Source organism: Prunus avium, chromosome 4 (assembly GCF_965620075.1).
Source record: "Prunus avium chromosome 4, drPruAviu1.hap1.1, whole genome shotgun sequence".
NCBI classification, from domain to species: domain Eukaryota; kingdom Viridiplantae; phylum Streptophyta; class Magnoliopsida; order Rosales; family Rosaceae; genus Prunus; species Prunus avium.
In genome coordinates this window covers 13657697-13729785 of record NC_142287.1, presented here as the reverse complement: position 1 = coordinate 13729785, position 72089 = coordinate 13657697, and the positions used below count along the sequence as shown (strand labels likewise).

At 40.1% G+C, this 72089-nt stretch overlaps 3 protein-coding genes and 1 non-coding gene across 7 annotated transcripts in view; 1 reads left to right on the top strand and 3 right to left on the bottom strand.

Annotated features, from left to right (window-relative positions):
• The window catches only part of LOC110769434 (putative magnesium transporter NIPA6), a 7320-nt gene extending 5425 nt beyond the window's left edge, over window positions 1-1895 (bottom strand). The window contains exons 1-6 of the mRNA XM_021973408.2: window positions 1419-1895; window positions 1186-1242; window positions 785-875; window positions 510-670; window positions 301-428; window positions 50-187 (exon numbers count right to left, since the gene is read on the bottom strand). Of these exons, the coding sequence (XP_021829100.1) occupies window positions 50-187; window positions 301-428; window positions 510-670; window positions 785-875; window positions 1186-1242; window positions 1419-1539 (696 nt within the window). The 5' untranslated portion in view covers window positions 1540-1895. The remainder of the gene's footprint in view (window positions 1-49; window positions 188-300; window positions 429-509; window positions 671-784; window positions 876-1185; window positions 1243-1418) is intronic.
• Window positions 1896-24319: 22424 nt separating this feature from the next.
• RUG1 (Regulator of chromosome condensation (RCC1) family protein) lies at window positions 24320-31244 on the top strand. Of its 4 annotated transcripts, none has more exons than XM_021973404.2 (13): window positions 24321-24841; window positions 25237-25293; window positions 25454-25555; window positions 25655-25745; window positions 26629-26671; window positions 26784-26829; window positions 26931-26977; window positions 27388-27463; window positions 28272-28326; window positions 28526-28592; window positions 28863-28899; window positions 30636-30715; window positions 30814-31244. In XM_021973404.2, the coding sequence occupies exons 1-13, from the start codon at window positions 24427-24429 to the stop codon at window positions 30931-30933; spliced, it is 1236 nt and encodes a 411-aa protein (XP_021829096.2). In that variant the 5' UTR covers window positions 24321-24426; the 3' UTR covers window positions 30934-31244. The 4 variants fall into 4 exon arrangements, with proteins under 4 accessions (XP_021829098.2, XP_021829096.2, XP_021829097.2 ...); XM_021973403.2 differs by having other exon boundaries at window positions 24322-24841; window positions 25234-25293; XM_021973406.2 differs by lacking the exon at window positions 28526-28592 and having other exon boundaries at window positions 24320-24841; window positions 25234-25293.
• Window positions 31245-48315: 17071 nt separating this feature from the next.
• LOC148294846 (small nucleolar RNA R71) lies at window positions 48316-48422 on the bottom strand. Its single transcript, XR_015835638.1, has one exon. It is a non-coding gene; the product is annotated as a small nucleolar RNA R71 (small nucleolar RNA).
• Window positions 48423-68805: 20383 nt separating this feature from the next.
• LOC148294845 (uncharacterized) lies at window positions 68806-70342 on the bottom strand. Its single transcript, XM_088252271.1, has 2 exons — window positions 70093-70342; window positions 68806-70008 (listed from the first exon to the last, which is right to left on the bottom strand). The coding sequence occupies exon 2, from the start codon at window positions 69475-69477 to the stop codon at window positions 68806-68808; it is 672 nt and encodes a 223-aa protein (XP_088108397.1). The 5' UTR covers window positions 69478-70008; window positions 70093-70342.
• Between the last annotated feature and the right edge of the window lie 1747 nt (window positions 70343-72089).

The window sequence follows — 72089 nt, the reverse complement described above, 5'->3', positions numbered from 1 at the left end:
ACACAAAGCTATCATGTTGCATTAGAATAGTTCATAACAAGATACCAACCATGTTTAGATAATTCAATTGAGTGATGATGCAGGTAACTGCAACCATTCCAAATATCCATGTTTGGAAGTATTTTAGCTGGTTTGTACCCTCTAATGTGAGTTTTATAGCAATGCCAATTGCTTTTATACTCATGACCTGCAATATGGAAATACTAATCATAAATGAGAACGCCACATAAATGTCAATTCAAAAGTGATGTATGGTAATTGTTCATGCACATTGCAGAAACAAACAGTAGAACAACTTACTGTCAATGATCCTATCATAGAGCAGATTCCTATATAAATCAGTATATTGGTTTGTCCATAGCGGGGAGAACAATACAATATCAGGACTAACGTTACAGCTACCACCGAGGCTGTATACAAAAGAAATGCTGGAGGCGAGAAAGTGAAAAAATTAGTAGGAAGGAAGGAGAGAGGAGCATCCATTAGTTATTAACCTTTAAGCAGCATACCAGGTTGTATTGCTAACTCCCAGATTTCTTCGACAGAACTGAGAGAACGCTCTTCGGGTGAATGGAGTACAATCACAGTCGAACCCACTATGCATAAAAGGCACCCCAACATTCCCATTTTCTGGAGTTTCTCCTTTAACAAGAAATGCGCTAAAACAGCACTACACATATTCATATGCAGTTCAACTTGTCAGAAATAAGATTTGATGATTGATATGTAAACATGTATGTATATATATTATAGATATGTAATAGAATTGGGAAATCAAGCGCACCTAACAATGATACTCAATGCCCCAAGCGGCGTCACAAGCCCAGCAGGGGCGTAAATGTATGCTACAAAATTGGCTATCTCCCCAACAACCACTGTGAATTGTCCAAAATTACGATTATAATCAACATTCAACACTCAAGTCCGTCTAGCAGAGGAAAAAGAAACTGAATAAAGGAATGGCAAATTCCAATTTCCTACTGAAATGAAATGGCTGAAGTAAAACTAAACCCCTATAAAAATAAAATTTTCAATAACTTAGCATAGCTGGGGGCAAGTTGGGGAAAGTGAAAAATGGCATAATAATCTTGAATCTCTTCAAATCACAAACAGAACCTAAAACTAAATGAACCAGAAGAACAAATGGGTCAATAAAATGAATAGCTGAAGAGAAAAGTCACTTACTTGTTATCATTCCTATCCACCAAAGGGGCTCTAACAGATACCCATATCCTCCGACACCTTTTTATGCATTTACCATGAAACCGAGACGAAATCAAAATGACGAAAATTCACAAATTAAAAATCAGTAATTAATCAAATAATCAAATCATAATTAGAAAAAGAAAGAAAAGAATTGATATACAGACAAATAAAAAAATTGATCAAACAAAAGGGAAAGGAGCGAGGAAACTCACTGGCACGAGGACCACTGACGCCGGCACGCCTGAGACCCTTCTTCTTGATGATGAAGCTGGAGCCGATAAAGGCGCTTGAGACCACAGCCAGTATGAAGCCTTTCAAATTGCTCGAGTACATTTGCTATAATTTTTTTAATTTTTTATATTTTTGAATTTACAGTTTACAGTGGAAGAAGGAAGAGTAGTAGGCCGCCGAAGCCCAAAATTGCCGAGTGGTTGGGGCTGGGAGTGGAAGAGGGAGCTAGAGCCGGAGCGACGCTCATTCTACAATTTCGATTTCAAAGCCATAAAAATATTATTAGAGCACAAATGTGGCTAATTGCAGCAGCAATTGCAAACCCTCGAATCGAATTTTTCCGAAGAAGAGCGGACGCTAAAGTGTATTTTTGTTTATTTATTATAATGTATTTTTATTTTTATTTTTATTTTATGAGGTTGGGTTGGGCTTCTTCACAGAGAGACACCTTTTTAGTTGTGTGTTTTGCGCAGTTGGATTGGATCGGATTTCATTTGTACTTTGTGAAATCAGGAGAGAGATGGCGACGCGCAATTTCTTTTGGCTCAGCTGCCAGTCAGACATCAGCCAGCCAGCCCCACCTTTCGTTCCTGTCAATGTCGTTATCAACTACAGATAGAGACAAACTTTTTTTTACCTCCCCAAGACAAAAAAATACACCCTAACGCAGTTTTTTGCCCAACTCGGATCAATCATTTTAGACAATTTGGATCAAGACTAATTCATGAGTTAAAAAATATGATCTAAATTTCTTAATTCGAATTAGAGTTTGGGAAAATATGGGTTGAGAAATTTCCAAGTCGAGCAACCTAAAGGAAACTTATATTTACCTTAGGCATTTGGATATTTCTTTTTGGTCTTTCAATCGTTAATTATGATCCTTGTAGAAATTAACCCTCTCAATTTAAAAATCAGTCAATTTAGTCTCCAAATTAATTAAAATCATCAATTTAGCCATTGCTGATAATTTTTTTTTTCAAATTTCATCTACTTTCCATCCAAAAAGTCATGTGACTTAGGCCCCGTTTAGGATTGCTTTTTTTCGTTAAAAACCTGCTTCACTTTAAAGTTAAGCAGTTTAAAGTTTTTGGTAAAAATAAAATATCTCGATTATTTTAAAAGCAATGGCATTTTGACAGCAGCTTTTAAAAGCAAGCTTTGAGTTGCTTTTCAAAGCTGCTTTCAAAAGAAGTTGAGATGAACATTTAATGAATTTTTTTAATTCCCAAAATACCATCATTCGTTTTTAAAAATGACACCACCCCCACTTCCACATCCAACTCCACCAATTGCACCACCACATTCACTATCTCCACAACCACTGCCACCACCACCACCACCACCACAACCACCACCATCTCCACCTCCACCACCACCTCCTTCAAAAGCTCCACATCCACCACCACCTCCACAACCAACACCACCACCACCATACTGCCACTACCACCACCATCACCACCACCACCACCACCACCACTACCACAACAACCAACTCCACCCTTCATCACCACCTCCACTTCCACATCCAACTCCACCACTTGCACCACCACATTCACTACCTCCACAACCACCGCAACCACCACCACCACCACCACCACCACATCCTCCTCCACCACCACCACCACCACCACAACCACGACCTGCTCCACCTCCTCCACCACCACCTCTCCACCTCCACCACCACCACCACAACCACCACCTCCTCCAAAACCTCCACATCCACCACCACCTCCACAACCAACACCACCACCACCACCACGCTGCCACTACTACCACTACTACCACCACCACCTCCACAACAGCCATCCCCACCACCACCACTACCACAACAACCAACTCCACCTTCATCACCACCACCACCTCCACTCCATCACTACCACTACCACCACATGATTAGTACATAGCACTTTTAACATCCTGTCTATTTTAGTCATTATTCACAGTTACAACAATTTTATATTAAAATTTACCAAACGGTTTTGACATTACTTTTGTACTAACAGCACTTTAAAAATACTGTTTACCAAACATGGAGCTGCTTTACTTTACAGCTAATTATTTTTAAAGCACAGCAGAAACAACTTTTTTTAAAAGTGACAGCAATCCCAAACTGGGCCTTACTATTTGATTTTTTTAAAATTATTATTATAAAAAAAAACTTAAATAGTTAGAAAATAGAAAAATGCAAAGAAAAAAAACTATCCCTCCCCATCTCTCTCTCTCCCCGTCTCTTCCCCTCTTTCCATGTCTCTTCTCCTCTCTCTCCCCATCAATCTTACTTGCTCGATTGATACTTTGAGTGGAAGTAATTATGTGTGGCTCAGGTTTCTTCTTCTTCTTCTCCTTCCTCCTTCCTTTTTGGTAATATTGATTACAAATGAAAAAGGTTGTTCCTTTTGATTGGAAATCGAAGTTGTTGATACAGAAAGGAACCCACCTCAGATAAGTGAATGGAAAAAAACCATGTTGGCCCGTTTAGATTTAGTTCCTGTGATGGTAAGGTAAAATTCCCCATTGGCTTGAAAACTATTTGTGGTCAACAAGTCAACTTTCTTTGGTGTGCAAGCATGCCACTTGAAAACTATTTGAAGGCCTTTTGAGATCGTATGATCTTGTTTGAGTTTGTCAGTATGACTGAGAATTTGTGTTTTGATTGAATTTTTGGTTGTCCTCTATCTTGTTCACCTCTTCTCATATTTATAGAGAATCTGCATGAAGAATATCTGGAGGACGTATTGTTGAGAGGATCCTCTGCTCTAGCATCTAAAAGGGGTGGTGGTTAGTCTGACAAGAAAGGCCCCCATCAAGAGTCAGTTTTCATGATGATCAGTTTTGATCTTTTGACAACCAACTTTTTTATCTCTTGTTTTTCTCTTGTAACCTAACTTGCTCTGATGCAAAACCCTCACGAGCATAGGAAGGAAACATGGCCCTCTTTTCTGGCAATAAATGGTTATGGGGAGTGGTTTTCTGATTTAACCTTTCTACAAACTCCCCATCACGCCCTCTACCTTGTTGAAATCTTGACTTTAGAGTCACGTGGGCTTTTGTGGAGAGAAAGATCTTCCCCAATATCTGCTATTTTGATTTTTGATTTTTGAATTTGTGATCAATGGTGATGATCAAACTTTGGGCCTTTGGAGAGATTATAAGCTGGGTTTAATTTTAAACCAATTAAATTTGATTTTTGCAGATTATATCACCACTAATGGCAATTAATTTTAAACCTGTAAAAATATTTCTTTCAATTGGTTCGCAATTGTCTGGGCTGACTTCTGATTTTGGTAACACAAAGCCCAAGACACTGTTGTTGACATGGGCCAATAGTCAGTTGGGCTAGCGCATGGAATTTAGGCCCAAACAAACCCATCTTTCTGAGTTAATAAACTATTTTATGAATTATAATTTCCTCTTGAACTCTTTGCAACTCTTTTGCATTATGTCAAGCAATATTTATTGATGTGAATTTTAATTTCCCTCTTTGCAATATAATCTATTGCAAAAAGCAATATTTTCTCTTAAACTGGTTTTTAAGGGATTGACATCTTTGTTATAAGTAATTTATATCATTCTACTGGATCTTCTGATGTCCATTGGGGAATTTCCCTTTTATGAATACTTGTCTTGCTTTGTTATGCAATAGGACGAAATAGGCCTTTAAAATAATTGATAATTCCTACTTGAAGAGTTGGAGCTCGGAGAAGGTGAGGACCCAGTTCTCGAAGTCCCCAGCTCCGATTAAGGTGTCGATTATGTTGTTGAGTTGTTGGGCTGAGGTGGTCAGGGATGGTAGCAACGAGGGCTATTGGGTGGCTAAGATGGACTATGGTAGGGAGATAAGGCTAGGATGGATGGGTGGGTGGGTGGAGGAGGAAGAGGTGGGTTGTGGTAGTTGGCGAGGTGGGGCTATGGGGAAAAGGGTGGGTTGGTTTTTACTTTTATTTTTTAAAATCATTTTTAATCTTTACAATTATAAATAATGTTATTTTATTATTATTTCTTTCTTTTGATTTTATGTATTTGATTATTATTTTATTTAAAATTACAAATTTACCCTTATTACTAACAGAAAAATGGATGAAATTTCAAAAAACTTAACAGCAAGGGCTAAATTGCCCAATTTAATTCATTCGGGTGTTAAATTGGCTAACTTTTTAGTTCAGGGAGTTAAGTTCAATTAGGGTCCTAGTTCAGGGGGTGTACGACAATTTACTCTTTCTTTTTTTAGAAATTTAGTTATATATCCCTTCTTAGCACATAGATAAATACTATACCATTTAATTTCTATAAACAAACCCAAAAAAACCCCAAAACTGACATTTGTACATTTATTTAACTTAATTAGTTAGATAAAATACCTTCATTGCCCTTTCAGCATTAAATTGGTTATTATATTTGTTTATTTTATATATGGCGTTGTGCTTGAATTTTGTTGATGCTTTGCGGAATCAGACTGATGTTGATGCCATCATTGAAGGCCTTGTGCACAATATCCAACTTTTAAGAGCATTTCCACCCATTGGGTTTACCATGGCAAAATGGGACCTAGGCTGAAAAAACCCCCACACCAAGCAAATATAGCTTAGGCAATAGTGGGATCCATCAAAACCAGGCGAGCCCAAATGCAAGACCAACCCATGCTGCTGCTTGAAGGCGCTATCAGCTTGTCCTCAATGAAGAAGATAACTTTTTATCATTGGCACATGCGCCACACGAGAGGCGCGCACATCCCTCCCAACGAAAAGCGCCCAACGGTCGGCTGCGAAAATCTCTAACGATTTGAAGCAACGTGGCAGCTCATGGGTCATCTAATTCAATATTTTTTTCTCCATCCAACGTTAAAAAAAATAAAAAAAAATACCAAGAAATTCAGAATTTTTTTATTAGAAATACCTAGCAATGTTCTTCACTTTCCACACCAAAACTTCATACAAATTCCTCTCCTTATACCATATCTTTATTTTCTACTTCCTTACTCCATTTGTGTAAAAATACAAATGACATCTTCTATCGAAGCCGAAGCCGCATGTACAACCATGAAGGATGTTTTGTTATGTGAGTATTGGTCCAAGTTGGTCATTGCCTAATCATGGGCAATGAGATGAAGCATTATCATACGTGAAGGAAAATTTATGGAGAATTTTGCAATCATCAAATTATGAAAATGGAGAGATGCATTGGCACAATCGAGAGATAACGTTTGAAGTGGCAAAAATCTTGTCAACGGGGTAAAATTTTTGTAATTGGCGTTTTATTAAATTTATTGCCATATTATTTGATATTTTCCTGCACTGCCAAACCTTTTTTTTTTTTTCTATAGATTATTCAAGCACAAATGTGGTTTGGTGTCATTGGACAAGGTAAAAAATCTTTCAACAATCACCAAAGTTGGGAGGTTTTGAAAAATTATCTGAGATTCAAAATTATCTCACGAGTCCTAGCATTGTGTTGAATGAGATGCTGCTCTACGATTCATCGACATCGGAATCATCGTTGGACTCCTCGGTTGATGTGGACTCACCTAATGGGAAAAAGGCGGCAAAGGCTAAGAAAGGGAGCACTTTGGACAATGAATGTGCAAAATTCTTAGAATGGAGAGAATGGAGAGAGACATGAAAAGAGATGAGCCTAACTAGGTAAGAGATGAGGCATTTGCAATAGAAAGGGAATATGCACACAAAGAAGACATGGATAAGAAAGATCGGGAAACCATGGCCATGGTTACCAACCACACTTCTTGCCTTTTTCTCAAAAGTCTTGAAAAGTTGGTTGGTGTTAATGATCGAAGGTACTATCGGTCGTACATTGCATGAATTGTATCGTTGAATCTCTTCAGCTTTTTCAATACAAGTGGTTTATGCAATTCTTAGGTTATTGTCTAACTAATTAACAGGTGTTCCATATGCAACTATATGTAAGGTTGTTGTCAACTTTTGATTGGTGGAGGAACCAAGATTTCCACAAGCGTCTCGTTGTTGTTGGAAGTAAGGGTCGAAGTTCATGACTTGTTCTAGGATTTAGTTGAACGACGACTACCTTATGTGAAATCTCCTTCCAAACTTATATGCATTATACACAAGAGTGGTACAAAATAATCTTTCATAAAGCTCATATGGTCATCTTCTTATTGTCTTGGTACATATCTCCTTGATGACGAACCACCGTGTGTTGCCTTCTTCAAGTTCTTTCTCTATTATATCTCTCATTTGACGATAATCTCCTTCCTCGTTTCCTCTTCGGAATTGATGTAAAACAAGTTATGTCGGCTCATTGTATTGTGAAGGAGGAGAAAGATATTCAGATAAGATAGATTATTTTGGTGAAGTGATTGTAAAGATGGCTTTGATAAGAGAATTGATCTAACGGTTGAAGATGAGATCAAATCCTGTCATGTTGGATCTTGAATTGTGTGCAAATCAGAAACAATAATAGATCTTGAATTATGTGCATGATGTATAATTTTACTACTTGAAAATTAGATAGTTAAATTCAAGAAATAAACTTGCAAGCGCACAAGGTTAATGCAATATAGCCAAGGCAAGTACAAGGTCATTCCCACAGAGACAATAAATTCTCAAGTTGTTGTGAATTATAAACAAATATAAATCCTAAATTACTCTAGACACCCTAAGTTAGGACATAAATTCAATATCAATTACAATAATATAAAACTCACGGATGGAATGTTTCAATTCAAGAATCAAAATAATAGCCTAGTGTGCAGCAAATCAATCATTATCATACCCACTGAATATCCAAAAAATAAAAAAGAGAAGATAAAATACTTGTATAGAAAATCCATCATATCCACTAAGATATTTTATGATATCTCAATGATGAGACATAAATTTAAATAATGGCCTAGTGCAGCAAGCTGATAAAGAAATGAAAGAGTGAAAACAAACTCTGAAGAAACGCATTTCCGTTAAGCTATTTGAAAACCCATGTATGATATAATGCATAAATGAAAATTAAAAATCTCAAATGACTTGAGATTTTCATACCTTTTTGTTGGAGAAGAGGAAAGTTAGTTGATGGTTTGGTTTGGATCTAGAGCGAATGAGAGAGCCTTTGTTTCTCATGAGAGAAAGACATAGGGTGAGTGGCGGCGTGAGGAGGGAATAACAGAAGCTTCAATTCAAGCTAGGTTATTTTAGAATGAAAAATTACAAAAATGCCCTTGGTCTTAACGGGTTAACGGGTGATTCGCGAATGATACTGACACGACTCGTTAGCTTAACGGGTGACTGACAGGTCCACCCATTTTCAACCCGATCCATTAAGCTCGACCCAAATACTGTTATTTTCGTGCGAATTCGTGTCGTGTTAACGGGTCGTGTACGATATTGCAGGGTCTGACCCTAACTAATAAAATTAGAACTAATGACTCAACTAAAACTTAATAAAGGAGTTTTGAAAGTTGGTTTTGAAAGATTTTCTTTAAAAGAACGTTGAAAACAAGAAAATGAAAAGACAAGATAACGAAGAAAAACGTGAACTAAATAAATTTGTGAAAGATTTTAAAGAAGCTTACCAAGACAACAATTTCACCACAATTCCTCTTATCTAAACCTTAGCATGCATACTATCAAAATTCCCAAGTTATGTTGATGATTAGTTATCCAAAATTATGATTAACTCTTTTCACAGCAATTAACCACTTCTTCTAACACGCAATTTATCCTTGGCGTGAGGCATAAATATAAACATATAAAAAGATCTTAGGTTCAATGAGAACTTCACACAATCACACAAACCCCTAAGAGTATGGTGTTTACCTTAGGCGCATTCATGAATTTAATCACAAGAAGCAAAACTCATATTAGGCATGGCATATACCCTAACATGCATCAAATTAGTTAACCAAAAACCTAGATGGTAGCTAAGCATCAAGATCATTAGTTAAGAAAATAAGCACAATGATTAAATTTCAACAACATGGAAATTCTAATAACATGACATAACTAAGCTTTGAATAATTAGAAAATGGTTACATTGTGTCTTAGTAAAAGAAAATTAGTACTCATAATCATGGTAACTGTTTGTGAGGCAAAATACATCTAGGCCAAGCTAGGCCAGAGCACAATGTTAGTGGTTGAGCTGGGCCAGACTATGGTGTTAGTGGTCGAGCTGGGCCAGACCACGGTGTTAGTGGTCAGGCTGGGCTCGAGCTTGGTTGCCATATATTTTTCCACCCTGACTCCTGTGGGCGTATGGGCCCATTCGTCCATGAGCTTGGGCCTAGTGCACATGAGGCTGACATCAACCTGGTTTACGTGGTGTTCACTCAGAGGACTTCTAGTCCTAAAGAAGTTGAGATGTTTCGGGATCACCAAGACGCCTATTTGAATGGAGTCCTAGTATGAGGAGGGTTAGTTTGTTCTGGAGTCCTAGTTCGAGGAGAGCTAGTTCGCTCTGGAGTTCCACTTCGAGAAGGATTAGGTCGTTTGGATGATATAAAAGGTTAAAGCCATCCTCCATGAAAGGTATGCAATTCTAAGCACTAGAACCTATTGTGCAATTTTACTATCAAACACTCAACTAACTTAAGTATCGGAGGGTCCTTGGCCGACACCACACCGGTGTCACCCATTGAAGCTCTCTTGTTTTGCAGGTTCTGGAGGATGACTTGGTTGGTCATACTAACCTAATCCGAAAGAATTGCCCAACCTCGATCTTGAAGAGGTCATCTTCTATTGAACCAATTTTAGGCATCAATAGTTTGGCACTGTCTATGGGAATCGACATCTTGTTGATTTCCATCTAAGTTTTTAGATAACAACCACTTGCTTGACACCATGAGTCAAGAGTCTAGCCACAACGAACTCGTCACCCTTGCTGCGCCTAACAAGGGGAGGAAGAAATCCAATTGCCTAACTAACACCGAGACCTACCTGAAAGAGATGAGGAAAGACATTAACGGACTCCGTGATCAGAACAAGGAGGTCGGAGAAGGAGCCAAGAAGACCCATATCGGAAGACAACGAAGGCTAGAAGAGTGGCGTCAAGAACATGGAGATTGTCAACACGGTGGACCCCAACGCCGAGGCAAACTTCAACGTGAGGGACAAAACGATGAAGAGGGTGAGAGCCATCCTCGATCTCCTAATGGAACGAACCGTGGGAAGCTGCAAACTTTCGAGCCTAGCCTTCATGGCTCATTCTCTGGTTTCTCTCGCATGCCAGTTGAAAGCCATAAGGAATATCTTGAGCTAAGAAATTTGCTTGAGGCAAAGAAAGCTCAGTACGTCCAACCTCATAATCGCGATCATGAAGTCGATCATGATCATGAAGTCAATCATGATCGTGATCGTGAGGTCGATCGTGATTGAGAAGTCAATCAGTCTGAAGTTCGCCCTAATGGAGACGAGCATGCTGGAAAAAAGTAGAATTTTGGAAGCCATGAAGAGGATGCAAGATGAGATGGATCGGAAGCTAGAAGTCCGCCTAACAGCTCTTGAGCATGAGCAAGGTCCATGACCTCTCGACCTGGCCATCATAACTGACACCCTACCATTCACTAGGGACATCTTTGAATTCAAGCTCCCAAAGGATTTCAAACAGCCCATGATGCGACTCTATGATGGGACCACTGACTCGGTGGACTTCTTGAACGACTTTGGTTACTGGATAATGTGAAGGATGCCGGGGATGCCATGAAATGTCGAGCTTTTCCTCTGCTCTTAGAAGGATCAGCTAAGGATTGGTTCAAGTCCTTGAAGCCGGACTCCAGCAGCTCATTTGACCTGCTCAAACAAAGCTTCGTGAACCAATTTCTATCTGCCTCAAAGAAGAGATACCCACCTAACTACCTCCTCAGCATCAGGCAGGGCCCTAAGGAGAAGTTGTGAGACTACATCAACCTTTTCAATCAAGAAGTAATTAGCATCCCTAGTTGCTCCAAAGATACAGCCTATATTGCCCTTCTAGGTGGGTTCCGAAGAGAACCTTTTATATTCCATGTCAACAAGTTTCCACCTAAGAGTTATGAGGACCTGGTGTTCGAAGTGTATCGTCATTCCATAGTGGAGGAGATGACATATGATACACCAGAAGGGAAGGATCCGTCACACCCTAGTGTAGGAGATAAACGGAGAGAATGTCGGAATGATGTACGTGATAAGCTAGATGACAAGAAAGGAAGATTTGAGAATTTTAGGCAAGGTAGGAGAGACTGAGATTGACCACAAAATCCATTTCGATCACGGTTCGACTACTACACCTCGTTGAATATTAATCGAGAGGGGGACTTCTTCCACATCCAAACTAAGTTGCCAAAACCCCGACCTTCAAAGTTTTCCAAAGGGCGAAATGATCCAAATTGATATTGTAGATATGTCTGCCGCGCAAATCTCACGGCCTGGAGTTCCGGGCCGAGGGGATATGCGTTGACACGCGGTTTCCTGCTTTTGGGTGCGGTACGGTTGTGCGCGGGCGTGCCAGCACGGTTTACCGTGCGTCGAGATGTTGATGAGTAGGATGGATAAGTGGTGCGCCTGTTTGAACTCGTCTTCTAATCAAACGATTGTAGCCGAGAGAGGAACTAGTCTCGACTGTTAGGTTCACGGCCTGAACTACAAGGCCGTTGAGTGATGATGTTGGTGGTGGGTTTTGGGCGGTGCTCCGGCGCGTTGCTCAGGGAGCGACGGTCGTATGATATATGGGATGAGTGAATGAACAACATGGATGGTGCTCCGGCGCCTTGAAAATCAAGGGTCGTATGATATATTGATGAATGAATTTTCCTTACAGTTCTAACACTACTCCTAGGAAAGCAAGTAAAGATATTGAAAGTGCATTACAGGAAAAAAAATAAGTTGCTCCGTGGAAGACTTTGGTTTAGTGTTTGAACCCTTTAAATGTAGCTCGAGCCTTGTATTTATAGGAAGAGTTCTTGGAGGAGTAATCGAGGCTTAAAATCTGCATGGTGGAGCCTGATTAGAGCAAGTGGGTAGTCCAATCAACATTTGGGATCGTGAAGCATGGTGTTGTGACCCCATAAATCCCGGTGAATCTCAGCCGCCGCTCTTGATCGTGGGTTCTGAGCTTCTGGCCGTGGAGACGCATTTATGGCCTTGATAGCTGGTGACCTAATATCTCAAGCTGTCAGAATTCTTGTGAGAATGTCTACGTCTAATCACTCTGATTCTTATCACCAAATCCTGACTTCAATCACTTCCCACCTTCCCTCGTGCATTAAATGCTTATTCGTGGTCAATGAGTTTGCTGCAATAAACAGAGGCACTACTTCATTAAATGAAGCATGGGACCCCGTTGTCACGTGATGATTCGCCTTTAATGCCTTTGGCCATGATTTTGCTCGGCCTCGACCTCGACCTGCACTCGAGGCTGAGATGATCATGCCTGTTGAAACGTTGCGTTTCAGTTTTACGAGTAAGTGCCAGGGCCGAGAAAAGGGGCTCCTTCGGCCAGCTCATGGCCGTGATTTATTAGGCACAAACAAGATATCACCGCGAGAACGGTCATACGACGGACCAATGTTAAGAACTCCAGGATGAGATTGAAGCACTAATTAGGCAAGGTCATCTAAGCCGATTCATGGGTGAGAAGAAGCAAGCAGAGCAGCATGACAACACACCAGACAAGCAACGACGTGCTACGAAATACATCAATGTTATCTTAAGTGGAGCAACTCTAGCTGGGGACTCCAACAAAGCATGAAAGGAGTATGCGCGACGTACCCAAGTTGGACTCAAGGCACTCTCTATTGGTCAAGGCTACCGAACTCCAAAGTCACCCAAGCAAGGGTACTCGACGATCACCTTTAATGAGGAGGAGGAAAGAGGTGTAGTTCACCCACATGATGACCTGTTCATAATCCAAGCTAGGATCTCATATTGTTGCGTGAAACGGGTCTTCATCGACACAGGCAGTTTAGTCAATTTCATCTTTACATTAGCTTTTGAACAGATGGAGATATAATGAGAAGAGCTCAGGCCAGTGGTCATTCCCTTGCTCGAATTTACTAGGGAAAACATCAACTCCATTGGAAGTGGCATGCTACCTCTGTCACTTGGAACGGCACCCTAACGAACAACGGTGTACACAACTTTTCTAATAGTTGAATGCCCTTCTGCTTATAATGTTATCTTAGGTCGGCCAGCCTTATGCTCTCTCCTAGCCTTCATTGCCAGCCATATGTTCTTGATGAAGTTCCCAACCAAAGCTGGTGTGGGATATGCGAAGGGTGATCAACAAAAAAGCTAAGGAGTGTTACGCCGTGGCGTCCAAGCAGAAAGGGAAGGAAAAGATGGACATGTACGCCATCGAACGAGATGTGATAGACCGTGGGGTCGAGATCGACCCACGAGAAGGTACAAGTAAAAAAACAAGCAATGCTAAGAGGGGACTTAGTAGATGAACGACGTGATCAGGCTCACCTGCGCAATGCCTCATAACAGCAACATGTAGTTCGCTACTAAAACTCTCGTGTTAAACACCAAGCTTTCCAGGTTGGTGACTTAGTTCTCCGCAAGGTCATGCTTGCTACTCACAAACCTACAAATGGAAGCTTGGGACCGACTTGGAAAAGGCCTTACCGTGTCATTGATGTTGTATGCCTTGGCACTTATCGACTAAGGGATCTTAGGGGAGCAAACTTGCCTCAACTTTGGAAGGTCAAGCATTTAAAGAAGTATTACCAGTGACTTCATCATCATCTACATGCTATCAGAGTTAAGTCATCAGTTTGAGATTTAGATTTTTCATTATATTTCTTTTCATTTGGTGTGAAACTATCCTGTTATGATAGTTCATGAGGTAGTTTTTTAGTTTTTCAACTTAGTCAGCCAGCGTTTGAGCTCGCTCTTGGTTTGTTTTCAACTTTTCGATAGTGAATAAAATTTGGATTTCTTTTCCAACGTATTGTCTCTCTAAGCCTTAACAAGGGAACTCAAAGCGCCACATTCAAGTCAAGAAGGAATCCAGCTCCATAGATTTGCCAATCTCAGATGGCCGAAAAGGTTTGAGCTGCAATTGTTATCAAGCTCATGTGGACGAAAGGTCCAAGCTATATTTTTTATCGAGCTCATATAGACGAAAGTTCTAAGCTCAATTGAGTCCAAGCTTAGATGGATGAAAGGTCCAAGCTATAGTTTTTATCAAGCTCTAATGGACGAAAGGTCCGAGCTACAATTTTTATCAAGCTCCGGACGAAGAGTCAGAGCTATATTTTTATCGAGCTCATATAGACGAGAGGTCTAAGCTCAATTTTGGCCAAGCTCAGATGGACGAAAGGTCTGAGCTATATTTTTATCAAGCTCATATGGACGAAAGGTCCGAGCTATATATATATATTAATTTTTTTTTATCAAGCTTCGATGGACGAAAAGTCCAAGCTATATTTTTTATTGAGCTCTTATAGACGAAGGTCTAAGCTCAACTTTGGCCAAGCTCATATGGACGAAAGGTCCGAGCTATATTTTTTTATCAAGCTCATATGGACAAAATGTCCGAGCTATATTTTTTTATCAAGCTCATATGGACAAAAGGTCTGAGCTATATTCTTTATTGAGCTCATAAGGACGAAAGGTCTAAGCTCAAATGGACAAAAGGTCCGAGCTATATTTTTATCGAGATTTGATGGACGAAAAGCTCTGAGCTCAACCTTTTCTAAGCTCAAGGTCAGGTTGGCAAGGAGTCGACCTCAACTCGCCAAGCTCATGGTCAAGTTGGCGAAGAGCCCACCTCGCCATACCAAGCTCATGGTCAGGTTTGAGAAGAACCCACCTCGCCATGTCAAGCTCATGGTCGGGTTGGCAAGAAGTCGACCTCAACTCGCCAAGTTCATGGTCAGGTTGTCGAACAGCCCACCTCGCCATACCAAGCTCATGGTTAGGTTGGTGAAGAACAGACCTCGCTATGCCAAGCTCATGGTCAAGTTGGCGAAGAACTCACCTTGCCATGCCAACCTTATGGTCAGGTTAGCAAAGAACCCATCTAGCCATGCCAAGCTCATGGTCAGGTTGGCGAAAAATTGACCTCAACTCGCCAAGCTCATGGTTAGGTTGGCGAAGAACCCATCTCGCGATGCCAAGCTCATGGTCAGGTGGGCAAAGAACCGACCTCAACTCGCCAAGCTTATGGTCAGGTTGGCAAGGAACCGACCTCAAATTGCCAAGCTCATGATCAAGTTGGCGAATAACCCACCTCGCCATGCCAAGCTCATAGCTAGATTGACAAGAAAACCAACCCCAAATTGCCAAGCTCAGCCTCATGTTGGTGGAGATCTGACCTCACGATATGCTGAGCTTAGCCTTAGGTTGGCAAAGGTCCGACCTGGAGACTTGTCGACCTCAATTGAGCTACCTTCACTAATACCATCATGATACGTGGCATCTATACCATTAGTCGATTTACACATCAGGTTATGTTTCTTTTTTGCACGACAAATTATTACTTTCTTCACTACTGCCCAAGTCCTTTTGCCACGCTTTTTTATGGGGACTTGGGGACTCTTCATGGTACCGATATGTGACTTACCAAAAAAATTTATGATATGATTTAGTATTGTCAGCTAGGCCAAATTATCAAAGTGCAACTCCCCACACAAAACTCTCTTGTCTGGGGATGATCGGTTCATAATTGTATATCATTTTGTACCCTTCTAGCTTATGATTTGGTTATGTTATTGAGTTAAACTTGTGCTTTTAATTCATTTTCTATTTTGATAAGTCCATAATTTCATACACTTGCATGCCTTCTTTACTTAGTGATTTTGCTTAGTTTCTCTTTATTTTGAGTCACTTACCTATGTTTGTGTGTTTTGTAGGTTAAGATAGCAAGAGATAACATTTGATGCAATCCATGCATGTTAAGGGCTGATTGGCATATGAGGAATATGAGCTTAAAGACAAACACATTTTGGCTACAACCCCTTTCCAGCCCAATTTCGTAGGTCAACTTCTTGGCCTTGGATCAGCATGCTATGGGGCTCGAATGAGGTGAAGATCTTCATGAAACTTGTTCCAATGGGTGTCTACTACAACATATCCAAATTTCAGCCCAATTGGACATTTGTGGAGTGCTCAGCCCGTCCAACACCCAACCTTGCTCAGCAGGATTTGCAGCTGTCAGCTTTGAGCCTTATCTCCTCCTTTAAGCCATGTGCCTCACCCATGCTGCAACTGACTTTGGATCCAACATAATGAGTGAAGTGGGGAGGCATTCCAGCTATGAAATTCTAAAGGAGCAAGTTGGTACATGCTGGAGTTATTATAGAGAAAGCATGTGCATGCATGTAAAGCAAAGAAATAAAATGAAGTCAATTCCAGTCTCTGTTCGGCTGCCAACTTGCAAGGCCCAAAACGCACACTTCTACTGCTCCGATGGGAATACTTTCTTCATAGAAGTTGTTCCAATGGGTGTCTAGTATAACATATCCAAATTTGAGCCCCATTGGATACGTTTTGAAACCTCTGGCCTTCCTACACCAAGCCTGGTTCAGAAAACTCGTTTTTCAGCAACCAAAAGGCAACCACATGGGTTGGCAACCAAAAGGCAACCACATGGGTTGGCAGCAAAGGCAGCCACAACTGATCACCTTTGAACCCATGTGAAGAAGCTTGAGGTGCAGCAGCAAAAGATGAAGGATGGTGTGGGAATCCATCATGATGTTCCTCCCTCTTAGCCCTATAAATAGAGAAGCCTTCAAGCTTCAAATCACACCCCAAGGGGGGGAGCTCTCAAACACTTCTCTAGAGCTCCCTTCCCTTCTCTCCCTCAAATTCTCTTAGTTTCCTTTTTAGTTTTCAATTGTTGTAATGAAATATTTGTGCTGAAATTCTCCTTCAAGTTTTCTTAGTTCCACTTTACTTTTATTTGTAATGTACATTCTTTCTTAAGTATTCAAGTTTAATTAGTTTCCAAGTTTCAATTATGGTTTTTGTTCTTATTCATTATGCTTATAAGTTAATATGCTAGTTTGAATGATTGATCACCATTTAGGCTTGCATGTTAGCTATCTTGGTTTGAATTAAGAGTAGACACCATGCTTTAATTCGAATTGAACTATGGATAAGAAGAGTATGTATGGACATTCGACAACAGGGATTAGATACATGCTTGGTTGTTTAAATTGTTCTTCTATGCTTAATGGGTTCCTAATGCTTAGTTTTAGGTTAGACAACAAATTATCAAATTAGGGAATTAGGAACACAAGGTTATGACCAAACACCATGGCTTAATCATACTTTAGCTAGAATCAATCCGTTAATCTAATTGAACTTGGGAACTTATTTGCTTGAGTTATTTCATTCTTTCTTGTTTTATTTATTTTCTTTTTTCATTTCTATTTTGTGTAGGGGAAACAAATTGGATCATTCAATCACCAATCCTCGTGGGATCGACCTCGCACTTACATATGCTATACTACCAAACGGCTCGTGCACTTGCGAGTATCACAAGTTGAGGATGTAGTTGAAACCATTTTGGTGCAGCTGAATCGAAGCAACAGGGGACTTAGGGGACTTCTATTTGTGAGGTAAAATACCTCTAGGCCAAGCTGGGCCAAAGCACGGTGTTAGTGGTCGAGCTGGGCCAGACCACGGTGTTAGTGGTCAGGCTGGGCTCAACCTTGGTCACCATATATTTTTCCACCCTGACTCGTGTGGGTGTATGGGCCCATTGGTCCATGAGCTTGGGCCCGGTGCATAAGAGGCTGACATCAACCTGGTTTACGTGGTGTTCACTCAAAGGACTTCTAGTCCTAAAGAAGTTGGGATGTTTCAGGATCACCAAGACGCCTATCTAAATGGAGTCCTAGTTCGAGGAGAGTTGGTTTGCTCTGGAGTTCCACTTCGAGAAGGATTAGGTCGTCTATATGATATAAAAGGTTAAGGCCATCCTCCGTGAAAGGTATGCAATTCTAAGCACTATAACCTATTGTGCAATTTTATTATCAAACACTCGACTGACTTAAGCATCGGAGGGTCCTTGGTCGGCACCACACCGTTGTCACCCACTGAAGCTATCTTGTTTTGCAGGTTTTGAAGGACAACTTGGTTGGTCACACTGACCTAGTCCAGAAGAATTGCCCGACCTCGATCTCGAAGAGGTCATCTTCTGTTGAACCAATTTTAGGCATCAACAGTAACAAATCAAAAATAAAACATGGGGAAAAACCCTAAGAGTTTAGAGGCACAGTCGCTCTTCCTTGCTCCACGGTTGAATTCCGAAATTTTTGGTATCCCCCTTTGAGCCACCCAACCTCCTCTCTAAAAAGAACCGAAAACCTAGTTAGAATGGGCCTAAACAAACGGCCTTACATGAAGACTTGATTTCCAAGTCAGTTCCAAACTAGAAAAGTTAATTAAAACTAAGTTTCCTAAAACTTCCAGGAAACTACACGTGATCCTCATTATGAATGCGATTTAAACACCTTCCTGACCTCCGAAAATTGCATACGACCACTATTTGGAAAGCTCTGGATGTCTTCTTTTAAGCCATATGTCGTGTGCCTCAATCCGATGTCATATGATTGAGTTATGGCCAAAATACCCCTGCTAACTCAATATTCTCCGGGAATTAGTTTAGGCTGAGTTTTCTAATTAAAAATGGGCACCTTAGCAGTCTTCAAAAATTATGAAAATATTCATGGACAAACTCCAAGATGCTATCTTCCATCTCTAATTGAAATCATGTCAAACTCTATTATGAGGAATATTTGGCGAATTTATACATTTCGTGGCTCATAAGCTGAAAAACCAGAAAAGAACTAAAATCAACACCTTTAGTCCAAATTAATTCACAAAACTAAGTAAAAAGGATATAAAATCATGTGAAATTTTGAACATATCAATGCAAAAACGTGATAAGAAACCAACGGTTCAGATTAAATGTATTTTACAAACCCAACAGTTCTTGTTGGAAGAAATCATATTGTAACCTCGAGGTTAGTGTAATGTAAATATTTATTCTGAAAATTTTTTGTTTTCATTTCCACTACTAATAAAACTCTCATCAAACTCATTTTAACAAAACACAAAAGGGCTTAACGTGTTTCATGAAGACTTGGGAGTATGATGCTCTGACGATTGGGCGTTGTATTCTCGGGATTCTCGAGGCACATGAATATTTTTTGAACCGTAATTCCAAAAATGGTTTTAACCTCAAAACCCTAATTCCATGTCTTGAACCGAAAACCCCAACCCTGTGCATTTTTTGAACCCATTCTAAAACCGTTCTCAATCCTTGAATCCTAATACTAAACCTACTCTAGGGTAGACATGGTAATATTGTACACAACACAAATTCACAAATAAAATAAAATAAAATAAAAATTAGTATTTGGGTTTGAGTTATTGGGTCATGTTGATATCGGGTTGACCCATTAGCCACTCGTCAAGCTAACAGGTCGTTTCGGTGTTCATTTGCAAATACACGAACCAATAAGCGGGGGTAATTTTATAATTTTCTATTCCAAAATCCCTACCCATCCTAGCATCGTCTGAGCGTCTCTGCACAGTTTACAACAGTGCTTCATTTTCTCTTTCTCAACTTCATCTTCTCTTCTTCTTGCCATCTCTCTCTCGCTTTCTCTCTCTCTCTCAATCCTTCCCAAAACCTCTCTCAAGCTTCGAAATTTGAATTTTTTGCTAGGCATTTTTCTTTTTGGTTGAGATTTTCTCAACAATCTAGACACGTGGTAGTGAGTTTGATTTGTCTATTACTTATTTTGTGGGTTTGCTGCCAATTTGCTTATATCTTATAACTTCAATTGTGATTTATTTGTTTTCATTTATTATGTTTTGTGAAATTTTGGTTTTATGGATATGGGCTTGGTATTTTGTGAAGTTGAGAGGGTGTTGATTGATGAGTGTTTTTTCAGTTTTTAAAATGATCTTGAATTGATATATTCATAGTTCTATTGTGTTGGGTTAAGCTGAGGAGAGGTATGTTGTGTCATTAGTGGAGGTTTATATGGTTTTTTTTGGTCATATGGAGGTTTATATGTTTATCTCTTTCTTCGAGCTCAAATTCTCCAAGTTTCTTTTACCTAATTTTGAGTAAAAGTTTAGCATAGATTGATTGAGTAATTAGGATTGGGGGAGGAGGAGAGAAAGATGAGAGGGTTGATTGTACGTGGTTTCATTTTTTTATATAATTTTTTTTCTTAGTTTTAATTTTTTTAAATTCTTGACGGGTGAAACAGGTTGTGTCGTGTGATTCGCAAATTGTTACAGGTTACGTTCGCTTTTGATATTTTCCACCTGTTTTCTTAACGGGTTGTGTCGTGCCAACCCGTTAAGCAAAGCGGGTTGGCACGAACACAACACGAATGTCACGTCTACTCTAGGGCACTTAGGGTTGAACACTCACGTAACTCAACCTAGGATTTAGGGTTAGTACGATATAACTAGACCTAACCCTAGTTAGTTGAGTATGCTTTGTGGTAGCTTTTAACAAGTGGTTTGTTGTTGGACTAGGGACTCCAATTACCCAAGCAAGGTGTTAACGATGTTGTGGTTCAGTGATGGACTTTGTGGGAGCAAGCTCAAGTTGGGAATCCAGGTAGGGGGACTCATTCCTCGACTTTTATTTTCATGTATGTACTATGATAATAGATATTGATGCATGAGGAAATTGTATAATTTGTGGTTGTCATTGGATGCATGGTTTTGATGATACTATGGGCACCAGCTTTGTGCTTTAACGGTGTTCCAATTATGATATTCTTATGGGCACAAGCTATGTGCGTTAACGTTGTTCATATTAGGATGACTTGAGAGAGATGGGTTGTTAGAAGTATGCCCTAAAACCCAATCATTAGATGAAATCTTTCATGGAAACTTCATTTAAACCAACCGTTTAGGTTAACATAAAAGGGAAAATATGTCAACTTAGGTAACTGTCCATACGTGACCATTGACCTATTTGACAAGTTCACGAGATAAGGAAAGTGATCTAAATAGGTTAGATGCAAGGGGACCTTTCCCTATAACTCAAACCAAAATGTTCCCGGTCATAGGATTGTTCAATTGGACATTGATGAACCGCAAAGACTGGTACACACTATATCTACTCAACTATGAGGATGATTAGTCTCAAGTCATCCGTGTGTGGACACTAAGATAAGTGCGTAGGTGCTCGCTAGAGAGTGAGTTCATTGAACACAATCAAACTAGAAATCTTGTATGGAAGTTCTACTTACATGTCAAGTAAGATTTCATCGGTTGCAATAACGCAAGGTTAATCCTTAGACCTGAGGCACCATGGTTGCCTTATGGATGCATAGTCGGTCTCTGATTGTATCATAAGGTTGAGCTCATCTCTGAACTCGATTCAAGGTAACGTCGGGATCTTCAACAAGTCCCTAGAGGCAAGTGAGTGTATTGACAAGGGTTCTCGACTTTCAGTAAGAGGGAGAGAATGTTCTAAGATATGATTTGGGAATCTCCAGCCAGAGTAGGAGCTCAATTAAGAAAGAGTCTTTTGATTGTGCTCATGTTGAATCATATAGCCAAGAGCAATCACGTTAGGGATTTAACATGAATTTCGTATCCTATTAATGAGATCAAGAACATTAGGAAATAAAGTAGGATCAAATTGCGTTGTAATTCCAACTAAATGGGTTCTCCTAATATATTATATATTAGCTTGGGTAACCGCGATATGTTGCTAGATGTCACTCACAGTTTGTGGAAGCCTTGAGGATATTTCGTAACTGGGTCCTCACAAAGGGAAAATTAAAAGGGAGTTTTAATTCACAATCGATAAAGAAAGAGTTCATGATCTCACACGGCCTCGCTAATTAGAACCTAATAGATCGCACACATATAAGCTTGTAATTTGGATAGTAATGGAAGATGACGAAAGCAATGGTTAAGTTGATTAATTGGATCAATTGATTAAAGAGAAAATTAATTAAAGAGTTAATTAATTACGTTGAAATAGAATGAGCCTTGAAATGGTTTAAGAAACTAAAGGCCCATGAGATTTTAGCAAAAGGGGGTTGTGAAGAGATAAGTGGGACAAGTTGGACCGAAAGGCCCACCCTCTTTGTGCCGTCCAATCTCTAACTCCCATATTCCCTATAAATGCACCTTTTAGTTCATTCTCTCCTTAGGGTTTCAAGACTTGCAAAGGTGAGGAGGAAGTGAGAGAAAGCATCAAATCTCTCCATTTCTTAGGCAAGCTAAAATCGGTCCCAAGAGGACTATTGCTAGCACCACTAACTCCTCTCGTGTGCCATCATCTTTCCAAAGAGAAAGCTTGGTGTGGAGTTTTTGGAGGTCAGTAGTTTGTGACTTGGAGAAGAATAAAAGAAAGTGGATCCTACCACCATCACTTGGTGGAATACTTGGGTGTGACTCAAGTTGTGCTCCAAAGGGTGAGTTTCTATCTACCTTTCTCTCTTTATTTTCAAGTATGGTGGTTTATGTGGCACATCAATCTTTTGAGCCTCAAGATCCTTTGAAAGGTTTTGTCTTTAGACTCTAGAAGTTTGTTTAAAGTTGTTCGTTGCCTATCAAATGAATATTTGATAAACTAGATGTCTAAATAAACCTTTGTTTTTGAGAAAAACACAATCTTTCCTTAAGGGGTCACATAGCGATGATTAGCTTAGGATAGCCTATGAGTTGTAGCCAATGAAACGGACACTCGTTCCTACTTTACCATGCGTGGTAAGAGTAGTTGGCCTATGGATCGGTCATCATTTGATGTTACTAGGATCCCGAAAACTGTTTATCATTTGATGTTACTAGGATCCCAAAAACTCTTTGTGAAAGTTGTGTAAGCATATCAAATTATTTGTAATCTAATAACTATTTTCGTTGTGCATTGGTTTAAATCTTTTTAGTGTACGATATTAACATGCAATTACTTTAACCAAATTACTTTCAAACCTGGCCAGGGTGCCCGTCTGTTGGGTAAATGAACGTATGTAATGCTCACCACTATATTTTGGTGTAGATTATGTTCAAGTCGACTCTCTGGACATTGACTAGGCCAGTGGCTTGGCGGTGGAGGCTTGTCAACCTTTTTCTTTGCTTCTCATTACTTGCAAGTCAAGAAACCCATCTTTTGTCATCTTAGTTGTGTAATTTGTTGTATTTGGATATTGTAAATCCTTTTGAGCTTTTTGGCTTGTATCTATTCAGTCTAGGGTTGAGTTTTTGAACTTCTTCCATTTTGTATCTTTTGAGCGAGGTTACATGTAAAGTTAAACTCTAGTAATCGTTGGGGTTAGTACTTATGCAAATTTTACGTTCAAATATTTAGTTTAAAGTTCCGTTGTCATTGAAATACTCTGATCTAGCCTGTGCCATCCCAAAATCAAAAAGGGCTTAATGTATTGTGAGAACACTTGGAAATATAACACTCTGACGAATGACTGTTGTATTTTCAAGATTCTCAAGGTATGTGTCGCTAGAACTCAGATTTCGTGGTGTTATGATTCGTATTAAATAAAAATAAAGTTTTGATTATTCTGGCGTACCTTATGATTCGTTTTTGCAACGTTTTCAACATCTTAATTTTGCTAACTCAAATGCCTTACTTTCTAATTCTATTGAGAGTGTAGTGTAATGATCTTTGGTTTTAACATTATGACATTGCTTTATCAATATACCGTGGCATTATTACGTGCCCGATTTTTAGGGTGTGAAACATATCTTCTCCAAATTTAAATTCTTTTAGGTCCATTTGTTTGAAATAAAATAAAGCTAACACACACAAAATTAAATTTAAAATTTAACACCAAAAAAAAAAAAAAATTAACACAAGAAAATCGAATATACATATTTAAATTTACATCTTGAAAAAAAAAAAAAAAACCATCCAGGAGTAAAGGGAATGTACATGTGGCTTTACACTCCAAATTTACAAATGCTAAGTAACCATGTGCAGACTTTATTACTAGTGTTGTCCCACTAGAATTTTCTTACTTCATCACAAGGAACGAGAAGGAAGACGTGGTAGCATAGTATCTCCATTTTTCTGGTTTGAGTTAGTTCTGAGTGTGGAATTATGTGGATTTGCAGAACGAGGACGAGAGTTAATTTGGGTTGCTTAGGAAGAAGAAGGTGGTTGAGCAGTGGCACTGGGAGTGAGGAGGAAGTGAAGGGGAAGAGGATCGCAGCGGTGTTGGGGAACGGGGACTATGGGAGGCTTGGGCTCGGGAGCTTGGACTCTCAGTGGAAGCCTGCCCCTTTGCTTCCCTCAGCCTTTGGCGACCAATGCCTTGAAGCCATCGCTTGCGGTGGCGCTCACACTCTCTTCTTAACCCGCACCGGCCGCCTTTATGCGACTGGTCTCAATGATTTTGGACAGCTTGGAGTTCACGATGATATAGCTTATACTAATAAGCCCCTAGAAGTTTCTGGAATTGACAAGGAAATTGTCCAAATTTCAGCTGGGTATCATCACTCTTGCGCCATTACAGGTATTTCCCATTCAAAATTAACCCTAAGTGTTTTGCTTGCAAATTGCAATAAAGATTTTGAATTTAATTGTATGGTTTTCTGGCTATGAGATTATGTATCCCATGGGAGGGGAGGGGGAGAGGTTTTGCACCAATGTTTTAACCAATGTTTTAACTGTTAATTATGCTCAAGTTGGTAAAATCATGGTAATTTAGACTTGCATTTCTGAAATAGTGAACTGCCTATCTTGATCCTGCATAGGCATTTCAGCATCGAATGCATGCGGAAAGTTGTTATACAGGATTTTATTTTCATTTGATGAATGTGACTTGCCCTCTCTTTGTTTTTTCCCTTCCTTTCCCTGTAATGGAAATGCATTTTTCTTCATCAACTACATTGATATGTCCTGCAGCAGAAGGAGAATTGTACATGTGGGGGAAGAACTCAAATGGGCAACTTGGCCTTGGAAAAAGTAAAAAATCTACTTTGTATTGATTCTCTAATAGTTCATCTTAGTTTCTAAGTTGTGAAATTCTATACTCTAGTTAAGCACTTCACCAACTCAGTCTTTTAGCCATTGAAAAAGCAAAACAGGACAGATTGGAACTTGTATTGATTCTCTTCATATGCAGGAGCGGCAAAATTAGTTTCCCTTCCAACCAAAGTTGAATGCTTGGCTGGAATCACCATGAAGATGGCAGCATTGGGATCAGAGCACTCAGTGGCTATTGCTGGTATATGATTTTATTTTTGGTCAACTTTGCTAGTCACATACAATCATTATATTCTTTTTCTGTTTAAACCTCATTTATTATTTATACCTCCTTCATCAGATGGAGGTGAGTCCTTTAGTTGGGGAGGAGGCTCTGGAAGACTTGGTCATGGCCACGAATCAGGCATTTTAGGAATTTTCAAAAGTACCAGGTGGTATTTGATTTCTTTTATTGCACTATTTAGCTAAATAAATAGACATATTTTTCTCTTTGGTACGTTGGAATGAACAAATTGGTTAGGAATTTAGTTAGGAAGTTGAGTTCGATGAACCACTGATTTGGCCTGCAACCAGCTATGTAAGCTGGGAAAATGGGCAGAGGGGAATCATGTTGTTGATTTGTAATTAGTTTCTTTAGCAATAAAAACCACGTTAAGGGTTCTATCAGGTCTCAGGATTGAAACCTGTCCTGTACCAATTTCATGCAGGGCAGTAGTGCTGACCTGCTGTCCAGCGGCTGTAACAGTGCCAAATTACTGTAGAATAGGGATCCCAGCGGTAAACCAAAGAAATCTAGAGAGAGAGAACCAATAAAATTGAAGTTAAAATGAAGATCATTGAGTTCTAGGGTGACAAACCCAAGAGAAAATCTTTAATCTGATTTTCTTTTATTATATTGATAAAAAAAACTGAATACAAAAGATCTTAAAAGACTATTCTAGTAGGTTACAGCAGCCCTCCTAGTATCCCACCCTTTTATTATTAGGGTAACTAATAAATCCTAGTCCTACGAGGATTACTTAATAAATCCTAGCCCTATTAGGACTACTCAAATAACATAAAATAAAACATGATAGTTAAAATAACTAAAACACCCAAATCATCTAGAACCCTAGCCGAGTTGGCTAGCAGGCCCAATTGGTGTTGGAAAGCCTTTTAGATGCTCCTGCATCAAGTGCTCATTATAGACAATGGGCACACAAAGAGTGTGTTGGACATGCCACATGGGCACGTCTCCCTTCTGGAAGTGCATATTATCTATTAATAATTTTGGGTTTCCATGTTCTCTTTGATACCAATAATTGCCTTTTGCAGCGAATATACACCAAGGCTTATCAAGAAACTTGAAGGGACCAAGGTATCAATACTGGCTGAACTATCAAGTTGCTGATTCATATTACTGTACCTAAATATATCTGCTAATACTTGGTTAATGTTTTTGTTTCTTCTTAAATGTTATAAATGCATAGGTTAAAAAAGTTGCTGCTGGAATGCTGCATTCAGCATGCATTGATGGTACTTTTTGGCCTTTTTCTGGTGATCCTTTTTTGTGGTATGGCTTTGCGTGCTGAATCTAAATGATTGTTGTTATATCATTTGCTTTTCCATATTTTCAGAAAATGGATCCGTATTCATATTTGATGAAAGAGCTCTAGATAAAGTGGTAAGTCAAAGATGGTGCTTTAAATGATGTTGAACATCATAAACAGGGGTAGAGCCAGGGTCTTGTTTTACTGGGTGCACTGCAAGCATTTATATTATAATGTTAGCTTTCGTAAAGTGAAAGTCTCTCGTTAGACAATTGAAGTCTATTAGTAAACCACAATGATTACTTTTGAAAAATTTCTTGTAGTTTAATTGTTTTACCTAAGCAAGAGAAAAATACTAAAAAGTCCTAGAAAAGGAACTTTAAATTCTTTTTAAACCAATGATTATAATCAAACCACAAAATGATGTTAAGAAAACTCATAAACTTTCAAATTCAGGACGTGCATATCATAGGAAAATCAATTGTTATAAGGAAATATGGTTTGTATGCCAAATTTGGTCATAATTCTTTTTACTAAAAAATAGGGGTCTGGAACGAGGAGCAAACTGCCCAGCTCAGAAGAAGTTGCATGCGGTGGCTATCACACATGTGTCTTAACAAGTAATTGATTATCTTATCACTATCTTATCATCTTTCTAAATTAAGTTGATTGTCTTCTCATACCATTCATCATCAGTGATTCATCACCATCACCATCACCATCATCAACATTATTGTCATTCATAATTCGTCATCTTTTCATCATCTTCTTCTAAGGTAAAACAAGTTCATACCATCACCAACCAAAGTCACATCGTATGAGATTGATTCATGATTAATTAAGGGCGACCCATGAAGGATGATTCTTAACACATCGCATGAGATGTTGGCACACAATTTACAACATGCAATGAGCTCAGTTCCTCTCTTTCTTTTTCTGATGAAAGACATTTATATCTGCACCAAAATATTTTATTTAGAAACAATCCTTAAGTTGAGTTGCCTATTCCTTAATAGGGTTGACAGTGCAAAAGGAAAAAAAACCCAGTCATTGTTCGTTCCTTCTTCTGAATTAATGATGCCTGTGATATGGAAGTACCTTGATACTCTACAGGCCTTCTCAGCTTCATTTTAAATTTTTTTAAGATTTCGGAATTACTTGTATATAATAAGTGTCACTAATTTATTCTGAAAGTGTGTTCAGGGAGGAAGCCACTAGAAGTGAATTATTAAGGGGGCAATACCCATAGTTTGGACATATCATATTTTTACGAGTGCTTCCTAACAAGGATCCTAAGCTTGTGGCTTGTTAGTTGTGCATTTTCATCCTTTCCATTCTGCATTTTACTCTCTATATTCACTCCAATCATCAGTTGCACTTTAGCCTCTAAGTGCCTTATCCTACTATGCCATTTTTCTTTTCATGTAGGTGGTGGAGACCTGTACAGTTGGGGTTCAAATGAAAATGGGTGCCTTGGCATTGGGTATATTTCACTCCTTTAGTTTTTATTTATTTTTTAATTTTTTTTTGCTGCAACATGTGCTTCAAATATTTTTGATTGCTGCTTGAAACATTTTTTCGAGTCTTCTAATAGTTACAGTTTCAGCATTCAGAATGTTGATATCATTGTTGGTTTATTGGTTGGTTTATTGATTGGTTTATTCATATATTTTCGTGTTCAGTACTACAGATGCTTATCATCAGCCAGAAAGAGTTCAGGGTCCTTTTTTGAAATATCCTGTTGTCAAGGTTTACACTTCACTTTATTCAGACTAATTGCTTTTGGGTTTCTTGTATAACATTGTTTGCTCATGGAAACAGCATAGCATGCTTTTATTCCTGATGCTCTTTCAGTATTCTCTTAATCATCTTTTGAGTTATGAGGTTGGGAAATAAATGAGAAGAAAATTTGTCTCAGTGACTATAAATAACCAAATTTGACTTGCCAAATCTAATATTCATATGCTTAATGTACTTTATAATTTAAATCTGATAGCTTCAACAAATGTGCATATACAGGTTTCTTGTGGTTGGAAGCATACTGCAGCAATTTCTGGTAAGAACTATATTTATGGTTAAAACCAGATTGCATTGTTCTTTGGAGTAGAAATGTAAATTTATTGCTTTACACAGTATTGCATGATAGTGGACATGCAGTTCACTCCAACAGTATAGCAAGTCTCCAAAAAGAAACTATAGACTAAACAGAAAATTAACACTTAGCTGACTTCCAATCTGTCAGAATATTAAGGAAAAAAGAAAGAAAAAGAAGATAGGTCCCTAAACTCTGAAGAGACTGATGCCAAAATGGAAGGCCAAAATCTGACTTTGTCCCATAACTCTTCCACCACATGGCCACTATAATCTTCAAAAATCCTTTTGTTCCTTTCCATCCAAATAACTGAAATCACAGCTACCATGCCTGAAAGAACTTTAACCTTCTTACCAGCCCTTTTAACACCTTATGCCTTTCACATAACAAAGAAAATCGGCTCACTAGAATTATCCAACACAAGTGAACCTCCATAAACAGCTTCAACCAGACTACCCCCTGCCTCTCTTTATACATCACCCACCATTGAGGAGAAAGAAAACATTCTTTCTTGTTCTTTAATCTTGTCACATTTTAACTTACCATGCACCACAATCCAATAAAATATTTCCAAATCAGACCAAATGGTATAAAAACTGGAAAATCTAAATTATCACTAACAAAATCCATTAAAAAAATTGCTCAAAAAGCTTATCGGAAGATTCTAAGCTCCACCCTCTTGCAGCACCCCTCATAGGATGTATACAAGCATTTTCCAGTATCAGCAACATTGAGGCAGTTCCCCCCCACCTCATCATCATTTAAATTCCTCCTGAACCCAAAGTCCCAAAGGGCTAAAGAGAAAGATCAACAAAGCTATGAATGAATTTATTGTGATAACTAGACAGATTATAAAGTTTGGGAAACAAGTTCTTCAACGGATTTTCCTCACCTCAACCCAACTGTCTTGCCAAAATCTAACCCTGGCCCAATTCCCTACTACTAACTGACAGCAGCCACATAAAAGATTCAGAGCTTTGAGATATGTCTTTCGTTCGACTTCAACTGGACCCCCTCAAAATTGACTTTGCGTCACACATGTTCAACAACTACTGGCTTCAAAAGCTTAAGCTGTTTGGGAATGAGTCAACACTGTGTATCAAGCTTACTCCGTCCCTCATGTGCAGCCCCCATCCTGCACGTGGACAGACAGATAGAGGGGGACAGAGAAACATGTTGTTATAGCCCACCCTGCAACCTGCAAACTATTAAAGAAGTGGGGAATAGGACCTTTTTGGAACCTTGCTATTTCTATTTCCAAAACTCATCTCTATTGACTGAAAGTATTCATCCAGATATATTTTAAGTTTTACAATGGCAATTTTATCATTCCTACTACTCACCACGGTATCATCTATATACAGCGACGAAACGGTGGTACCACCTTACATATTCGCATGCAAAGTTAATTATTTTCTCTTCAGAGATGTACTGTGTGACAGGTTAATTTCTTGTTGAACATTATCATAAAAGCGAAAACATAGCCCAATCCTGTTGTGCTTCCATGCTACTTCCTCCTATTTTTTTCATAGCTTTTTATAAGAACAGTATCGATGTCACAATCTATATTGTTGTCCAGTTTTTAGTACTATTATGATGTGGTTTTATCATGACTTGGTGCTGTACTCTCTCTCTCTCTCTCCCTCTCCCCTATTTGAAGGTAGCTGGAGTTAATTACGTAAGTTTGTGTTTGTTAACAGAAGGCAATATTTTCACATGGGGTTGGGGAGGTTCCCATGGAACATTTTCTGTCGACGGACATTCTTCTGGAGGACAATTGGTTTGCTTCTAGCTCTCATCTATAACATTTCGTTGGGCTTTGGTATGATACTTTTTTTCTGTGAATTAAACTCTTATTTGATTTCCTTTGATTGATAGGGTCATGGAACTGATGTTGACTACATAAGACCTACAAAGGTTACTTTTGGGAAGAATGTGAAAGCACTACAAGTATCTTGTGGATTCAATCACACTGGTACCGTACTTGAATACATGTAAGCTTCAGCTGCTGCAGTCTCAGCATTAAGAAGTGTAGTAACTTCATTCATTCATCCAATGTACATCATTTCATGTCATTCGTCACGGGAGCATCAACCACGCATGGTTATACTATACAAGACTATAGATAACAATTTACGAATTTCCTTTGTGTAGTTTTAGCTATAAATGTATTCATATGTATATGTGGAAAAAAAAAAAACAAAACAAAAGTCCGACCATATAAATTATGGGACTCAATTTGTTACAGTGATAGTAATATCATGTACAAAGATTTTCCCCACAGTTATTATTGTATTTCATTTGAACAATATTCGTTCTCGGCATCTTTTGTGTTTGATTTGCTGATCAAAGCTTGTTTGGAGTCAAAGAAAATCGACCAGGCAATCCAGATAGTGAGAATGTTGTTATCTTGTGGGATTAGCCCGGGATTGAGCACCTGCATTGCTCTGATTCAGCTTCTTTCGCCGCATCAAGGTGCTTATAGGGAGACTTTTTGATTGGATTGTGAAGTTTTAGAGAGAGATGTGAAAAGGGTTGCTAGGATTAGCCCCAATGTGGAAACTTTCAATGCATTTCTGTTCGGTTTTTATCAGGATGATCCGGTGGAGAAGGTGAAGGAGATTTGGGACTAAATGGCGGATTGGAATTGCTGTCCTAATGGTTATAGTTATAGTATTTTTCAAAATAGTTATACCCTAAATCCTAAATTCTTTAGTTTACAAAAATTATTAAAAAATACACAAGTATAAGAAAAATAAACCGAAAAAGGCTACGGACTTCTTTTGACAATGCCTTCGATATTAGAGGGCTAAAATCAGGATTTCATATATTTGAATTTATTGACACTAATGGATCACACAAACCTTACGGTCATGTTAGGAAACTATAAGTACTATTGTGCTTTGTGCAGAAACAATTTTGAGTTTTGGTTGTCATTTTAAATTTTATAACTAATATTAAAATGGCGGTTTCACTAAAGCACCCAAAATGGGGGCTGAAATTATAAAAAAACCCAACACCCAAAACACTTTATAAACACACCCAAAACCCATCATTACACACACTCAAAACCCATTTATAAACACACCCAAAAAATATATAATTGTTGATTTTGGGGTTGATTTTGGGTGTGTTTCTATATTTAAATAGTGTGTGGATTTTTTTTATAAATACATGTCTAGGATTGGGTTTATTTATAATAATCTATATTAAAATTTTCAAGGCTCTAGGGGGAAGACAATCTCTCAATGAGTGCATAGCAGTTTTCGGTGTATTTTGAATTTATTATGAATATTATGAATTAAATACAATTTAAAAAATCATATTAATAGGAAATGACACGTGGCAGGTGCTCATAGGCTTACTCCCGCATTTTCGATGCATGTCGCGACAGTAGATTCATAGAGCAAGATGGGATACAAATTAGTAAATTACATCAAAACACGTCGGTAATTAAGTGGAACACGGCGTTGTAGGTCAGTACAGCGTATTTTATCTATATTTCGCTATTGTAGTCCCCTAAGACGTCAATAGGTGGTACAGACCAACGTTGTTCAGAATTACCATGTCGCTGTTAATTACTACCACTGTAGTCCCTTAAGACGACATGTAGTTGTTAAAAGCGACGTCATTTTGCGTGACGACGTCGTTCATTATGTAATTATCGTCGTCATAGTCAATTAAAACGTCAATATGTTGGTAAAGACTGACGTTGTTTGGAGTTACGATGACATCTATTATCTATTTACTGTCATTGTAGTCTGTTAAGACATCTGTACGTTACTACTACCGTCGTCGTTTGGGAATTAATGTGGATTAGTGGGACCCATCTGGATGTAAAGATAAATTATGTTAAATTGGGGCCGTTCATGCATTCTTTCACTTTCATTTTTCACTTAGGGTTCCAACTACAAATCAAGTTGCATACTTCTAGCCCTTGGCTGCTGTTGTCACTTCAGGCCTTGGCTCTCTCTCACCTCTCTAAAGGTCCGGATTGATGACACATACATCACCAACATTCAAAATATTGTCTTTCTCAAATTGGTGGTTCGATTGGTGGGTCATTTAGTACATAGCTCCCATTGGTACGATTTCATATCTATTGGTATCTCATTTGGGATCTCATTTGCCTTTCTCTGATGATTTCATTTAGTATATTAGTAAATAAGCCTAAAAATTATATCGCAGACGACAGTTTCTTATATAAACTGTCATGTTTTTACGTATTATATGTCATTTTGTTGATCTACCGACGTTTGTTTGGCCATACAAATTCTGCCCAGAAAATAAATCTTAAAAAAGAAATACACAAACGACGATAGTTACAGAACGACCGTCGTATAACAGAAATACAGACGACGGTATTTCCAATTACCTACCGTTGTTGTAGGCTACAAATACAGAAATTAAATCTTAAATTTAGATTTTTACCTTCTTCTAATACGTCATGAATTTATTTTTACGGCTGTGGTATATTAAATTAATACAACGCTTATTACAAAATTAGTGACATGGATTCCAATAATATTATATGACGCTCATTATGAAGAAACCGCCGTGGTTAGATACAATAAACCCGGATGCTATATTCTACAGAATGACCGTTTATTTATAAAGACTGTTGTGGTGTACTAACTTAATACATCGTAAAATAGTAAAAGAGCGACGTGGATATGTTTAAATTTAGACATCGTTATCTACGCTACTAGTGCCGTGGTTGACTATAACTTTACACGACAGTAAGTTTATAATTACCGTCGTAGTATAAGAGAACTTCATATGTCGTCAAGACGACAATTACCGTTGTGGTTAAGTTCAAGTTAACACGGCGACAGTCTAGGTAAAACGTCGTCTTTAATGTCTACACTGGTGGCTTTATACCTACTGTCGTTGTTTAGGGTTAAATGTTTACATAACTGGAAATAATATGTTTCATAAGACAACACTTTTTTAAGTTTGAGGCGTCGTGTTTTAAAAATACCCCAATAGATCTTGATTTTTGAGGTGTTTAAATTACTAATCAATAACGGTTTTCTATTACCGTCATCTTTCTAAACACAATGACGGTATTTTTTTCTTCCATCGCTGTTTTACTTCATCTTTTTCCATTTTAATTTGTGATAGTGAATGATATGATACACCAACCATGTAGTAATGATGAAAGTTAAAATGTAATTTTCTTGATCATAATCATATGATTACATAAAGTATGAACTTCAATCAAGGAGCTATATTATTCATATAAGATGAATAACATCCAAGATAAATAATATCTTGAAGAAGCATTTTAGAAATGGTTGTATTCTATAAAATAAAAAAAAGTGGGAGCCTGTTCATAATCAAAAGGAGAATCACCCTCATCAAAAGAGATCTTCTTCAAAAGAAATCTAAAAAGGAAATAAAATGAAAGGTTCATATGCTTATCAAGTATGCGATCATATATGATATGACCAAGATACTGCAAAACAAAGTTGCACTTAATACAAGCATATGTTAAGGACAACATTGTAATATCCGAAGATCCAAACCTTGGACAATTGATAAAGCATGTCTTTTGAGTTATAAGAACACAAATACACAAAAGGCAAAATAAATGAAGAGAGATAGTATTAGAGCATTAGAGTGGAAGCATATACTTGAGTGAACTCTAATCGAATCCTAATTCCTATAAAATAGGAATAGACTCTAGAAAGTCATTCTAGATAATCTTGGACGTTGTAACATTAAATGGTTCACGACCAAGAGCTATACATATCTATGTAACAGAAGTTGATATGTTAACATCCTTTTTGGATGAAAAGTAAAACTCCTTTATAGGAGTAGTTCCTACCATGAAAGATCAATACTCTTAAAGAAAGAGAAATTCTCATGTGGCAATAGCTCAAGCCGAGGAACTCAAGTCTCATCAAGAATCCAAAATTCAAAGAACATGTTATATAAATGAGTTGGTAACTCATGACGTCGATCATCTCCAAGTTGCGAAGAAAGTTGATATAGCATAGATCACAAAAGCCTAGAACATACCGACTATGGCTTGATAAGCATCTCAAGTTCAAACACATTGTGTGATTGATTGACTTTACGTGCAAGTGGGAGACTATTAGATATATGCCCTAGAAGCCAATATAAAAATGGAATATTCTAAGGATATAATATAATTAATATAATCAAAGGGGTGTGAATGTTACTCTAAGATACATAATGTACACAAAGTAACAAGTCCATGGATAAAGATTTGAATGGAAAGCAGTCTAAAGAAGTTAGATTCACGCGACCTTTTCATCATAGTAATATCGAATCCTAGTCAAACAAATAATTCTAAAGTTATGAAAATGCAAATTAGTCCTTAGACTTGAGACATCACGGTTGTCTTGTGTGTGGGTTGTTTGTCTTTGAGAGCACCATACAATCGTATCAAAAGGATGTGACTTAAAGGTGTTCATCGGGATACTGATGTGATTAATTGTAAGTGGACAATATCGCTCAAATTAATATAGTGGTAAATAGAGTATCGTTCCAACATGGATCAAGTTAATCTATTAATTACTAGAGTGATTTATTTCTAATTATATTTGAATTAAACGATAAGAGGATTAAGATGACGACAATGTAATTAAGCAAGTAAAATAAATTGAGTTGAAGTAAATAATGTAAAAGATGAAAACAAAGATAATGAAGCACTAGGACACCGATTTCACCTAACTAACCCCACCCAAATCCTTCTAGCTTGTTAATCCTAATTAACTAACATGTTGATAATCGTTTTCCCTTATCTCACCAATACTCTCTTCTGAGTTATATTAGTTGTATTCCATAGCGTCAACCCACTCTATTCTTAGTTGTGGATTTAGATGGCTAAGAACCCATTAAGATTTATGGAAAACATTAAAGACTACACAAACCATAACTTAATCTTCCGGGTCAGCTATGTAATTTATGGTACTTGTTACAAGAAGATTTTTAATAGGAATCGCCTTCCGATCTCAACCCAGTTCTTCCAACCATACAATTAGTGGCCAATTAATTGAAAGCATTAACAACCGTAACAAGCACTCAACATGTATAAATAAATAAAATTAACAATATCAAAAAATTTGAGTATTAAAATAAATTAGTTCATGAATGACTTAGTGAGAAAATCATGATGGTTGATATAGACATGGAAGACACTGAATTCTCCAAGTAGAACACCAAGGTTTCGCAAGCTCTATTCATATTCTCCTTTGGGTGTTTTGGCTATGAGAATGAATGTGTAGAAATTTGATGGTGGAGGATGATTTGATTAATGGCCAAAACTCCCTATTTATAATACTCCTAGAAATCCTACATATCTAAGGTATAATTACAATTGTTATAAAAATAGGATTCCTTCTAATATAGTCTTCTTTATTTCTTCTTCTTTGACTTGGTAAGACTTGAACCATCTTGAACTAGGGCACCTTCTATAGTGCACCAGGTGCACCCATGCACCATTTGTCCTTTATGATGCTCCCAGATTTTTTAAAAAATTGGTTACCGGTTATACAAGTTATCAAGTTTCCACTTTTTGAAAATGCAATTGCATAAGGGTCATGCAATTATGCCCTTCCTGTTTGGCAATTGGCATATGATAGGATAGTGATTTACAGTAGTTTGGATATGAGAGTACCTACCGGTTATACAAGTTATCAAGTTTCCACTTTTTGAAAATGCAATTGCATAAGGGTCATGCAATTATGCCCTTCCTGTTTGGCAATTGGCATATGATAGGATAGTGATTTACAGTAGTTTGGATATGAGAGTACCCTAACATTGTAAGACGATCCTAAAACTTATAAGTTACAAAATTTGGGTAGCGGTTTACAAGTTTTTGAACCATGATTACAACATTAGGGCACCTAATCCATAATGTTGTAAATACTCATTTACAAGGATTAAGGATGCATTTTACAATCAAATGGAACATAACTGTCCAAAACCGAATAAAACAAGACCTTAATATAGTAAAAGTTTGTGTTTACACGTATAAGGACTCAATTTACTTTCCTAATGTCCCTAGTTACCTTAATATTGTACTAGACATCCTTCTCTTTGTAAATTACGATATTACAAGATTAAGGATGGGTTTTACAATGTTCTGGAACATAACTATCCATAAAAGAGTAATACAAGACCTTAGTATTGTAAACATCTGAGTTTACAAGTATAAGGACCCAATTTACCATCTGAATGTTCCCATTTACCCTAATATTGTACTGCATGTCTTTATCTTTGTAAATTTCGATATTACAATATTAAGGATGCATTTTACAATCACATGGAACATAACTGTCCAAAACCGAGTAAAACAAGACCTTAATATAGTAAACATTTGTGTTTACACGTATAAGGACTCAATTTACTTTCCTAATGTCGCTAGTTACCTTAATATTGTACTAGACGTCCTTTTCTTTGTAAATTACGATGTTACAATATTAAGGATGGGTTTTACAATGCTCTAGAACATAACTATCCATAAAAGAGTAATACAAGACCTTAGTATTGTAAACATCCGAGTTTACAAGTATAAGGACCCAATTTACCATATGAATGTTCCCATTTACCCTAATATTGTACTACATGTCTTTATCTTTGTAAATTACAATATTACAAAATTAAGGATGCATTTTACAATCGTATGGAACATAACTGTCCAAAACCGAGTAAAACAAGACCTTAATATAGTAAATGTTTGTGTTTACACGTATAAGGACTCAATTTACTTTCCTAATGTCCCTAGTTACCTTAATATTGTACGAGATGTCCTTCTCTTTGTAAATTACGATATTACAAGATTAAGGATGGGTTTTACAATGTTCTGGAACATAACTATCCATAAAAGAGTAATACAAGACCTTAGTATTGTAAACATCCGAGTTTACAAGTATAAGGACCTAATTTACCATCCGAATGTTCCCATTTACCCTAATATTGTACTACATGTCTTTATCTTTGTAAATTTCGATATTACAAGATTAAAGATGCATTTTACAATCACATGGAACATAACTATCCAAAACCGAGTAAAACAAGACCTTAATATAGTAAACGTTTGTGTTTACACGTATAAGGACTCAATTTACTTTCCTAATGTCCCTAGTTACCTTAATATTGTACTAGACGTCCTTCTCTTTGTAAATTACGATGTTACAAGATTAAGGATGGGTTTTACAATGCTCTAGAACATAACTATCCATAAAAGAGTAATACAAGACCTTAGTATTGTAAACATCCGAGTTTACAAGTATAAGGACCCAATTTACCATCTGAATGTTCCCATTTACCCTAATATTGTACTACATGTCTTTATCTTTGTAAATTACGATATTACAAGATTAAGGATGCATTTTACAATCATATGGAACATAACTGTCCAAAACCGAGTAAAACAAGACCTTAATATAGTAAACATTTGTGTTTACACGTATAAGGACTCAATTTACTTTTCTAATGTCCCTAGTTACCTTAATATTGTACTAGACGTCCTTCTCTTTGTATATTACGATATTACAAGATTAAGGATGGGTTTTACAATGTTCTGGAACATAACTATCCATAAAAGAGTAATACAAGACCTTAGTATTGTAAACATCCGAGTTTACAAGTATAAGGACCCAATTTACCATCCGAATGTTCCCATTTACCCTAATATAGTACTACATGTCTTTATCTTTTAAATTACGATATTACAAAATTAAGGATGCATTTTACAATCATATGGAACATAACTGTCCTAAACAGAGTAATACGATACCTTAATAATGTAAACATTTGTGTTTACACGTATAAGGACCCAATTTACTTTCCTAATGTCCCTAGTTACCTTAATATTGTACTAGATGTCTTTATCCTTGTAAATTACGATATTACAAGATTACGGATGGGTTTTACAATTCTATGGAACACAGCTGTCCAAAACAGAGTAATATGAGACCTTAATATTGTAAACATCCGTGTTTACAAGTATAGGGACCTAATTGAACTTCCGAATGTTCCACTTTACCTTAATATTGTACTACATGTCCTTTTTTTGTAAATTACGATATTACACGATTAAGAATTGATTTTATAATACAATGGAACACAAATGTCCAACAGTGTAATACAAGTCCTTCCTATTGTAATATCGTAAATGGGAAGTGAAATCCTGTGGAAAACGAAGCCAAACGTTAAGAAAATAGGCATGCATGCACGTTTGCAATTTCAAACAGACAGTTTGTCAATTGCATTATACTTGTTCAATTTCGAACTCACTGTTTGTCAATTGCATTATGTTTATTCAATTTCCAACGCATTGTTTGTCAATTGAGTTATTTCCTTTTCCTCCTAGGCGACCCAATCTATCAGTGCCCTTTCCATCTTATGGTCACTTCCTTTCAAATTAACTCATTCAATCCATTCACATACAACAATACACGATCATATTTGACATCATTATATAATACGTTTATGGCATCAAACAAGTTACATAAGCTTTGGGGTTACAAAACTATTTTGAAAGGGAATTGAAATCCTGTGGAAAACCAAGCCAAAAGGGTTGAAAAAAGGCATGCATGCACGTTTGCAATTTCAAACTTACGGTTTGTCAATTGCATTATTTTTGTTCAATTACAAACTAACTGTTTGTCAATTGTATTATTGTTGTTCAATTGCCAACTCACTGTTTGTCAATTGCGTTATGCTTGTTCAATTTCCAACTCACTGTTTGTCAATTGCATTATGCTTGTTCAGCAAATCAAAAACCAATTTACTTCTGCTTAGTTTCTTCCTGTGCTGCATTAATTTCTGCTTAGTTTTTCTGGTTTTCTTTTCATAACATAATTACTTGATTTCATAGAGGGATACTTGATTTCATAGAGGGAAAATTACCCATAGAAATAGCTGGTTTTCTTTGAGCAGATCAATATAGCAAAATGTTATATTGCTGGTCTTTGGTAACTCAAGTGTGGACAAGGATAATAAAGCTATTAATTTTACCTTTGCAATGGCCACTTAAATACGTTTCAGCAACATCAACTCGTTTCCACTGGTGTTTTGTGAACCATGCAAAATGCCCAGCCACCGAGATTTAAGATCTTCTCAATTCATCTCCAGAATCAAGCGATTCACATGTAGGGGAAGAGAGGGAGAGATGAAAGAGAGAGTGCCATTGGTGGGATTGCCTCAGCAGCAATTCAAGATCTTCCCTTCTCCCTTTCTGTCGTTCTGTTTTTCTTTTCTTGTTTTCTTTTTCTTTTTCTATTTTATTTTTATTTTATTCACTTTTACCTACACCAACCCTTTTAATAGGTTACCAGCATTCAATGGTGTGGATTTAACCCTCATCTCCACTTACTCATCCAATGGCTAATATTTTGGGCGCTTGGATACACCACGCCCATTGTAGAATTTTCCTATAAGTTCAATAGGTGTCACATCCTTTGCACGATTGGAATGCAAATGAGAATTCTTTGTTTGTCAATTGCAAAACTAAAATACAAATGGCATTATCTGTTTGTCAATTGCATTGACAAATCACATAATGTATTTACATTCTCAAAATTAAAAAGGCTGCCAATAACATAAAGAAAACAAATCAATAGTTTTTATAATTATTTATATTTCTCATAACCATGAGTTTAATGAAATAACCTACTAAATACACATAATGGGAATGGATAACTTGTCCATCAAAAGCAATACATTAAAACTAAATGCCAAGTATTTCAGGCAAAAAAATAAAACAAACTAAATGCCAAGTACAAGAAGGAAGAAAAAAAAAAACTGAACGACAATCAAGATCTGAAGCCTAAATAACAACAGTAGAAATAGAGCAAAACAATTGAACTACAATCTACTACACTCCCATCTTCAATTCAGCCCATGCCTTACGTCACCAAGCTCATACAAAATTCCTTTATATTGCTACATCACAACCACGTCATGTTGGCAATTGACAAATAGGCGCTATGTAATTGCCATTCTAATTTGTGAAAGCCAATCGTCTGAATGGTAATTGCCAAACGACCTCTGTCATTTCATTTTTCTTATCTTCCATGATTTAAGTACCTAAAAGTAAAAACAACAGAATTTTTGTGCTTTTAACCATTCTAATCGCATATATGAAAAACTAAACAAAATGCCGACAACAATTAAACACATCCTACTCCTAATAAACAATCCAAGAAATCGTATTCTTCCCAGGAATTTGTGTATTTCTTATGCAACCAACTTGACATGACACTCACTCAAACTACTATTCACCCAATTCATAACCAAATAAAACACACACCGCCAACTCATAAGCCACAAAATATATGAATCGTCGAATTATTCTGCCTCTGTGACTCCTTGTACTATCAAATGTTTCAAGAAAAAATACAAATGAGAAGAAAACAAAAAAGGGAATCACAGCATAACTTCACACAAAAATTTGTAGCATTATACGTATCTTGCTAGTGAAGTCCTCACCTTCACGAGTTGAATAAAATGAGATTAGTAAAATGAAGATAGCTACTCCTGCTACAAAATAAGAGGAAATAAATTATATAGCGATATTTTACTATACATTGAACGAACCAGAAAGCAAATCAAAACACTCATGATGAAAAAGGGCTCGCGGGAACCACTGGACAAGGGAAACACAAAGTGCAGATTCATCTCCACGTCTCTATGTTCCCAAACAACTAGCAAGGATAGGACCTCCAACTTTGGGTGATAGCATAAGTCACCAAGACAAAATCAGCCATTTAGCAATTACTAGCATGCTGACTTAATTCTTCAAATATCTATGCAACTAAGCCTACTAGACTGAATCAAATGTTTGTGTATTTCCAGTTGATCACGAAACAACATTGCATGAACATGTTACTTTTTTGACTTTTTTCACTGCAACGTCATTCGTATGCAATCATATTTAAAGAAATGTTAGAACACCCACCAACTACATAGTCTTCAACATCCATACCAAAATTTGAATTGTTCACTGAAAAATCAGAACTAATTCAGATTAGAAACTAAATATATTACTCTACAATTTAGACTAAATTATCTGAAGCACAAAAATAATACATGATAAGAAGTCATAGATCTCATGGGTTGTAATGGACACCAATTTGCTCCATTGTCGTGGAGGACAATAAATGTCTCAATCCTATCTCAAGTTCTAGATCATTATTTTAACATTGAGATCTCAAGTAAACAGAGTACATAAAATTCCAAGTTATCAAACACAATACACACAGTTTACAAAATAGAAACCTGCAATATCTCTTCAAGGTTGAAATGGATGCTCCATCGTCTAGCATCTTCCTTCAAGAACCCAATGCTTTTGGTTTGAACAATATGCAGTCTCAAGGCCATCAATTTAAAGTCTCATATCATTATCAAGAATGAACAACTCTCAAGCTTCCAACCCTCAAATTCAAATAATAAAAAAAGTAAGAAAGTAGCAATGATATCTCTGAGAGGGAGAAAGGGGAGAGAAAAATTCGAAAGAGAAAAAAAAAAGAATTATAATTTCAAAAAATTACCAAATTCCTATATAAATCCAAAATATTACCAAAAATAATAATAATAATAAGGACTTGCGATTCAATACCCAAATCATTAAACCCTAAATTAAAATAGGACATATAAATCATTTTGTTAGAAAGCCTAGACCATAATTCAAAGTTGAAATACTTTCTGCTCTGATGCGAATCATCTAAATTGCACAATTAGAAAGATAGGGAGAAAATTAGAGTTCTTACCTGCCATAGAGAGGTTGAGAGAAAGCCAGCCACGGAGATCCAGATGAGAGTGATACAAAGAAATCATAACTGTGAAAACCTAAAAAAACAAAACAAAGAAAAACCAGCGATGAAGCAGCAGCAACAAGGAAGATACCCAGACCCAAAGCCCTAGAAAGGAGAATGAAATAAAAAAGGAGAAGAAGGAGCATGACCTACCTGAGAGGAGAGGAGATGTGATCGCCGACATCGTCTCGTCGTCACAGAAGGAGGAGAAGAGCAATCGTAGAAGGAATAGAACTCGAAGATAAAGAAATGAGAAACCCAAGCCAAAGTTGACTTGAAATGTCTATGAATGAGAGAGCAAGTACTTTTGTATTTTTTTTTTATTTTACCTACAACAACCAATTTAACCGGTAACCAACAATCAACGCTTTGGATTACACCACATGCCCCAATTACTCATCCAAAGGTCTATAATAAGTGGCGCATCAGTGCGCCAGGTGCACTGTAGAATTTTCCCTTGAACTAGGAATGATTTGGCTTCTTTACTTGATTTGCACAAAATCTTCATCTTCTTGTCCTTTTTAGCACACTTTCTCCTATTTCCACAATTCCTTCACAAATCTCACAAAACCAATTAAAACAACCAATTTAATCCAAGGATATCAACAAATATATAAGTAAATGAGGCATAAAATATAGGGTTATCACATACTAAGCACATGCATAGAGGCATGTGAATGTACAATAAGGAATCTCTACTCTTAGTAAGAAGAGAGAATACTCTAAAGATATGATTCGTTGAATCTTTGGCCAAAGTACATGATGAGAATAGAAATAAGAACGTTTGCAATTACATCCAAAAGAATCATATAACGTAAAGATGTCATGTTAGGGATTTGACATGAGTCCCAACAATACAACATAGAGTATTGTAATAGAGAAGGATCAAATTGCATTGTAATCACAAACTAACTAGGTTCTCTAGATGAATTCTATTTAGCTTGAGTAGCCATGAAATACTGTTAGGTGTCACTCATGGTTTGTGGAAGCTCTCTAAGGACTAATTACAATTAGCCTTCGCCAATAGGGAGAATTGTATAGAGGGATACAATTCACATTCGGTTTAAGAAGTAATCATTCTTACCCACGGCCTCGCTATTTAGAACCAATAAGATCACACATTGAAAAGGTATGGATCGAGAATTGAAAAGAGAATAAATGAATTTGCAGCTTGGTCAAAGTCAAAGTCAAAGGTCAAATTGTTGATCCGACACTTGACACAGTCAACACAAGGTTGACTAGGACCAATGTTTATTAGACAAGATAGTGATTTAATTAGTTAAGTCATCAAATCTATTAAACTAATTAGATTAGCTTTAATGAATTAATTAAAGTTCTGGAACTTTGGTTTTGGTCCTATATGACTTAAATATTTATAAGAATAAACCTTATGGACTTAGGCAAAGTGTGACACATTAAGGGATTAATGTGGTGGACCAAAGTAGTCCAAAAAGGCCAAGAAGAGGGAGGGTACGGCACATGGGGGTTTTTGGGGACACGTGTGACAAAATGTCTCTATATATACATACCCATAACATCAAGCCTCCTTAGGGTTTTGAGTTAGGAAATTAGGAAGAGAGGAAGACATCAAGCCTCCTCCCTAGTCTCCCTTGGCTGGCCACCATAGATAAAAAAAGGCTAGCACCCATTTTCTTCTATTGGTTCCTTATTTTCTCATTCTCATTCTACCTTGGTGAAGATACTTTGGGGAGACATAACCTATTTTGTGCCTATTTGGAGAACAAGGTGAAGAATCAACAACCAATGGACAACTCCCTCTACTTGAATACCATGGATTCAAGATATGCTCCAAAGATAACCTCACTTTCTACCTTTTCTTTAATATGTGATATTGGTTTCAATGGTGCAAACTTTTATAGACCAATAAGATTGGGACCTAAGTAGAGACTAGTATGAATCTCTAGCTACTTTCTTGATTCCACTTTATTTGATTTCATATATGGTATGCATAGGCTAGATGATTGGTTCTCTTATAGCTTTATGGGATTTCATAAATCCCAATTTTCCCTTCAGGCATGCGGTTTGCATATCAAGGAATGTCAAGAATTCAAGGTTCCAAGAAGGCGAGGAGCAAGGAGTTCGGCATGGGGAATCTCTCTTCTACACAAGAGGTCCGGGTTGCCCAAGTTTAGCATTGGGTGGAGCACTTCTGACCTAAGATGCATTGAGGCAAGGGTTTCTTGCCATGATGAAGCTTTTGGGAATTACTAGAACGATTTCCAAGAGGTTTGAAGAGGTTCTAGGGATCAGTGATGTTCCCAAAGAGTTTCAGATGCAGAAAAAGGAAGGAGGAAGCATAAATGACCGGTCGTAAGTTTCGAAAATGACTGATAGCCCAAACCCTAGAGCAATGTCGCAAGGTGCTGGAGTGAATTGGAGTTGCTGTGCAAAGCGACACATCTCATAGCACAAGCTACTGGTTGCCGCGTCTTTTTGTCTCGATGTGTTTTGGATTTTTTACCCGGATTTTGGGTATTTGCTAGCCTATTTGGGCTAGGTTAAGACTTCTATTCCTATTAGGGTTGTACTTAAGTCCTATGAACTATAAATCGGTACTTTAGAGCTAGGTTTTCATAACGTGAGAAAACTAAGGCATTAAATTGGGTTTGAGGCAAAGGGTGAGAGAAAAGAGAGTTAGGGTTTGAGAGAGAGTAAATGGGGTTCTTTATTGTAACAGAAGGGGTTCTTTCTTACTAATGAATTTCACGGGGATCACCAAGAGGACATAGGCACAATGCCGAACCTCTATAAATTTCTTGTGTTCTTTGTGTGCTTGTTTACTTTTTGGTTTGTGTGTGGTAGTTGCGTAGTCCATCAATGATAAGGTCTTGGAGTGTTTTTGCACAATGTTAAGCTCATAATTTCATACATATACATGCCCAATTTACTTACTTCTTTTGCTTAGTTCCTATAATTCTAAATTATTTCCCTCCCTTTGTGTGTTTTGTAGGCCAATAGAGCAAGAGAGCATAATTCATGCAATTCAAGCATGTTAAGGCCTAATTTGGATGAATGGAAGAAGAGCTTAAAAGACAAACTCATTTTGGCTACAGCCCCCTGCCAGTCCAGTTCCGTAGGTCATATTGCAAGCTTTGTTTCAGCAACCTACACAGCTCGGATGAGGCAGCATTCTTCATGAAAGTTGTTCCAATGGGTGTGTACTATAACATATACAAAATTCAGCCCCATTGGATAAATATGGAGTCTGTTACCTAGCAAACACAGAGCCATGCTCAGGATGGATTTTATCAGCGCGCAAAATGAGTTAGCAATTTGTTTTGGCATTAACTTCCTCCTCAGACCTTGGATTGGCCCAAATGACATATGGCTGGAAAGAAGACATTCTGAACTTCAATTTCGAGTGCTTAAAGTCCTAATTTGATTAATAGAAGCCCAAGTTGTAAGCCCTTGAAGTTGCTGGTTATGCTGACCTCAGCATGTGCTGGTTGGATGCTTGGTCATGGTGAGCTAGGTATGAGCTATCATTTCTGGTTGGAAGCTTGGTCATGGTGACATGAAGATGAGCTAGGGCTGCTGGTGGGATCTATTGGTGAAGTGCATCAACCAATTCAGATTTTATAATGCAAGTGTTGTATGCATTAGTGAAGTGCATCAACCAATTCATCTTTTATAATGCAAGTGTTGTATGCATTAGCCATATTGAATTCAGATTTGTCACTCCCCTCTCCCTATAAATACCACATCCATTCCACATTCAAGACACAACAAATCCTGAGATTCACAACCCCCACAATTCACTCCAACCATCCTCAAACACTCTCAAAATCCCAAACACTCCAACAATCACCAAAACAACTCCAGCAAACCTCTCTTCCATTTCCCTACGAATTTCATCTTCCTTAGCCATCACCACTCACTCAAACTCATCCCAAATCACCTCCATATCCTTCATACATCTTTCTAGAAGTGGGGAAGCTCTTGGAGAAGCATTAGAAGTGGAGAAGCACTTGGAGAAGCCTTGGACACCACAAGAACTTCAGAAAAAGGGTTTTTCTACTCTTATTGCATTCATTATGTTTTCTCATTTCTGTTCAAGTCTCTTTTCCATTATGAGTAGCTAAATCCATAACTAGGGCTTCGATGTAACCTAACATGAATATTCTGGGTTTATAAGTTTGGAGTTTCAAGTTTGATTCATGATTCATGTTCTTATTCATTATGCTTATAAGTTAACATGCTTGTTTGAATGATTGATCACCATTAGAACTTGTTTGTTAACTATCTTGGTTTGAATTAAGAGTATACACCATGCTTTAATTCAAATTGAACTATGAATAGGAAGAGTATGTATGGACATTCGACAACAGGGATTAGATACATACTTGGTTGTTTAAAATGTTCTTCTATGCTTAATGGGTTCCTAATGCTTAATTTTAGGTTAGACAACAAATGATCAAATTAGGGAATTAGGAACACAAGGTTAGGACCAAACACCATGGCCTAATCATACTTTAGCTAGAATCAATCTTTGAATCTGAATTAGACTTGTTACTTGAATCTTTATAACCCAGAATTGAATTGTTATGGTGATTCGAATGCCCTAGTCTCAAAATCTGTTTTCCAACTCTTAAAACCACTCTTTGTTACATTTGTTTACTTGTTTTTGTTTGCAATTTCATTTTGCTTCTTTTGTTCAACAATCACAACCACTCTTGTTTTAAATTCTGTTTTAGACATAACCTCCTACTTTCTTGAATTTGGTAATCTAAGTACATAACTAATTTTAACTTCTCAGTCTTCGTGGGTACGACCTCGTACTTGTCTTGCTATACTACTAATTGCCCCGTACAATTGCGAGTTAACATAATATTAACAACAAATTTTGGCGCCGTTGCCGGGGACTGAACGAAAGTTCTTCCCTGGTTATGTGCCCAAGGTTACCCTATTCTTTTTAGTGTTTCTAATTAATCTAATTTTCTGTTTCAGGTAGTTTATGTCTAAAAAGCCATTACTTGAACAAGTGAGGTCTTCGTTCCAACGTTCTAGATCTTTGAACGCAGGACCATCATTGCAACCCAGACGAGTGACCTCTGAAATTCAGAATCGTCTAGAAAGGGAGTTGTCAACTGCAAAAGAGCAAGCTCTTGCTACATTTACAAGTCTTGCTCTCCACACTGAACTTCCTGGTTCTTCACCTTCAAATTCGGAAGCAAGTTCAGACCAAGAAGAAGAAGAAATGATGGCTGCCATTGAGTTCATGGGAGAACTTGATATCCCAACAATTCCAGCATCTCCTTCAAGCATTTCGCTGCCCACTGTAGCTCGAAACTATGAGCTTAAATCTTCTCATCTTAATATGTTGCCTTCCTTTTATGGTTTACCTAATGAAGATCCATTAACTCATATAAAGGATATTTTTAATGTTGTGAGTTCTTTTCCCTTGACAGGTGTGATAGAAGATCAACTTCGAATGAGAGTGTTTCCATACACTTTAAAGGATAAGGCGAAGTATTGGTTGAATTCTTTGAAGCCTGGTTCACTCACTACATGGTCTGCCATTCAAAAGAAGTTCCTGGAAAAATACTTCTCCACGCAAAAGACCGACATGCTTAGGGACAAGATCTTGTTATTTGCACAGCAAGATGATGAATCGTTTTGTGAAGCATGGGAGAAATTCAATGGGTTGCTCAACCAATGTCCTCATCATGGGATTCCATTGAAGCTTCAAATGCGTATGTTTTATAAAGGACTAACCCCTTCAAGTCATAATATAGTCACCAATTTTGCAGGTGGTTCTTTTAAAACCAAAACTCCAGAAGAAACGTACGAACTCTTTGAGGAGATAGCAATGGAGACCCAACATACGGATACAAGAGGTAAACGTGTTATTAGTGGTTCTAATGATGCTTCTAGTGTGCAGATTTCAAAACTGGAACAAAAGCTAGATGCTCTTCTTGCATTAAACTCAAGAAGCCCTCCGAAGGAAGTGTGTAGCATTTGTGAATCTCATGACCATGCTACCACAGCTTGTCCACTTGGGGCTGGATATCCAGAATTTGTGCAAGAGCAAGCTAAGTTGGTAAATTCCTACAACCAAGGTCCAAGAAATGATCCATACTCTCAAAGTTATAATCCAGGTTGGAGGAATCATCCAAACTTTTCATGGAGAAATACCCAGAATCAAGCAAATCCCCCTTCATTCCAAAGGCCACAACAATCATCATCATCATTGGAAGATATAGTGAAGCAGATGGCAATCAACCAATCCAATTTTCAGCAAACTACACAAGCTGCCATCTCCAAATTGGAAGTCCAATTAGGCCAAATAGCTGCTGAAATAACTCAAAGAGTGCCTGGGAAATGGCCAAGCCAAACTGAGATCAATCCAAAGAACCCAGAAGCCAAGGCCATTCATGTGCTCAGATCAGGTAAGATCATTGATAATAAAGATGATTCTAATCTTTCAAATGATGTTGTGATTGTAGAAGATAAAGACGAGGAGACCATGGCTACGGAAGGAGAACAACTCAAAACTTCTCAATCTGCTCCTAAGGCCAAATCAGATTCTCAGAAATCCGATCAATTCCAATTGCATAAAAGGGATGACAAATTTGTGCCACCACATCTTCAAGAAGATAGATACGTGCCACCCGCTCCATATGTTCCACAGATTCCATTTCCAGGCCGTCTTAAGAAAGCAAAGCAAGATAAGGCTTTTAAAGAGATTTATGATATTTTGAGTAAAGTTAATATCAATTTGCCTTTGCTTGATCTTATTGAACAGATTCCTGCATATGGAAAATTCATCAAGGACTTGAAAACTCACAAGCTCAATTTCGCTCCAAATGAAGGAGTAAAGCTCGACCAGAATGTAAGTGCTGTATTGCAAAGGAAGCTTCCACCAAAACTAGATGATCCTAGCAGCTTTGACATTCCCATTAACATTGGAGGCAAGAAGGTTGGAAGAGCCATGTTGGACTTGGGAGCAAGCATCAATGTTTTGCCATATTCAGTTTATCAAGAGCTTGGCTTAGAAGGGATGAAGAAGACTTCAATGCGACTTGAACTAGCTGATCATTCTATAAAATATCCAAAAGGTATTGTAGAAGATATTCTAGTTCAAGTTAATACACTAATTCTCCCTGCTGATTTTGTAGTGATGGACATGGAAGACAATCCAAATGGAGATCGTGTTGATCCCATTCTCCTAGGCAGACCATTCATGGCCACTGCAGACACAATCATCAAAGTGAAAGATAGCACCCTCTCCATGACTGTTTTGGGTGAAACTGTTGAATTTAAAATGCTTAATGCTCTATCTCAACCTTCTATCTCTCTTGATTCTTGCTTTTCAATTGATGTTGTGGATCATGAGGTTTCTTCCAAAATTTTGCAGAGAAAGTCTAATGATGCTCTAGAAGCTGTCTTAACACAAGAAGAGGAAGATCTTTGTGAACCGGAGTTCCAAGAAGTGGTGGCTGCCTTAGAAGTGTTTCCGCCATACCCACCATCCTTTAGGCCACCAATTGAGCCTCTTGGACCATCATCCACGAAATTGGAGCCATCCATTGTCATCCCACCAAAGCTAGAACTTAAACCTCTTCCCAATAATCTTAAATATACATATTTGGGTGCTAACGAAACTCTCCCTGTTATAATTGCTGCAGGTCTCTCCTCACATGAAGAAGAGAGCTTAATTAAAGTTCTAAAAGAGCATAAAACAGCCATTGGGTGGACCATAGCAGACATCAAAGGAATTAGTCCAAGCATGTGCATGCACCGGATTTTAATGGAAGAAGACAGCAAACCCTCCCGTGATGCCCAAAGGAGGCTAAATCCCAACATGAAAGAGGTGGTTAGAGCTGAAGTTTTAAAGCTACTCGATGTAGGAATCATCTACCCAATTTCAGATTCTAAGTGGGTGAGCCCTGTGCAAGTTGTTCCAAAGAAGTCCGGAATCACCGTTGTGAAGAATGAGAAGAATGAGCTAGTTCCTACACGAACTGTCACTGGTTGGAGAGTTTGCATTGATTACAGGAAGTTGAACACATCCACTAGAAAAGATCATTTCCCCTTGCCTTTTATTGATCAAATGCTTGAACGTTTATCTGGCCATGCTTACTATTGTTTTCTTGATGGTTTTTCAGGTTATAATCAAATTCCCATTGCTCCGGAAGACCAAGAGAAAACCACATTCACATGCCCATTTGGTACGTTTGCTTATAGAAGGATGCCATTCGGTTTGTGCAATGCCCCAGCAACTTTCCAAAGATGCATGATGTCAATCTTTTCAGATATGGTGGAACGATTCATTGAGGTATTTATGGATGATTTTTCAGTTTTTGGTTCCTCTTTTGATAATTGTCTTCACCACTTGTCTCTAGTGCTTAAAAGATGCCAAGAAACAAATCTGATTTTGAATTGGGAGAAGTGTCACTTCATGGTGAGACAAGGCATTGTACTAGGCCATGTGATTTCAAGCAAGGGAATCGAAGTGGATAAAGCCAAGATCGACCTCATCTCAAATCTTCCACCCCCTACCTCTGTTAAAGGAATTAGAAGCTTTCTAGGTCATGCTGGATTCTATAGAAGGTTCATCAAAAATTTCTCAAGCATTACAAGGCCATTGTGTAATCTCCTTGCTAAGGATGCTGTTTTTAAGTTTAATGAAGCTTGCATGGAAGCTTTTACTACCTTGAAGAGGGAGCTAACTTCAGCCCCTATTATCATAGCTCCGGATTGGTCTTTACCATTTGAAATAATGTGTGATGCCTCTGACTTTGCTATTGGTGCAGTTTTAGGTCAAAAGAAGAACAAGCTGCCCCATGTGATTCATTATGCTAGCCGGACCTTGAATGATGCTCAAATCAACTACTCCACAACAGAGAAGGAGTTGCTTGCTGTGGTTTTTGCTTTAGAAAAATTTCGTTCTTACCTTGTTGGTTCTAAAGTAATTGTTTATTCTGACCATGCAGCTCTTAGATACTTGCTCACTAAGAAGGATGCCAAACCACGCTTGATTAGATGGATTCTCTTGCTGCAAGAATTCGATTTGGAGATTCGAGATAAGAAGGGATGTGAGAATGTGGTAGCTGATCATTTGAGCAGAATTGTGGTTGAAGAAAAAGGAGCAGCTATGCTACCCTTGAATGAGACTTTCCCTGATGAACAACTATATGCTGCCCAAGTCAAAGAGCCATGGTATGCTGATTTTGTTAATTATCTTGCTTGTGGTGTTCTTAGAAATGATCTAACTTCTCAGGATAAGAAGAAGTTCTTTTCCATGGTGAAACATTATGTCTGGGATGAACCTTTCTTATTCAAGCATTGCCCAGATCAACTCATCAGAAGATGTGTTCCAGAAGAAGAGCAAGAAAGCATACTTAGGCATAGCCACGAATTGGCTTGTGGAGGTCACTTTGGAGCTAAGAAAACAGCACTTAAAATTCTGCAATCTGGTTTCTTTTGGCCCACTCTATTCAAAGATGCGTTTAATTTTTGTGTTAAGTGTGATAGGTGCCAAAGGATGGGGAACTTAAGTCGCAGGAATGAAATGCCATTGAATAACATACTTGTTGTGGAGCTCTTCGATGTGTGGGGTATTGATTTCATGGGACCATTCCCATCTTCCTTTGGTTATACTTACATACTTGTTGCTGTTGATTATGTGTCTAAATGGGTGGAAGCCATAGCCACCAAAACCAATGATTATAAGGTGGTGCTGAAGTTCTTGAAGGATAATATTTTCACAAGGTTTGGTACTCCAAGGGCTGTCATTAGTGATGGAGGCAGCCACTTCTGTAACAAGCCATTCGAAGCACTCATGAAAAAGTACAACATCACCCATCGAGTCTCTACACCATATCATCCGCAAACTTCTGGTCAAGTGGAAATAAGCAATAGAGAAATTAAGCACATCCTGGAGAAGGTGGTGAACAATACAAGGAAAGATTGGGCAGCCAAGCTCAATGATGCATTATGGGCTTATAGGACTGCATATAAGACTCCCATTGGAATGAGCCCTTATCGTCTTGTGTTTGGGAAAGCTTGTCACCTGCCAATGGAGCTTGAACACAATGCTTTTTGGGCCATCAAGAAGTTGAATTTTGATCTAGACAAGGCAGGCCATGCAAGAAAGTTTCAGCTCAATGAATTGGAAGAAATTAGACATGAGTCTTATGAGAATGCAAAGCTTTACAAAGAACGAACCAAGAGTTACCATGACAGAAACATTCAACGGAAAGAGTTCTCCAAAGGTATGTCAGTTCTTTTGTTTAACTCACGTTTGCGTCTCTTTCCAGGAAAATTGAAGTCTAGATGGCAAGGCCCATTCACCGTGGTCAATGTTTCTCCCTATGGAGCTGTGGAGATTCAAAACCCTAAAGATGGCTCGACTTTCAAAGTAAATGGACAACGTTTAAAGCCATTCTATGAGGGAGTTTCAACTGGCATCCAAACTGGCCATGTGGTAGATCAACTTCCCTTCGTACCATCAACTTAGCTGATTGCACAATGTCTTGCCAAGACAGTAACTAAGGCGCTTCTTGGGAGGCAACCCATGTGTTCAAGAAGAAGGTGCTTGGTAGCAATTGACCTAATTGCATCAAGGGGAAGCATTTCAATCCTTTCTCTTTACTTGTTTTGTTTTTATTTTAGTCATTTTAAGTTTCTGTTCCTTTTTATAAATAAATAAATTTAAATAAAAAAAAAAAAAAAAATTTCATATAAGCTAACTTTTGGTAACCCCAGTGAGCACCTCCGTCAATACAGTGTCTAGGAGTTCTTTAGGCGACACCTTCGGTGTCTAAGAAGTTTGGGTTTTAAGCGGGACCATTGTGACCCCTCCAACCTTCCCGGATCCCCTGGCTGTGTTTTCTGAGGCCCTTAACTGGTCATCCGTGAGTTGCTTATATATTCTTTTTTTTTATTTTTATTTTTTTATTTTTCCTAAACCTTCTTCTAAACTTTTCCCTTTATCATTTGTTTGTTCTCAATCATCTTTTGTATGCTTTCACATTGAGGACAATGTTCAATTCAGGTCTGGGGGGAAGGTTTTCAATTTCAATTTTCTTATCCATTTGTGTTTTCAATTTTCGTTCTCTTGTCACTTTTTTTTATTTTTTATTTTTTTTAAAGAATGTCATACAATCAATGCTATGGAGCTGCTATTTGAGGTTTTCATATCAGAATTTCGCACTTCACAAAGCTTTTGCTCTTAGAATTCTGGTGGCTAAAGTACCATGCTCAAATTCTTGAAGGAAAATAGTGGAGACTACCCTAGTGAGCTATATCGAGCCTAATTGCTTTCTTGAGAGGGTTTAAAGTGTTCTATTTCTCATCCATACTTATTTTCTTCAATTCACTCTAATTGATCTCATCATTTCATTTTGATCGAATACTAAGGATGATTCTCTTTTGCAGATATCATATGCTTGCTCTCATTCATGAATGAACTCATTGAAGTGATGCTAGGCTATGTGTGTATAACCATTCTATATGCTTTCTTTTCACCCTACCCATATGTGTGTTCCATTAGCCCTCTTGAAGCCAAACACTCAAAGCCTTTTCTTTTATCACCCTCATCATTTTCCCTACCTTTGTATCTCAATCTGAGATACTTAACCTCTTGTAGCCATACCCTATAACTTAGAAATATACCAAGGTGTGCCAAGATAAAGTTTGATGCAAGGAAGTTGCTGCCGTGTACCTAAATGAAATTTGGTGTGAATCTGTGCAATGAAGTTAATGAAGATGCAGATCAAATCAACGAAGATGAAAGTGTTTCGATTTGATCTAAGTGTGAAAAATAAAGTCCATGCCAGGTGATACCATGAAGTTTGCTGCCATGCCAATCTAAATCAATGATGCCTTGCAGATTAATGAAGCATGCAACCTTGGTATGTTCTTAAGTTATTTGTTTTTCCTTCCAATTCTTCCATTTCCCCTAAACCTTAGCCTTTCATTACAACATTGTGAAAGACCTAGCTGATCTTTGAGGATGTATTCATGGGTGCTGGTAAGTATGTGTGTATCTCTATTCTTAGTATTTAATTCCTTTCATGAGATCTAACCAAATTTGTGCTTCTATTTCATACACTCACTTATGCTTTCTTGAGAGAATTAAAACATAGGTTCTGAGTGATTGAGTGTTATCTGTGAGAATTAGAGTCGAAGCATGTTCTCTATTCAAGGTTTGAGTGTGCTTGCTTTGAAACTGTGTGCCTTTGAGCTATAGCTTCCACTTGTACACACTGATTGATGACCTATCTTGGCAACTCTATGGTGTTGAAGGTATGACTAAAACTTTCTTTCATTTTCATTAGTTGATTTCAAAGTTGTTTTTCTAACCATTTTGTTTTGTAGAGTTAGAAAAACGTTTGTGGGTATCATATCTGTTAAACCCTCAGGAGACACAACTCCTCCTACTAGGGATGCCTAGAGGTTTAAAGGCTTGTTGCATACGCTCAATGCAATCGAGTTACCTACGAAAGTGGTCTAGTTAACTTCTTGTTTTGTTTTTATCTTTGTTTCTCTTTTGTTTTGCTCGAGGACTAGCAAAATCTAAGTTTGGGGGTGTGTTAAGCTCATAATTTCATACATATACATGCCCAATTTACTTACTTCTTTTGCTTAGTTCCTATAATTCTAAATTATTTCCCTCCCTTTGTGTGTTTTGTAGGCCAATAGAGCAAGAGAGCATAATTCATGCAATTCAAGCATGTTAAGGCCTAATTTGGATGAATGGAAGAAGAGCTTAAAAGACAAACTCATTTTGGCTACAGCCCCCTGCCAGTCCAGTTCCGTAGGTCATATTGCAAGCTTTGTTTCAGCAACCTACACAGCTCGGATGAGGCAGCATTCTTCATGAAGGTTGTTCCAATGGGTGTGTACTATAACATATACAAAATTCAGCCCCATTGGATAAATATGGAGTCTGTTACCTAGCAAACACAGAGCCATGCTCAGGATGGATTTTATCAGCGCGCAAAATGAGTTAGCAATTTGTTTTGGCCTTAACTTCCTCCTCAGACCTTGGATTGGCCCAAATGACATATGGCTGGAAAGAAGACATTCTGAACTTCAATTTAGAGTGCTTAAAGTCCTAATTTGATTAATAGAAGCCCAAGTTGTAAGCCCTTGAAGTTGCTGGTTATGCTGACCTCAGCATGTGCTGGTTGGATGCTTGGTCATGGTGAGCTAGGTATGAGCTATCATTTCTGGTTGGAAGCTTGGTCATGGTGACATGAAGATGAGCTAGGGCTGCTGGTGGGATCTATTGGTGAAGTGCATCAACCAATTCAGATTTTATAATGCAAGTGTTGTATGCATTAGTGAAGTGCATCAACCAATTCATCTTTTATAATGCAAGTGTTGTATGCATTAGCCATATTGAATTCAGATTTGTCACTCCCCTCTCCCTATAAATACCACATCCATTCCACATTCAAGACACAACAAATCCTGAGATTCACAACCCCCACAATTCACTCCAACCATCCTCAAACACTCTCAAAATCCCAAACACTCCAACAATCACCAAAACAACTCCAGCAAACCTCTCTTCCATTTCCCTACGAATTTCATCTTCCTTAGCCATCACCACTCACTCAAACTCATCCCAAATCACCTCCATATCCTTCATACATCTTTCTAGAAGTGGGGAAGCTCTTGGAGAAGCATTAGAAGTGGAGAAGCACTTGGAGAAGCCTTGGACACCACAAGAACTTCAGAAAAAGGGTTTTTCTACTCTTATTGCATTCATTATGTTTTCTCATTTCTGTTCAAGTCTCTTTTCCATTATGAGTAGCTAAATCCATAACTAGGGCTTCGATGTAACCTAACATGAATATTCTGGGTTTATAAGTTTGGAGTTTCAAGTTTGATTCATGATTCATGTTCTTATTCATTATGCTTATAAGTTAACATGCTTGTTTGAATGATTGATCACCATTAGAACTTGTTTGTTAACTATCTTGGTTTGAATTAAGAGTATACACCATGCTTTAATTCAAATTGAACTATGAATAGGAAGAGTATGTATGGACATTCGACAACAGGGATTAGATACATACTTGGTTGTTTAAAATGTTCTTCTATGCTTAATGGGTTCCTAATGCTTAATTTTAGGTTAGACAACAAATGATCAAATTAGGGAATTAGGAACACAAGGTTAGGACCAAACACCATGGCCTAATCATACTTTAGCTAGAATCAATCTTTGAATCTGAATTAGACTTGTTACTTGAATCTTTATAACCCAGAATTGAATTGTTATGGTGATTCGAATGCCCTAGTCTCAAAATCTGTTTTCCAACTCTTAAAACCACTCTTTGTTACATTTGTTTACTTGTTTTTGTTTGCAATTTCATTTTGCTTCTTTTGTTCAACAATCACAACCACTCTTGTTTTAAATTCTGTTTTAGACATAACCTCCTACTTTCTTGAATTTGGTAATCTAAGTACATAACTAATTTTAACTTCTCAGTCTTCGTGGGTACGACCTCGTACTTGTCTTGCTATACTACTAATTGCCCCGTACAATTGCGAGTTAACATAATATTAACAACACACAACAAGTACTACAATTCTCGTGCTTCTCATACAATCAATCTAGGTGTGCTTAGTACTTCGATCTAACCATATGAGGAAACCCATTAAGATTGAAGAGAATATGAACATCATAAGAACCCTAATAGTATGGTGTTTATATTAGGCATTCAAGAAACCAATTCACATGAAACTCACTTAGAAAGGATTTAATCATTTGTTGCTAATTAGAAATTGTGTTCTTGGATATCTTACACAACTTCTCAACTATAGCTACATGCATACAACCTAAGGTGATCAATCAAAGGAAACAAACACATATCATATGATTAATTTAGTGAAAGGGAATTGATTAACAATATCTAGAAATCCATAAACTTAAAGCATCAAAATAATAGAGTAATCATGTTTAGGGCTTCAACCTAAGCCCTAGTTATTATGTTTAATTCCTCATATTCATTAAAAAAAACAATTTGAAATATACTTAGATAGATTTTACAAATTTTGCATGAAGAGTGAAAGCTCAAGGTCTTCAATGGTGGAAAATCTTCTTCTTCTTCTTCTTGAGAGCTTCTCTCTCTATATTTTTGTAGAAATTTTTTCTCTCCTTTTTTGATAGCTTCCGCTTCTATGTGAATGGCATTTAATGGGAGAGAAGAAGATATTTTCCTCCGCTTTACGTGGGAGTATTCCTCTTGCATTACATGCAAGTATTTCCCTTGTATTACGTGCCAGTAAATCCTTTGTGCGGCCTCCAAGTCTCCTCTCCCACATTAGGCTCAATGCTAGATCAGTTGGGAGAGTTGTGATCTTCCAATGGAGCTCAATTTCGGATATGTTGTAGTTGACACCCATTAGAACAAGTTCCATGAAGAGCTTCATCTCATCCGATCACCGGAACATGATGAAACAAGGTCAAGAAGTTGACCTACAAAAATGAGAAAAAGCTGAGTTTAAAAACACATGAATTTGAGCTACTAATGCATTTTTAGCTCAAATTCATTCCAACTAGAGTAAAACTTCTAAAAACATAGAAATGAAGTAAAATGCTATAAAAGATCAAGAACTAACTCAAAACACTGGGTAAATAATATGATAAATCATGTATAAAAATGAACCCAACATGTGAGGTTTATCACAAAAGGCCTCGATGTTAGTAGGAGTGGAACCACTTATTATAAGTTGTAATTTATTTACTCAAGTTTTCAATGTGGGACTTTGTATTCTTCAACACGCCCCCTCATGTGGGACCACTACATAGTGGGCCACACGTGGAACTAAGTCCACATCGGAGTGGGTTCGTGTGCAACGGAAGATTCATAGGTTAGTATGAGTTAGAGTCGATCAGTTCGATGGCAAGACCTAGTCAAGGTGTGGTTGGTCGGTCGGTGACCACACCCAATCAAGGTGTTGGGTCGAAGTTTGGGTCTAGGTTGGGGTCCACTCTGATACCATGTTAAGATTTCAACTTAACCACCTACAAAGCCCAGTAGATGTGGGGTTTTATCGCAAAAGGCCTCATTGTTATTAGGAGTGGAACAACTTATTATAAGTTGTAATTTATTTAGTCAAGTTTTCGATGTAGGACTTTATATTCTTCAACAATAATTAGTCTTGATTAGTGTGAATTAATGATGAGAGATACTAAAGAGAGAGAGAAAGTAAGAGAGAGACTAAGAGAGGCTTTTGTTCTTATCACAACATTGTACATTATTTGTAAAGAGTTCTATATATACAATACAACCACATCTAATAATATCATCTAATTAAGAACGTAATTCTTCACCCAATAGGTTATATACTTGTATCACAAGAATGAGAAAGTTAAATACTAGGGTTGTTAAAGAAACTTAACTCAACCCTAGTACCAGTAGCGGATCTAGGAATTTTTCAAAGACGGGGTATTTAAAAGGCTAAAATTTAGGCAACCAATACTATAGTCTATATAGTATAACAATTCATATGAACAAATTCATGCCATTTACACAATTAGTCTACCAAAATTCATATCACATCATCAATTAATCTAACCAAAACCAATCAATTAATTTAACCAAAATCAATATCAACTAATCTAATCAAAATGCATATCAATTTATCCATTAAACAAATAAATCATTATTCCTCAAATCATAATTTAAAAAATAAATCAGAAAAAATAATTAATAAATAAAAACCAGAAGAAACAAAACAGGCGCTTAATGAAGATGAAAAGAGAAGAAAAGAAAACTAGACCTTGACTATGATGTGAAGGCGCCTTTAAAGCAAAGAAACAATGCATACCTAAGCCTTTGATTGATATCACATATGGAAATGCCAATTGGGTTTTGCTTTGTTGAACAAGAAAATAAAAAACAAGAAGAAGATGATATCAGAACGCACTAAAAAATCCAAAGAAGAAGTAGTTGCCAATTAGGTTTCCTCTTCTGAAGAACACTTTTTCACAACGCACGCAGGTTTTGTTTTGTTTTTTTTATAATGGCCTGGTCCAAAGTGACGTCGTTTGGACCAAGACTAAAAAAATATATATACATGCGCACACAGCCTGCATGACAAAACACTCTCTTCTCTTTGAGGCATTTTCTCAAACAGTTCATGGGCACAATCGAAGGGGCATATTCTGGCATCAACAAGGTGTTTTCTGGCGAGGGGAGGTACCAACAGACTTAGCTATGATAAATAAATATAACAGGTTGCAAGTAAGAAAATAAGAATTCATAAGTGAAAAAATGAAAACTAGATTTTCTATTTTATATAAATATATAAGAGGTACCAAAAGTCTTATGCCGAAGGCATAAGACTTTTATGTCAGAAGAGAAAGTGCCGAAGGGCAAGAGGGTGCAGAAGGCACAAAGCTTGCATGTCGCAAGATAAAATGTCGAAGGGCAAGGGGTGCCGAAGGCACTTGCATAAAACTTGTGTGTCGCAGGGCACGGGGGTGCCGAAGGCACTTGCATAAAACTTTTGCCGAAGGCACAAAGCTTTGCATGTCGCAGGGCAATGTGCTTAGGCACGAGGGTGCCGAAGGCACAAGGGTGCTGAAGGGAAAAATGCAAGTATGCATTTTTTATTATTATTATTTAGGAAAGAATAATGATAATATCTTTTTTTTTTCTTTTTTTTTTTGTTGGAAGCACCTTGAGCCTCTTGAGTTGCTTGTGAGCCTCAATCTCTTCGGCACGAGCCTTGCTGTTCGGCAAGGAGGCTAGGATGGGCTTAGGCCAGGCTCGAGCTTCTTGGGCTTCATAAAGGTGTGGGCATGGGCTACGGTAATGCTTCAGCAAGGGCTGGTGCATGGGCTTTTGGAAGGAGGGTTTTTGGGAAGGGCTTCAGCAAGGTCGTGCGTCGTATATCTTCAGTAACCAAGCCTCAGTCTCCGCAGCCGTTCGGCAAGGGTGTTTAGAAAAGAGAGTTCGTGAGCACACCCAATTTTGGTATGGCAGCACAGATTATTCTCGAGCCCAATGGTGCGGCAGCACAGGCTCGACTGCTCGAATTTTCCTTCGGCCCGACGCTTGCCATTCAGCAAGTAGGCCAGGGTGGCCTTGGGTGTGCGCGAACCTTCGGAACCTTGTTTTGGGCCTTCAGAACCTTGATTTGCTTCTCCCATATTTTTTATCTTATGAACCATGCGGCTTGCATCCACCTTTTATTGCAGAAGCTAAAATGAGTTGGTGGGAGCTTCATGCAATCTGCATGGTGATGATAGGGTGCCGAAAGCATTGCACACGTCGAAGAGGCGGGGTGCCGAAGACATCACTTGCGTAACAGAAGAGGGGTACCGAATGGCAAAGGCTTGTAGAAAAGCCTTAAGTCCCCATATCTTTACTTTTCAAAGAGGTGCCGAACAGTAATAATGTTGTACTGAATTCATGATGTCTCACTGAAGGATGCAAGGGTGCCGAACGGCACTTTCCATTTTATGAAGGTGGGCGGCGTTCAACACTTGCGATTGGCTCTTTGAGGTGAACTACGTGCACTTCCTTTTGTATTGAAATGGTGGCTTGCTCTCTTGGCCATGTAAATCATGCAAACTAATATCCTTGGTTAGCATCTTCGCAATTGAAGTTCTTCAAGGTGACCAAACGGTAGGGTGCTTTTTCAAATATATGTCTTTGGTATGTTGGTGTTTTGAATCCATTTGAATTTTTGTGCTACTGCAAATGTTCTGCAGTTTGATGGAGAGTGATGCCTGAAATTAAGGCAGAGGTGCCGATCGGTAATTTTGAGGTATAGTGGCGATGAGCCCAGTCTTTTTGGGTGGCTTGATAAATTTAGTGGCTCGTGTAGGCTGAAAGAAGACAGGGCAGCAGTAAGAATATCTACCGAATGGTAGCCATGCAGTATTGCCTTTGTCCCATGAGGCTTCTTGCTTATGGCAGCAATTCAAAAGCTGCGATATCGCCATTTCAAACATGAAAGGTTCGGCAATTTGAAGAGGGACGAGGTTCCAACGCCTCGACTTGCTACATGAAATGAGGGGGCCATGTAATTGCCGATGGGTTGTCGTTTGGCTTGAGAGATTATATGTGCCTTAGCAAGCTATGACCAAGTGGGTGTCTTGAGCAATTTTCATATTTGTCCTCCTTTTTTTTTTTTTTTTTTTTTTTTTCAACTGGGTGCCGTTCATGTTGGGGTAATTTCGAAGGTTAGGAGTTAAGGAAATAAAAAGTTAGAATCTAAAGGGTTTAGCTATTGTTTGTACCATATCTGACCCTCCACTCGTACAACGACACGTGGATCTCATAAACTCGCCCAAGCACCCAAGGCCTCGGACAATCGGCATAGGCTACTGATGATATTGTCTCAAAGCAGCAAAAGATCATTACAGGGCCCAACACAGCCTACAATCGGTATCCCCTACCGATTCTGCAGAATCAACCTCGAAGCACCCGCCTGAAATATCTAAGGACTCGTGTCAACCTCACAGGGCCCTCCCACGAGTCCCACATCGGAAATGAACACCACAAGCATACTAAATGCCCTCTATAAGTATGCCCCTCCCACTACAATACAGGGGTAAGACTTTTCAGCTTGACTTTTATACTACTATATAGTCAACAGCAAGAGCTCTTAAAAACAATCTTACTCGAGCATCGGAGGGTCTTAGGCTGGTTCCACACCGGTTCCATAGACTTTACGAGCTTCGCTTATCTTCTATTCAGGATCAGCATCCAAGGACAGGAAGAATCGGCATCCAACACCCAATCGATCTCTTGATCGTCCATCCCACTTGTAAGTTGCACTCATCTCTATCTATTCAAGATTTAGCGCCAACAGATTGGCGCCGTCTGTGGGAATCGCTTATCGATCAACCCATATCTCAAAACAAAGAACTCTGAGACCAAAAAATGAATCCATCTTCGGCCCTCCCTACCGATGGCCCCATCCTCGGCCTCGTTGGCGAGCCGAATCCAACTCCCTTGCTTCAGACACCTGCTCGACCGACCACCCTGGAGGCTCGGATGGAGACCCTACAGCAGGATATGGCAAGAATGCAGGAGCACAACAATGTTCTCGCCTCCAAACTGGATGACACCCAGAGGCAACTGCATCAACAACAAACACTCTCCGCCCAGTTGCAGAACGATCGGGAACCAGCCACACAGCTTCGGCAGGAGAAATCGTTTAAAAGCGTACGAAAGCCCACTTTCCAGGATAGAGGGAAGCAGCAGGCCGCGAACGGACCAACTGTCTCCCGAAGACTGTTCGTGCCCACTCCGAAGGAACGCCATCCCGAATATCGCGTTTATTCTGATTGCCGCGAGAGGATCAACGATCGGCGCAGGGAACGGCAGTCATCGCCCATCCAGGTCCGGGCGAAGCTAGACGATCCACGCCTGGAGGTACTTGGACCAAAATCCCCCTTACGCCAGAGGTACGGCGCGATCGGCCTGGAAGAGACGGACGAATCAGATTATGTTCCAACATCCCCAGGAACCACAATCTCATCGGCAGGGCCCTCTGCACGACGCCACAGCCACCGATCAAACCAAGACAACGATCGGCGAAAAGGAAATTACGAGAGAAGCCCCAGCCGAACGGCAGACCAAGGAAGGCGAGGTCACAATACTGACCAACGCACAGGGAACCGAGCGATCGAACCCTTTGGTGACGATCTTCCATCTACCGATCCGACTATTCGTCTCCTCCTACAGAAGATGACTCGCATCGAGAAGGAACAAGACCAGGCTCGGACACCAACATGGGGAACGGTACAGCCAGGGCCGTTCACCAATCGAATCCGGACATTCAGACACGAGAAGGAGGTCCAAGCACTCCGCATATCGTTTTATTCGGGGGTCGAAGATCCCGTTACCCACATTCATACCTTCCAATCAGCTCTGGGTTGCAAAGGACTGACGGACGAAGGCCAATGTTTGCTATTCCCCTCCACCCTGACCGGAGCCGCTCTGAATTGGTTCTATCGGATGGAGCCAGACACGGTCGACAATTTCAATCAGTTGAAGCAAACCTTCCTCAACCATTTTATGATTCAGACCGATCGCCTATATTCCGCCGATGATCTATATACCGTTCGGCAGCAAGACGATGAGCCGTTGAGGGAATATGCGGCTAGGTTCAGCCATGAGTACTCCAGATGTCCGGAAACTGACGACAGGGCGGCCTTCGGTGCCTTCAAAAGCGGCCTTCGGTCGTCTCAGTTTCGTTATTTGGTCCACAGCAGCAACTGGACCACCTACTCCGAATTAATGAAACAGGCGGCTATCCACGCCAAGGCTGAGCATTTCAACTCCAAGGGATCGGCTTCGACCCCAATAAACAAAACGGCGTTGACCGATCAGCCTCCAACGCAGAACTACGACCGATTCCCGGTCGACCGATCGGCAAACCAGGCCCCCTACCGAACGGCACCCCCTGTCCCTGCTTTTTCCACTCAGCGAAACAAGCGGAAGGACAACTTCCGGGAACGGCAGGACAACAACAAGAAGGGCAACCACAAGGGGAATCGGCCAGACGAAATCTTCACTTTGCTCAACACCACTTATGAGCAAGTTCTCCTGACCGAAGGGGATATGATACCGAAGCCGAACAATCGGAAACTCCCTCGCCAGAGCGAAAAAGACACCGGTGTCTTCTGCCGGTACCACCAATACAACGGCCATGATACGGAATCATGCATCGCGCTGCGCAAAATCGTTGAACGCCTCATCAATGACGGAAAGCTGGATCAGTATTTAAACACCAAGCCAGCAACGGATAACTCATTGAATCGGCAGATCAATATGATCAGTGGAGGGGCGCCTATTGCCGAAGCCAGCAACCGATCCGTTAAAAACTACGTTCGTGCCGTACGGCATCCACAAATCCTCAGCGTGGCGGGAGGACGCAATGACAAAATTCAACGCAACGGTTGGGAACCTATCACCTTTTCTGAAGAAGAAGAGCGAGGCATCATCTTCCCCCACTCTGATCCTATGATCATACGGGCTGATATATCGGATTTCGACGTAGGCCGAATCCTCATCGACACCGGCAGTTCGGTCAACGTGCTATTCGCCGACGCTTTCAACGCCCTCGGCGTGGACCCTCGGCATCTGAACAAGGATATCACCCCTCTCCTGAGCTTCTCTGGCGACGTGGTTGAACCAATCGGCAGTGTCCAGCTCCCGTTCGCTGTCGGTACCATCCCCAGACGAACGGTCCTCTACACCCATTTTCTAGTGGTCGACTGCCCAACGGCATACAACGCTATCATCGGCAGGACGGCGCTCACAAAAATGAAGGCCATGCTGTCACCACACATGCTCCTCCTCAAGTTCCCCACACACGCTGGCGTCGGCCAAGTGCGAGGGGACCAATTGAGTGCACGGACGTGTTACGTTTCGGCAACCAAGGAATCGGCAAGGGCTGCGCTTCGCGAAACATACTCGGTCGCCACCAGCTTGGGCGTACCGAACGGCAGGGGGACGGACAAACCAGATGACCCCCGAGATGAGACTGTAACCCCGCAAGCGCAACCCGCCGAAGATTTAGAACCAGTCACCCTCTCCGAAGCACAACCGGACAGACAAGTTCGAATCGGTACAACCTTGAGTCCGGCACTCAGGGCCGATTTTATCACCTTCCTGCAAACCAATGCAGAAGTCTTCGCCTGGTCATACGACGATATGCCCGGCATCGCCCCGAGTGTCATCAGCCACAAGCTCAGCATCTGCTCCACTTTCAAACCCATCAGGCAGAAACGGCGGGCCTACGATGCCGAACGGTATGAGGCAATGAGGCTCGAAGTAGACAAACTGAAGACCATCGGCTTCATCCAGGAAGTAACCTACCCAATTTGGCTGGCAAATTCGGTTTTAGTCAAAAAATCAAACGGCGCCTGGAGAATGTGTCAAGACTATACCGATTTAAACAAGGCTTGCCCAAAGGACAGCTTTCCTCTGCCACGGATCGATCAGATGGTGGATGCCACGGCAGGCCATGAACTTCTCAGCTTCATGGATGCATACTCAGGCTACAACCAAATATTCATGAGCCCTACCGATCGCGAACACACGGCATTCATCACCGACAAGGGACTTTACTGCTACAACATCATGCCGTTCGGCCTGAAGAACGCTGGGGCGACATACCAGCGATTGGTCAACAAAATTTTTTCCGACCTCATTGGCACCTCGATGGAAGTCTATGTGGACGATATGCTGGTCAAGAGCAGAACGGCCGATTCTCATCTCCACAACCTTTCGCTCATGTTCGGCGTCTTAAAAAAGTACAACATGCGCCTCAACCCGAGCAAGTGTGCCTTCGGCGTTTCCTCGGGCAAATTTCTCGGCTTCATGATCAGCCAACGAGGAATCGAGGCCAACCCTGAAAAAATCAAGGCATTACTCGACATGCAGGTCCCGAAGACACAAAAGGACATTCAGAGTCTGACTGGGCGTGTCGCCGCTCTAGCCCGGTTCATCTCCAAGGCTACCGATCGGTGCGCTCCATTCTTCAAAGCCCTCAAAGGAAGCAAACGGCAGATTGTCTGGACTGCCGAATGCGATCGCGCCTTCCAAGATCTTAAGGCCTACATGAGCAGAGCACCCCTATTATCCACTCCTCTCCCCGGCGAAGAACTCATCCTCTACCTCTCGGTTTCGGCAACGGCACTTAGCTCTGTGCTCATTCGCAAGCCGAACGGCATCGAACTCCCCATTTTCTACGTTAGCCATGCTTTGCAAGACGCTGAGATTCGGTACCCCGAGCTCGAAAAACTCGCCTACGCTCTCGTCCTTTCAGCACGCAAGCTTCGGCCATACTTTCAGGCTCACAGTGTTACCGTCCTCACCAATCAGCCTCTGCGCCAGATACTCCAGAGACCGGAGACATCCGGTCGGCTAGTCAAATGGGCCATCGAGCTCGGCGAATTCGACATCCGCTACCACCCTCGTCCTGCCGAGAAGGGACAGGCTGTAGCCGATTTCATCTCTGAGTTAACCGCGTCCGAGGGGCCAGTTTCGAAGGACGCCGCATCCGATTCATCTTCGACGGTACCAGTCGCCCACCCGACCGAAGGAATCTTTAATCCGTCAATTCCACTTTGGACTCTCTACGTGGACGGTTCGTCCAACCGACAGGGCAGCGGAGCCGGCTTGGTACTCAAGGCCCCTGACCAGACAACCATCGAATATGCCATCCGATTCCAATTCCGGACTTCCAACAACGAAGCCGAATATGAAGCTCTGTTGGCCGGCCTTCGGCTCGCTAAAGAAATGGGCGCTCAGCAACTCAGGATCTGTAGCGACTCACAACTTGTCGTGAACCAGATACTGACTGAATTTGAAGCCAAGGACACTTCGATGGTTGCCTACTTGACACACGCTCGCCGATTGCTGCACCACTTCACTGCGTACCAAGTTCAACAGATCCCCAGATCCGAGAACAGCCACGCCGATGCTCTATCACGCCTTGCATCAGCGATTGACGACAACATAGGGCGCCGTGTGCCGATCGAGGTCCTCACTCGGCGCAGTACCACCGACCTCGAAGTACATGCCGTTCGGCAGGATCCAAGTTGGATGGATCCTATCCACGCCTACCTCGCCAACGGCACGTTGCCTGGCCCCAAACCTGAAGGAACGACTATCCGCCGCCGATCGGCACGATACCTCCTTCTGAATCAGATTCTCTATCGGCGTGGTCACTCCTTACCATTGCTTCGGTGCATGACCCCGCAGCAGGGAAACTACGTCCTACGAGAGATTCACGAGGGGGCCTGTGGGGACCATTCTGGGGCTAGATCATTGGCTTTCAAGACCATTCGGCAAGGGTACTACTGGCCGACTCTCCATGCCGATGCCACCACCCTGGTCCAGAAGTGCGATCAATGCCAGCGTTTCGGCTCCGTTCCAAAGCTGCTTGCCGAACCACTCTCTCCGATTGTTAGCCCATGGCCCTTTGCCCAATGGGGTTTAGACCTCATCGGCCCTATGCCCCAGGGCAAGGGACAGGTCAAATTCGCCATCGTCGCCGTCGACTACTTTACCAAGTGGACCGAAGCCGAAGCTTTGGCAACAATCACTGCAGCCAGGGTTGAACATTTCGTATGGAAGAATATCATTTGTCGATTCGGCCTCCCGAACGCAATAATCACCGACAACGGAAAACAATTCGACTCCTCTCAGTTCCGGCACCTATGCCACCGATTTGGCATCAACCTGTTCTTCGCCTCCCCAGCACATCCGCAGTCGAACGGCCAAGTCGAAGCAATCAACAAGATCATCAAGAAGACGCTGAAGAAAAAGCTTGGGACAGCTAAAGGAGCTTGGCCCGATCTCCTTCCGGAAGCGCTATGGGCCATTAATACCTCCTATCGACGGTCGACTGGCGAGACGCCATTTTCCCTTGCCTTCGGTTCCGAAGCCGTTGTTCCAGTCGAGATCAACGCACCATCGTGCCGAACGGCATCTTACGAGCCAGAGCAAAACGAAGCCCAGCTCACTCTCAACCTGGACCTCATTGAGGAACACCGTTCCCAGGCTCAGCTTCGGAATGCCGCCTACAAACAACGGACTTCCCGCTACTACGACTCGCGCGTCAGACGCCGATCGTTTAAAGTAGGGGACTGGGTACTACGCAAAATCTCCCTCGCCACCAAGGACTCCAACGACGGCACCCTTGGTCCATCTTGGGAAGGTCCTTACGAAGTTGTCACCATCTGCCGCCCAGGCACTTACCGTTTGCGTGGTACCGATGGTCAAACCCTCGGCCACTCTTGGAATATAGAACATCTCAAATATTACTACAAGTGAACGCCCCTTCGGTCATCACCTCTGTATCATACCTTCGGTCGTCACCTTCGGTCATCAACTTTTGTAATCGGTTTAATTTGGAACTCCCTATTCTATACATACGGCACTACCATTCAGCAATATTATGTCAAACATACTCTACATACGACATGCGCACATACAGAATTAAGGGACATGGCACATTAACCCGAAACAAACTGAACATTGATAAATAAGGGGCCACAGAAGGGCCATCTGTCTTTACAATACGCCGTTCGGCACGCTCAAAAATGTTAAAAACAAAAAGTCTACGAGGTGGGTGGATCGGCTTCGGTCGCTACAACATCAACATCAGCTGACGCAGGCACAGGATCAGTCGACGGCTCGGCAGTAGACGTAACGGCAGCCCTCGGCCCGGGATGACCTTCCTCCCCACTGCTTGAATCGGTGTCGTCGGTTTCCTCGGCCTCGGCATCCTCGCCCTTGTAGGCCTCCACCATCTCTTCGGTCACCCCTTCCGGCAGCGGTGGTGGATCCCGGAGGAAGTTCAGGTTCAGCTTCTTGTCAGCATTATACCGTTTGACTCGATAGAGAAAGTCGTCACATTGCTCCATGACCTCTCTATCCACCAAACGTGTAAACTCCTCCGACGATCGGTAGTCCGCAACGGCCTTCGCCTTCTCCTCTACCAGCTCCCTGGCATGCGACCGCTCGGCCGCATCCATCGCCACCTCTACCGCTGCCTTCGCCTCATGGGCAGCCATCACGTCCAGCTCGGTCGCCGCCAGCTTCGACGCCAGCTCAGCAATTTTCGCCGCATTCTCCTCGGCACGCTGGTCCGCCTCCTGCAGCATCTTTCCGGCATCAGCGATCTTCGAACGGCCCTCTTCAAATCTCTTTTGGTACCGTTCGGCAGCATTCACAGCTCGCTTCGCGCAGAGCCACATGTCCATATTAGCCTGCCACACCAACGGACACATTAATACATGCCGAATCAAAGTATCCTTAAGCTACAAATCCTACACTTACCGCTGCTTGGAGACGGAAGGCCCGACCGGTTTGTTCACGCAACGTCTTCGTTGACAGTTGCTCCAGCTCAGCCAGCTCCATCTGAGCACCGTCAATCATACAGTTGATGAACGGCACAGCCTTCCGAGGACACGCGATGTTAACCGGTCCCTCCTCTCCCTCCACCTCATCATCAGGGATCAACACCGATGTCCCCTCGTTCGGGCCCCTTGGCCGTTTCGGCAACGGCGTCACATCGACGGGACCCTCGATCTGCCGTTTGCCCGTCATTTGGAGGTGGGCCTCCCGAACGACCTCTGCCTCCGCCGCCCTCTTCTCCCTCCGGCGGTCAGCCACCGTCTGCTCATCAGCCGACGTCCCTCCCGCTGGCCCTGCCGTCTTTCTCTTCTTCGGCCCGGGGGACTGAACCTTCTTCGTCTTTGGCGCCCCTTGCCCCTCCAGACGCCTCCTCGTCGCCTCGCTCATAGGCCTCCCTCCTGCCACTGCAAAACAGGAAAAGCACGAAGTCAAAAAGGAAACGGCAGCATAGAAAAAAAACACCGACCCTGCCGAACGGCATCTCTTACTTTGCCTTTTTTCTTCTTCCTCTTCCTCCTTCACCCTCCGATCGTGTTCGGCCCTACCGATCAGGCCTGCCTTGAACAGATTCCGGAAGTAGAGCAGCTCCTTACAAAACCGATCTTCTTCGGCAATCTTCGCTCTCACCCTCTCGATTGCTTCAATCTCTCTGATCGGTGCGGCCGGCCGTTTCAAGGACACTGAAACCAAAATACCAACGGTCAGTACCCAAAAAAAAAAAAAAAAAAAACACACACACACTATTAACCCTGCCGAACGGCAGGTTCTACCCTACCGACTGTCTGGAAGGACGTAGGAATCCTCCTCTCAACGATAACTCCGGGTGCCGATTCCCAATCACCGGAGACAATCACTCGACGCTTGCGCCACGTCTTTTGAGAGCTCGGCACCCCCACCACAAAGTGCCCACGCTGCCCTGCCGAGAGACAGTTGGACTGAACCCACCCTCCATGATCGGCACTCTTCGCCCTCGTCACACTGTACAGCTGGGCGAACTGTTCGTAGCTTGGCTCCCCCTCACCGGCCAAGCTGAACGCCGTGATCGTCCCGAGCAGCGTAATCCAAAAATTTGGGTTATACTGCCCTGGCGCATAACCGATCGCCGCCAGGATCTTCTGCACCGAATGCTTTAACGGCAGCCGAAGGCCATGCTTAAACACATCTGTGAAGAAGACCACCCCCTTGTCATTGTCACTTAGCGACTCTAAGGGCTCCGGAATTCGCATCCCTACCGATTCCGGAATGTTGTACTCCGACCGAATCTTCGCCAACTCGGATTCGGTCAGTGTGTTCGGCTCTAAGTCATCTACTCCGAACACAGGTTCCGTGGGCTTCGCCATCGGGATCCGTTGCCTACCCCTGACGACCCTCAGCACCCCTTCCCCGGGAACGGCAACAGAGACACCACCCCCATCGGCCTCACGACCCGAGGTCGAAGGCTCATCACCCCCAGGCACCCTCGTTGAAGTACCCCCAGCCTCGGCACGCCCTCCTGCCCCCTCCACTATCTCACAGCTCGAAGAGCTCGCAGATTCAGAACTCCCACTCTCTTCGGCAGAACTCCCCGAGGACGACTCATCCTCGTATGCCCTCGGACTACGCCTACGCTCGGATTCGGTATCTGACATCTACAAACAACACACGAACGTACACTAAGGGCTGTGCTAGAATCCAAATCCTATTCTACCTCCTAAAAACACTACGTTCATACGTGTTCATGCGTGTTCATGCTTGTTCATACATTGTTCAAACATAAATTCTTGCAATTCAACACTTTGATCCATGGGAATACGAAAACACGGCAACATACCTTGTTTGCACGGTGGCTCAAGTTCGTCGGAAATCGCCTCCGCCTTGTTCAAACTTGCCGGAAATCGCCTGCTCAGCCTCAGCACGGTTGCCGGAAATCGCCTCTCACAAGCTCTCTTTGCTCTCAAAATTTCCAAGTATTTGTACTCTCGTCTTCTCCTCACATTTATAAGGCCGATTTAGCATCGGGAAGCGAAGCGACGCATCGGGATACGAAACGACGCGGCTCTTCACAGCCATGCCGACACGTGTCACGCATGCATGGGAGAGACCAAACGTCAGTTGCAACGCTTCCAATCCTCGGAGACGCTTCAACTTCCCGAACGTGGCAGATCTAGCCACCTTCGAGCACAACTCCACTAACCAACGGCATGCGCACATTGATGAGTTCTCACTCACCTCTCGTGCCGAACGGCAGGCGCACATTGATGAGTTCTCACTCACCTCTCGTGCCGAACGGCAGGCGCACATTGATGAGTTCTCACTCACCTCTCGTGCCGAACGGCAGACGCACATTGATGAGTTCTCACTCACCTCTCGTGCCGAACGGCAGACGCACATTGATGAGTTCTCACTCACCTCTCGTGCCGAACGGCAGCCGTATATTCATGAGTTTTCACTCGCCCCTTTGCAACAACCGGCACATCATGCCGTCTCCTATCCAAGCTCACTCCCT

Excerpts from the sequence above, each read along its gene's own strand:
- LOC148294845 (XM_088252271.1), bottom strand. The coding sequence starts at position 69,477 with ATGTGTCCGTTGGTGTGGCAGGCTAATATGGACATGTGGCTCTGCGCG.
- RUG1 (XM_021973403.2), top strand. The coding sequence starts at position 24,427 with ATGTGGATTTGCAGAACGAGGACGAGAGTTAATTTGGGTTGCTTAGGA. Across the intron at positions 24,842-25,233 it reads TCACTCTTGCGCCATTACAG|CAGAAGGAGAATTGTACATG; the intron begins GTATTTCCCATT and ends TATGTCCTGCAG. Across the intron at positions 26,672-26,783 it reads AGAAACTTGAAGGGACCAAG|GTTAAAAAAGTTGCTGCTGG; the intron begins GTATCAATACTG and ends ATAAATGCATAG.